The 72,089-nt window shown below is 33.0% G+C and overlaps 5 protein-coding genes across 8 annotated transcripts in view; 2 read left to right on the top strand and 3 right to left on the bottom strand.

Annotated features, from left to right (window-relative positions):
• Positions 1–8,343: 8,343 nt before the first annotated feature.
• LOC123708618 (kynurenine 3-monooxygenase) lies at positions 8,344–27,058 on the bottom strand. Its single transcript, XM_045659412.1, has 10 exons — positions 26,963–27,058; positions 25,911–25,980; positions 22,626–22,819; positions 18,368–18,416; positions 17,993–18,080; positions 16,814–16,985; positions 11,628–11,879; positions 9,593–9,823; positions 8,906–9,067; positions 8,344–8,511 (listed from the first exon to the last, which is right to left on the bottom strand). Exons 1-10 carry the CDS (start codon positions 27,026–27,028, stop codon positions 8,443–8,445), a joined length of 1,353 nt encoding a protein of 450 aa, XP_045515368.1. The 5' UTR covers positions 27,029–27,058; the 3' UTR covers positions 8,344–8,442.
• Positions 27,059–40,466: 13,408 nt separating this feature from the next.
• Positions 40,467–57,185, bottom strand: LOC123708442 (transcription initiation factor TFIID subunit 2). The gene is made up of 19 exons (XM_045659152.1): positions 57,010–57,185; positions 56,879–56,933; positions 56,645–56,808; positions 56,352–56,568; positions 55,909–56,141; positions 55,515–55,692; positions 54,717–54,986; positions 54,011–54,151; positions 53,269–53,549; positions 52,276–52,515; positions 51,458–51,707; positions 49,843–50,005; positions 48,797–48,966; positions 47,498–47,711; positions 46,616–46,817; positions 43,556–43,808; positions 42,556–42,699; positions 41,389–41,517; positions 40,467–40,748 (listed from the first exon to the last, which is right to left on the bottom strand). The coding sequence occupies exons 1-19, from the start codon at positions 57,078–57,080 to the stop codon at positions 40,536–40,538; spliced, it is 3,588 nt and encodes a 1,195-aa protein (XP_045515108.1). The 5' UTR covers positions 57,081–57,185; the 3' UTR covers positions 40,467–40,535.
• A 322-nt stretch (positions 57,186–57,507) lies between these two features.
• On the top strand, positions 57,508–63,251 carry LOC123708803. Its single transcript, XM_045659698.1, has 7 exons — positions 57,508–57,783; positions 57,988–58,127; positions 58,387–58,549; positions 58,920–59,138; positions 60,120–60,278; positions 61,455–61,589; positions 61,939–63,251. The coding sequence occupies exons 1-7, from the start codon at positions 57,643–57,645 to the stop codon at positions 62,086–62,088; spliced, it is 1,107 nt and encodes a 368-aa protein (XP_045515654.1). The 5' UTR covers positions 57,508–57,642; the 3' UTR covers positions 62,089–63,251.
• Positions 63,252–63,378: 127 nt separating this feature from the next.
• On the bottom strand, positions 63,379–65,243 carry LOC123709017 (probable nuclear transport factor 2). The gene is made up of 4 exons (XM_045660092.1): positions 64,990–65,243; positions 64,695–64,766; positions 64,525–64,623; positions 63,379–63,719 (listed from the first exon to the last, which is right to left on the bottom strand). Exons 1-4 carry the CDS (start codon positions 65,095–65,097, stop codon positions 63,606–63,608), a joined length of 393 nt encoding a protein of 130 aa, XP_045516048.1. The 5' UTR covers positions 65,098–65,243; the 3' UTR covers positions 63,379–63,605.
• Positions 65,244–68,120: 2,877 nt separating this feature from the next.
• Positions 68,121–72,089, top strand: part of LOC123708731 (4-galactosyl-N-acetylglucosaminide 3-alpha-L-fucosyltransferase FUT6-like) — a 22,034-nt gene continuing 18,065 nt past the window's right edge. For 3 of the 4 annotated variants that reach the window (XR_006753646.1, XR_006753647.1, XM_045659585.1), the window contains exons 1-3: positions 68,121–68,571; positions 69,144–69,310; positions 70,120–70,377. Coding sequence is in view for 2 of the 4 variants with exons in the window: in XM_045659585.1 (XP_045515541.1) it covers positions 68,398–68,571; positions 69,144–69,310; positions 70,120–70,377 (599 nt within the window). In the remaining 2 variants the exon portion in view is untranslated. The remainder of the gene's footprint in view (positions 68,572–69,143; positions 69,311–70,119; positions 70,378–72,089) is intronic. The other variant, XM_045659584.1, reaches the window with a different exon arrangement.

Raw genomic sequence — 72,089 nt, 5'->3', positions numbered from 1 at the left:
AAAAGCACGCGCTAGTCTACTCGCAGATACAAATAATTATCGAGAAATGACATCTGATATTTTCTATTACAAAAAAACAATTAGCTATTTGCATAGAACATAAAGAATGATATATCGTAACGTTTTTTTATTAAATATATAATACCAAAATAATAACAAAAATATATTACATAATACCTTTGTTTATATAAAGTTTTATGTATACATGTCTTGCATTGTCAGCATTAAGAGGTAATGCTTACCCATAACTGTCTAGTGACCCGAGTTGTTATAAAAGCAAGCCAATACGTTTTAAAATGCAAATCTACATAAATGGCGTGTCACAGAGACGTGTCTTGCTTGCATAATAACATTTCTTTATTCATGAAATCTCCGTTCTGTTCGATTTAAATGTTCAATTTACATAACTTTGTTATGTCTCCTAGACTTCCATTTGTCATAATTTAGATAAATATATTTTAAGTGTTTTAATTTTAGTATCAATTTTACTTAGAATATATTATTTAGTCTTTAATTCCGGTAGGTCTTAAGATGTATTTAATCTTTGAATCTTTTAGTGGACGCCTTCTGTCAGAAGTTCGTTTTGAAGCAACTGTGGTCTGCAAGTATCTCGCTAAATACTCGAAATTTAAGTCTCGTTTATATCAGTTAAAGAATTCTTTGAATGTTTGCTAAGTACGTAAACTAAATTAACGCAACGTCAACCCTAAAATGTGACAGCACAGTCATTGAATCGTTGAATTAGGAACAAAAGATGGCCAGAATTGAGACCGGCCTGAGCTGTAATGATAGCACGTCTGCTCGTATCCAGAGATTGCAGTAAGCCTCAGGCTACTAGCTGAAGGGACTCATTGGAGTAACTATAGAACGTTAGAATTTAATATGAAACTTTGAAGCTGCAATTTACCAAGCTTATCACGGTGCAGGCATAGATTGAAGATTATTAAACGACTTTTAGTTCTTAAACATACGCAATATAAAGTTAAAAGTGTAATTTGCATTGAATATTGTTTAAGCTACAATTATTCCACACTATGTTGTTTTAAAAGCAACAACAACTCATACTGGATGACTGTATCCAAACCCATTCCAGTTGCATAATCTTTATTAGGCAGCGTTTCCCCTTCTTAGTAGAAAAAGTATTGTTTAACAGCTGACTACGATGATATGAGTCCGACTCAGAAAGACGGAGAGTGATAAAAATTTCGTGTCAGCAAGATACAATATGAAATTTAAATAAAATAATAGTCCATTAACCCCTAAAACTCTTTAACGTTTTCGCCTTAGATTGCTGCATCTGTATAAAATATAACTGTACATTCAAGACATTTCTAAAGGTAAATACCAATAAATTCCTGCTAGTAAATACGGTCAAGTTGGTAACCTAACGGGGAATATGTAGGAAAGCTAAAATATCTCGTATTGGTAACATTTTATCAGATTAAAGAATTTAATATCTAAGCTAATCTCTCATACTTGTGAGTGTACATATCGTGTGCATGTTAATATTAATTGTCCTTAATATGTCGGCGAAAGAATAACGGGGCTAAGGAATTCCAAAGGGAATATTATGCATCGCCTTTATAATGGAACTATACGATGAAAAAATAATGATTTAATAAGAACGTATTTCATGAGATTAGTGTCAACAAAAGACAGATCACGTACATACGAGACATAAAATCAATATTTTTTACCTATGGCACTTTTGAACGTGAAATAAAATATAAAGATGATTCTAGTTGCCCCTTCCAAAATGTAGTTTCGTGTGAATGGGAAAGAAACTCCACATATACTCTTTGAAAATAGGCTTTACAATATTTTGTATACATTAGTAAAATATAATTGTATGTGAATACAATGTACTCATAGAATAAGACTACTACACTAAAATATGCACATAGTATAAGTTACAATTAAGCAATGCAGTTTCTTAAAAGACATGTTTTGTTTTTGATTTTTACATAATAAGTATGTAATCAATAATAGTAATTTTATTGTTAAAGTTAACAGTCAACTGTTTTGAAGCTTTCTTATGGGAACTATACTTAGCCACGTGCCACGTAGTTTTGCTATTTGTTACTCTATAGTAGGGGCCATAACAATACGAAATTGTCATAATTGTTTGTCGAGTGGTGTTGCTATTTTATTAATATTTTTTGTTGGTAAGTGTTATGTATTATTTTAAAGGTTTTAAATTAGTGTTCTAATTTTACAAATTATTGGGGTTTTTATTACTTAACGTAAAGTAGGAAATTAGAAGCTATAACAATACGTCATCGCTTTTGTAATAAAGCTAAAGCAAAAGCAACATTTAAATTAATTCTGTATGGACAAAATAGACAGCGCCAACTCATTTATTTTGTAATATATTCATGTAATCAACATAATTATTAACGTAATTTTCAAAATTAAAATAGCACCCGCAACAAAAATGAAATTTCCAATAACTCGTCCTCATTCCACACTTCCGGCATCTCTATAATCAGATTCCAGTTTAATTAAATCCCAGTTTACTAACGAATAGTTCGCGGATATGAAGTAGCAATGCGAACAGTCGGGTAGCCATTGTTTCCGGTCTTTTAATATTCGAATTTCAAACTATAATTAAAGCTATAACTAACGCCAGGCTCCATTTACCGGCAGAAATGTAATAAACTTTTAAAAATGGAACGTCGCTTCTTCGAATTTCAAAAAAGATAACCTTTCATATCGTTAGAATGACGCCATTTTCTTTGTCTCTGTATATACTCGTTGCTTTACAGTTCACGCAATAATATTGACCAATATCGGCCTAGTGAGTAGAGCCTGTGGTATTTTTTTTTTGAAAACATGGGGCTAACGGGTAGGCGGCTCACATGATGTTACGTGATATCGCTGCCCATGGACACTCTCTATGCAATAGGGCTCGCGAGTGCGTTGCCGGCCTTAAATGTTCGCTAAATTAACCTCCAAAAAGCTTGGTGTGCTCAGTAAAACAAGACGGTTCTTCACTCCAGGCCACTGCTTGCAACTGTATAAAGCGCAAATTCGGCCCAATATGGAGTAGGTATTCATCTCACCTCTGGGTGATGGCTCCCCAGTACCAGCTCCATTTAGTGCATAGAGAATGAGCATGAGCGGCGGTAACACTTAACATCAGACTCGGCTTCTGCCTCTTTGTCTCCTGTTACATAAAAATAAACTTTAATTGTTATTTTTTTTGGATTGCCTTCACGGTGTTGGCTTCAGCCGTATCGTCCCAATTGTAATTATTAAAAAAATTAAGACTCTTGGGTTAAGTGTCCTTAAGCTACTTGGCTGTCCATTCATAAAGCATTCGGGAACACTATTGGAACATACGTGGAACACTTACAACGAACCAATAGCCCATCTCTTTTATCTATTCTATAGAATATTTTCATACATCGTCAAAAAGAAACAAGTCATGATAACTATACATAAATTACTAGCTTACAGCTCAATAGGTTTAAGCCCATTTGCGCGTGCCAAGTATCTTAGAGCGTGCTTTGCGCGATCTCATTTCGTGCGGCGACGCGCACGCGACTGCTTTAATGTTATGTCTAGAACACACTGCCCTCTGGCTGCCTAACGGTACTTAGAACCTAAATATCCTAGGTATATACTAGAAAATAAAGTTAGAATAAATACTATGTGGTCTTAATAATAATAATTTATTACCACAAACTGATTACATGTAAAACGTGTGTCCCAGGCTCCCGTACGTATTTCAAGATACTTCACAGTTACATTTACTGTGAAGCAATATAAACATTTTATTACAATTTAAATATGAATTATGATAATGAAACAATTTTAATTTATTTATGATAAAGTGAATGAGTATAACTGTCTGGTAAGGCCTATTTCTACTAGTGATCCCTTTTTACTTAATCGATTCGATAAATAGTACCCTGCTACAATAATGTCTTCTTTTAATTAATTTGAATAATTACGTGTAACGATTCTCAGCTAAACCATAATTAATTCCGTATTCAAGTCTCGTCACTTGGTATCTATCTAGGATCTAGCAGTTTTTTTTAACTGAATCAATGTGACAAATATCTGCCCCACATAGAGAGTTTCGGTATTCCAAACACAACTACACAAAAACAAGTAACTTAAGCAATAAAACATGTTAATTATATTATATCTATACCTATAGGTATATTTTATTAAATAAATATAAAATAATATTCAATGTGAACAAGGCTTATACTGGGTTAGTACACTTTCTAGAGATTTACAGCCTAGCTTTACCAGTAAGTATATCGATAAGCTATCGCCTCAAAGGTATAGCAAAGTTTTATAACTCCTATATTTACAACGGCCTAGGTTGAGGTGAAATAAGCAAGAAATTTACTGGAAATATAAGAATTAAATACGTAAATTTTGTATCTGTAGACATTGGCAAGTTGTGGTATTTATATGGAACGAATACATTTTTCTTTGTTGAAAAGGTGTCATTAAAATACAGTACTAGTACAGCAGAATTCAACAACAAATCATGTAAATGCAATAAACTACGAAGTACTTTGAATATTACAAAAATAGTAAGCTAAATAACAACATACTAAAATACTATAAAATACTCGAACAAAACGGAAATACATATTCAAATCCACTTTTTAGTAATAAAATATAAACGGCACTCGTGGAAACATTTGGAAATAAACGGAAACACGAAATTCCATCGTTTGAATAGAATAGTTTCATAAAATGTTAGCAAAGTCTATACGACAAAAGTGATATTTTATTATTAAAAAAAAATTCTATTACTAGTAATTTGTAAAACACATGGTTTTACGAATTATAATAATTTAATGGTTTATTCGTTTATTTAAAAATAATTGACGTTTGTTTCCATGTCAGTCCAGTCATGATTCGTCGTAGGAACTGGTACGACGCCAAGCGTTTTGGCGGGTTCTTGTAATTATGACTGTTTTATTTAATTATTATCAAAGAAACTTAACATTATTCAAAATAATAATTTGCATAGCTTCTATAGAGTGACTAATAAAAACATCAAAAATGCTTTAAGATCTTTCAAGTAGCTTAGAAGATTCGTCTACCACAGAGCTCAAAACTCGATAGTAACTTGTTTTTACCTTAGGTACACCTAGAGCCTATCTATTAGCACTTATAAATTCCCACTCCCACGCTATTTCACTGTTCGGTAGCGTTATCTGATTCATTATGAAGTTGGTAAAAACTCGTCAATTTTCACAACACTATGAATGTATTAACATGCGAAACGCTCATAACACTACTAATAAATCATGAGAAATTTAGTAAGGCAGAAGTTGCCTTTATGTTTTCTAAGAAGTTACACTTAGCTTAATGATATCTAATAATATCCGATTTATCACATATTGTATAATAAAGCGTTTGACAATAAGATGTAGATGTGTTCGTATAACACTGGGTATGCGTAAGGTTTCGTATAATATTTGCGAATATATATTACACTGAAGTCACACCAAATGCTGCTCAGGGACAAACAGAGTAACCTTTATCGGCCGACCGCGCATTCTAGCGAAGACCACAACGGTTTTATGTTCTGATTACGTCTATGAGTAGTCTTGGCAGACAGCGTTTCTCTAGATTAAAATCGAACTACGTTTCTAAAAGGCCGGCAACATGACCGCGAATCTTCGTAAAGAGTGTCCATGGGCAGCGGTGTACGTAGTAAATAATTAAAAAAAGCTAGATATGTGTCATTTAAGTTAACATATTATAATATGTTTTAAGTACCACTAGCCTCTAATCGAACATAAAACGAAAGAAAGGAAAATATTTATTTTGCAGTATAATTAAGTTGTGCCAGTTGTGCGTGGATCTGCAATTATGGCCTTGATATGAACATCCCAGGCATGACACACATTTTATACGTTATTATTATATTATTCATTATACTTATTCTTTTATAGGGGTAACGCAAACTTCGTTGGTGTAAAATGTCTTGGCGTCATCAATTGTATAGATTAGTAATGAAACGATTTCGGAGAATGACTCTTTAGTAATTAGAAGACACGAGAGAAAAAAAGTTGGTCCGTGGACTGTTGTGCTTTCATTCCAATTGACTCTATCTTAACTAACCTTAATAACTTTAACAGGCACATTCTTCTTATTTAGGGTTACAGATTATGAAATGTTTCAACACTACATTGTAGTGCTGTTTTTGTTTTTAACTCTCGCCACATGCTAGGGTGAGTGTGTTTATTTGTATAAGGGGACGGTTTAAACAGATGTGGGTTCGCCCTGGGAAACCGGATTAATCTCTTATTTTTTAAACAATCAGTCAACATCGTCTGTAATGACGCTATTATGAAGCCCTTATTCGTAGTACCTAGCACGTAGGGCATTTAACATTCGCTAGAACGGCGAAGGAAAACATCTTGAAGAAACTGGCTTAATAGAATCAATAAGTTAACGTGTTTCAGGCACAGGAGGCTGATGACCTACTTGCCTCTTAGATAGACAAATGTTGATAAAACAGATAAAAAAACTGAGGCCCAGACCTTAAAAGGTTGTAGCGCCAATAATTTATTATATTTTTAATTTATTCATAGTAAAGTCTTATTAAATAAAGCAGTCATTCGATTCGATCCCATTTGTATTTTCACTATGATTAAAATGACAGGTACTTGTCGGTTCCATCTTTAATCGGTGTTGATTATATAATAGTTTAGATGTTTAATCTACTCCCTGGGAACAATGCAGGATATTTTCTCTCTGTATATGTATTAAGGTTTTTAGGTTAAATTTAGATAGGAATAGTTTGTTAGTAGATACAGTGCAGTAATACGTGTATATATATATATATATATATATATATATATCTATATACTCAAAACTTAGCGATTAAAAAGAGTGGAGGAAAGTTTGTTGCCAGTTCATCTTGCTCGCTCTACGCCCTTGACTTGCGAACTCGTAGTAAATGTAAATATAGAATTAATAAGTATTTTATTAATAATATATGAATAAAGTTATTTTGACTTTCACTCTGACTTCAAGTGCACCATAGAATGAGAAACTACAAAGTCAGAAGTTCAACTATACGTTTCCTTACATGTGTTATTATATATTATAATAGTATTAATCTTTGCTGTTTATACATACCTGTTCATTTATATATATAATATATAACTTTATTAGTTTTACTACAAGCGATTTTAATAGGCTACAAAGAGTAGGGTTCAGTCAAGAACTAGACTTTTTCTTTGTCAAAGCAAATAACATTGTTCAAATATTTAGGAGCTTCTAACGGGCAGATATTTTGTACATGCTTTGATCAAACCGCCAATTAAAATACCTTAAGCTGACCAATCCATGTGAGCATTTGGTAAATATTTTTTTGTATATACTTTAGGTTGGAAGTAAACAAATTGATATACATCATATAAACGTATTTTTTAATATAAGACATCCAGTTTTATCACAAAGTTTTCCGACGTATGAGCGTAAATGTTGACTATAATAATTATCATAGATATCATATATGAGGCCAAGGGTTGTAAAAGTTACTTTTTGAATTTTCTTATTGAAAGTAAAAAAAATAACTGGCAAAGAATGTTTTTATCAGAAATATATGGCAATTAATATAGCGACGAAACGTATTTAGTTTGAAAGCAATAAAGTTTAATTAATATAGTATATTTTTCCTTTTGTCAAATATGTATGTCCAATTAATTTTGTCGGAACACTCGATTCGTCGCTTTTTCCGGAATGTGGCTCGTTTGGAGCTGGGAACGCCTCTCAGTTTGCCATCGAATAGTTTTTTTTGTGTTTTTTATCCCGAATTATTTGCAATTTAAGAGCACTATGTATCTGTGTGGTGCATAAAAGAAAATATTGATACTGGAATGATACGTATTTTAAAATGCAATTAAAATACATATAATGTTTGGTTTTTTTTTAATATTTTGTAATAACTTTTCATTTGAAAATATTGCATGCATTTTTTTACTAAAGTATTCTCTTATATCTTGCCGTTAAATTGTGTTTACGTTAAAACGAAAAGAGACAGATAAATTAATACTTTAGTTGAAACGGTATAATAGATTGTTTTATTTTTTATGAATTTGTAATTACATATACAAAAATAATATATAGTTTGTACTATATTTTTAGTTTTGGTTTGCATTTATTTTTAAAGATGAGAAAATCATTATAGATGCCAGTTTTGTCACGAAATTTGCCTGTAATAAATGTACGACAAACTGTTACTTCAAACGAATTTTATATCTCCTTCTAAAACTAAAGAGCAAAGTTGGCACTACTCTAAAGAGCTAATAATATTTTATAAGGCTATAAATAAAAACAATCGGATATTAACATGTTTATTATACACAATCACAATTAATATAACGTTTACATCTTTAAGTCAAACATACAGTCAGAATATCACAATTAAAAGTTATAAATTAAATTCATTGCCATTTATCGCCGATAAAAACAGAAAAGTATAAAAGTAAGAATTCCGAATAACAGTAGGGATACAGCCAACACCTGAAACAGGAATTTCAGATTATTATCAAAGTTGTTGGGGCCTTAATGCTGGGAATGTTCGATTTCCAATATCAGCAAAAATTATAGATAAACTTCAGTTTTGCTCTAACGTGCCGTGACTCACAGTTAACTGTTGGGTTATAGAGTTATGTCAGTGACATAATGATAGTATATATGAAAGACCAAGTAAGTCGGTAAACTTACTTGGTCTTTCGAAAAGGACAAATAAGTCGGTAAATATCTACCAATTAGCTTCTAATATGTTCATGTTTTCACGACGTACTGGTTTGGAAAAGTACCCCGTATCATGCATTTAAATAAACAATATTCACAAATGATTTGATCGAGCTGTCAAAAAGTGACATTGTATGTGCGCATCTGAGAAAATACATACCTTATTTTGCCATTGGCGATTATTAACGCAATCACTGTAAGGCATGGTGCTGAATGTAACAGAATTGTACAGAGGCACCCATAGATCTGGCAAAAACCAAAATATCATGTCGTCCACTGCTTTGCGGAGTCTATACGATGGTCTTGTTACGAGATCGCGCATCTGAAATGCAATATTAAAATATATTCTTATATTAAAAGCTATAGCATTAAAATGCACCTTCTTTTGTTTTATCGAATAGAGGGGGAAAGGAGTAAGTAACACAACTATCTCTACAGCTGTGATACTTTGTGACATTCAACACTTTTTGTCTTCAGTGGTCACGACCACGCACGCTATAAAGCACGCGAAACGTCGGGAGAAATTTAAAATTATGTATAAATAATTATAAGTTTATAATAATACATCGCTTCAATCCGGTAAAAAGTGTATTCTTTAAATGTGTAAAAGCTATGTTAACAAAAGACAATACTTCTTGCACTTTTCCGTGTGCCTCTATCTAACGTTGCTTGGAACGCTCATAAACGTCAAAGCGGCCCGTTGCACTCTTTAGATATATTTGTGTTTATTATTTTTTTGTGTGCACACATAAATAATAAAAGAGCATATATATATAAAACACATGAACAGCGTACTTTATATTTACGACACCTTATCTACAACACGTTAAAAATCCTCGAAAATTACCTCGATATAATTGTACATAGCTAGATCGCAAACTGCAAATGCATCCTTCCATCTTGTATTAGAAAACTCTGGTAGTATATCAGCGAGGTTGTCGCTGTGTTTTGTAAATAGCTGATCCAATATTGTGCAGTCTTCGAAGCCAGCGTTCATACCCTGGCCATAAAATGGGACTACTGCATGTGATGCGTCACCTATTATAAGGGCCTTATCTGATACGTGGTACGGACGGCACTGAAACATAGAAATTAATTATTTTGTCTTAAGAATTTCTTTTTGCGATAAATTATCATGAAATAGATTTAAATAATATTTTATGGTGAAATTGAAAAATTGTAGATTTAAAATAATATTAAAATATTAGGTCCTTACATATGAAATTGGCGTTTTGTATGGGAAGACCAAAAAGTCGAATATTTTTAAATATAATATATTTAATTAATCAAAGTATGAACCATTGTTTTCTATGCACTTTTTCCATCTCATAGGTAGTTCATAGATCCCTTTACTAAAAAAAAATTACCAGTCGGACGGGAATCAATAAAATCTGTGAAGGCGATTTGGACTGCCCCATCGGAGTTAAATTTTTTCCCTTGAAAGTAGTTGTCCAAATTTCGAAAAAAATGGTAATCTGTTGGAGCAAGGTCCGGGGAGTACGGAGGATGTATTAGACATTCCAATTGAAGCTCTTCTAATTTGGTAGCTGTCTGTTGTGCAGTGTGTGGTCTAGCGTTGTCGTGAAGTAGCAGTGGCGTGGAGCGATTGAACAGCCTAGGTTGTTTAGCCGCTAGCTTTTCCATCATGGTTTGCAATTGCTGACAATAGACATCAGCCGTAATAGTCTGGCCAGATTTGATAAAACTGCAATGAACAATACCGGCACTAGTTCACCAAACGCTTACAAGTAACTTTTTTGGGGTTAATTTTCGCTTGGGGCAGGATTTGGCTGGCTGGCCAGAATCCAACCATTGCGCTGAGCGCTTCCGATTATCGTAAAGAATCCATTTTTCTTCACAGGTAATGATTCGGTTTAAAATATCTTCATTATTGGGCCGGTTAAGTAACGTAACGCAGCAGTCGACGCGCGTTTGCCGGTATGCTTCAGTCAATTCCTGAGGTACCCGCCTTTCAAGCTTTTTATCTTCCCAATTAGCTTCAAGTGAATTAAAACAGTTTTATCACTAACACCGCAGCCTGCAGCTAACTCGGACGTGGTTTGCGATGGATCCGCTTCTACAATAGCCTTCAATACTTCATTATCAACTTGGGTCTCAGGCCGTCTACGGGGCTTATTCTGCAGGTCGAAATTTCCAGAACGAAAACGTTGGAACCAAAAACGAACTGTGTTTTCTTTTGCAACATGACCGCCATACACATCATTCACCCTTCGAGTCGTTTCCGCAGCACTAGTGCCACGGTGGAACTCGTACTCATAAATAATGCAATACTTTAAGTTTTCCATTTTGTAAAATGAGTGACGCAAACAGAAAAAAACAGAAGAAAAAAACAAATGAATGACGGTCATCGAAGTACAGATACGTGAGTAAATAGCTGTACAAATTTGAATTTGAAATTCCTAACCAAAGAGGAGGTATTTGAGGTCAAAGTGGCCAGTACGACAAAACGCCAATTTCATATGCAAGGACCTAATATTTAAGATACTTCGTCTCCAGATTTCAAGGTTGGTGCACTTTTCCTTGAACGTAAAGGGAGGTCCACGACCAGTCTTTCCACTGGTCGCCCTAGTGGCTAGGATCAAGAAGTAGTATATATCCTGAGCGGTCGCAATCGTAGCCATACATGCCGCTACATATCTACCAACGTAAGACTTTTCGAGTATATTTTGACTTAGCACTTTACAATGAAAATTATGAATTCAACAAAACATTCTCCTTATTCAAGTTCGAGTTTAAGAAGTTCATGAAGACCATTTAAACGGCAAGAGAATCAGCTGATGAGCAAAACTAAATACTATTTATTCAGTTAAAGCTAGCTAAATAAATAGGAAATCCACTTTACAACTTAGTAACTAATTTACCTTGACTGTAATAAGCGGCGAGGGAGATCCATTAAAATAATCTTCGATCAATTTCTTTTCACCGATCAAGGGGACGGCGTCGGGGAAGTATTTGTCAAAGAATTCAAGAAGTTTGCTCTCTGAGTCAATGCTTCTGAAGTTCACAAATGGCATGAACAACGTCACCGTCCAGGAACAGTCCTGGTTTGGAAGGGCAATCATCATGAAGTTACCGCGAGGCCAGATGTGAAGATAATTCGGCGGCATCTGAAACTTAAAAGTATCCAAAGTAAGAAAACATATTGAAGATGGAACGAGGAAATTAAATAGAAAAAGAGTGTGCCGAATTTTAAAAGGTCAGTGTTAATTTTGAATCGTAATTAGTTACAGTACAAGTATGGTCGTATTTTTAATCAAAAAGAACAACATTATACCTCTCAAATTAATAAAAAAAATCACATCGAGTTGTAAGTGCTTTCAACATGATTCGGCAAAACCATGTCCTTTTCGCTACTATACCTACGACATATTTTATGTGATTCTGAATTATTATACTAAAATTCTTTATAGTTTCTTTACGAGTCATTTATATCCAAACCTATCGTTATAATAGTCCGTATACAAAAATTATGTATTATTTTACAACTGTATTCGTATTTGATCATTAATTTTCGTCTAATGAACATGCAAGTGACATTTCCAGTAATTGTCACGTCATTATATTACATAACTTTGTATTCAGAATATTTCCAGACTGTCTGTGATATTTTAGGAGGAAGGTTCAAATTTTGAGCATTGCGCTACTTTTTTGTCATGAAGAGTCAGTTTTTCCTAATATATTGTGTAGTGACATGCTATGGAGATTTGGAGCTATTACTTAATGCAAATAATATTTCGAACAAACCAGATGACTGCGTGAATGAGTTAATCAGCAAGCATTGTGGATCGCATGTAAGCATTGTCTTATCACCTAGCAACATAAAATTCATTCCAATTAACAGTAATTGTGTGACATATGTTGTAAGATCTTACGAACACAACGAATGGTTCATAACAACAGATATTTATATTATTTATTTGAAAAGTCTGGACATGTATAATTGGGAGTTAAGATATGATGAAATGTGGAATCCCCGAGCGAAATTCATAATTGTCATATCACATAAAGTCACAAAATTGGATTTAAAAAAAGTCTTCGATAAATTGCTAGAATTCAATTTATTTAACATATTTGTAATACTTAATGAAAATCATACGCAAGTAACATTCACATATTATCCACTAAGAAAGGGGAATTGTGGGAATAAGTTCGATAAAATAGTCAAACTAAAATCTTGCTATGATCTTGTAAACACATTACCAACAAATTTCGAAGACTGTTCAGTAAATGTGTTAATTAAAGAACATAGAAAATCTACAGATGAGTATTTAACATCATTCGATCAATACGTTTTAAACTTAATAGCAAATAAAATTAAAATCAAGTTCAAATACCGTTTTATTAATACACAAATTGGGGGAACGCTTCTTCAGAATTATACAAAGACAGGAACGATGAAATATTTACAGAATAAGGAGGCTGATTTGGTAATTGGCGGATATTTATTAAATGCAAAACGTACCATAATTAGCGATGCTATTTATGCACAAAATTACATTATGGTCAAGTCAGTATTGCCATGTACAAATCAACATTTATGGAAAATCGCATTTACTGCATTTAAATCTGATTCTTGGTTAATTATATTAAATTCGTATATTTTTATAGTTTTAGCCATAAGTTTAATACGTCATATTTTTGGTTTAAAAATTAATCACATTCGATTAGAAGTGTTGGATTATTTTTTTGGGCACGGCGGCAATACTTACTTCAGAATTAAAAGACTAAGAATCATTTTAACAATTTGGATTTGGTACACTGTCTTAATTACAAACTTTTATAGCAGTTCTCTATACAGTTTGCTTACTACTATAACACACCGGCTTAGGGATACCCCAAATGTATCAGCTGTAGCGAATACGGGACTCAAGCCATGTATAACGGATATATTGAGAGACAAATATGTAATTAATTATAATTTGTCATTTCCTGGAGAGTTATCAGATCGCTGCTTTACTATAGAAAATGTTTTTGAAACAATGATGACGCGAGACGACTACTTTACTATAATAACTGAATATGATTATTATTTGTATTTTCAAAACAAATCTAGAGACGGTGATAAAATTTTACATCCTTGGACCTTTTCCCCCTCTTTGGTTTACGTACAATATGCAAGCAAAGGATTTTATCTAAGGGACGTATTTCAAAAAAAAGTGAGCCGCTTTTTTGAGTGTGGCCTGTTACAACATTATTTCTATGTTTATTTTGCTAATATTACAGGAAAACAAATTACAGTTCACCTATCTACAGGCAGAGTTTATACAGTCTTAACATTGGCTGATGTTCGTATAGCTTTATGTGCCCTTATTATGGGCTATATTATATCATTGCTTATATTTGCAATTGAAATTTTTAAATCCAATACAAACAATAGAGATGTGAACTAACTTTAAAATCATAATACAATCGTAAATCTATTGACTATTTCTTTGAAAAACTAATGCTTGTTATGCTAAACAAGATATTGCAATTATTTATATTAATTGTTTTAATTCATTCCATCAACTTATTAACAAATTCAAACGTCATGGTCAGTGGCTTGTTTCACGATCCAAATAAATGACAGTCATACAAGTATTCATGGAAATTTTACTTTGGGCTTTGGTAACATTTGTTTTTTCTATAACTATTAATTATTGCTGTATAATTGCAGCTTGTGTTTACCCAACTTAACTACAGGTGTCTTATTTGTTTATGTATAATTGTTATTTACCTTTCACGATATCTAATACTATAAAACAAAGTATCGTATCTAGATTAACTGATCGTACAAAAATGGCTTCAATGAAAGTGGTGCTGCATCTTTTTTCGATCATACTGGTAAAGTATTGTGTATTATCTTTAGTGAACAACTCAGCTATTCTAAATCAAGTTTATAATAGAGAGGATTATTTGAATTCAGAATGTGTAAAAAAATTAATCACCGACCATCAATGCGGGATTCATATTACTATCGTCGTTCCCGATGCTAATTTCCAAAATTTTATTAATATAAATAGCAGCTGTTACGATTATGTCGTTGTAACATACGAACCTGTCGAATTGCCATTTAATACCAATTTGTATCTTATCTACTATAATGTAAATAAAACTGGATCTTCATTTTGGAAGCTGAGATATTATAAATATTGGAATCCAACAGCGAAATTTTTGTTTGTAACAACATCTGAAGTACAATATCCTGGTTTAAAGGAAATCTTTCGAAAATTATTAAAATATTACATTTTAAATGTTACTGTTTTGACACAAATAAATAAAACACAAGGTTCGTGGACGTTTTATCCTCTTAAAGATGGCAACTGTCTTTCAAATTACGATAAATTAGAATATCTAGGAAGTTGCGTTAATAATGTCATCTTTCCCGTGGCAAAAGACTTAACGAACTGTACCGTTTTAGTAACGGGAAATAAAATTGTGGATAAAAAATCATATATAAATTACATACAATATTTAGAAGAATTTCTCATAAATGTGAGTTCAAAAGCTATTGGTATCAAGTTAAAATATTCTTTTGAAGACTACGATTCTAACGATGGAGAAGTGTTGAATAACTATACATCTGTTGGAATGTTAAATTATCTTCAAAAAAGGAAAGCGGATATTGTTTTTGGAGGATTTTTTCTTACAGAAGGAAGAGCGTCAATTTACGACTTTGTTTCTGGTTACAAATATACAAGTGTAAAGCTGTTGGTACCTAACTCGGGACCAAAACGTTGGAAAATATTTTATAGAACCTTTGGGATGCGAAGTTGGAGTCTTATTGCGTGTGCTTTCATTAGTATCACTGTGATAACAATGGCTATCAGTTACTACTGCTTTCAGATTAAACATATTAGCAGAATTCCTCTTCATTTAATTGATTATTTCTTTGGCCACTCCGATAGGAATTTGTTTAAAGTGAAAAAGCTTAGAATAATTTTGATACCTTGGGTTTTCTTCACTTTTTTTATTGCGAGTTTTTACAATAGTGAAATTGTTTCATTATTAACAAAACCAGGATATGAGCCGCAGTCGTACAGTTTCGTTGAACTTAAACAAAATGGGTACTCGGCTTGCATTTCTGATTCCCTTCGCGCGTACATTGAAATAGTATACAATATAACACAGCCAGATGATCAGGTACCAGAATGTAAAAATACTGAAGATGTATTAAATACAATAACCACGCGTGAAAACTATTACACCGTAGCAGACTACTCCCAGTACCACAGCAACCTTTGTCACTATAATACTCGTTTTGATGAAGAAGATATGTTAAACAATATCATTTATGTTCTTTACACAAACAAAGGTTTTTTATTAAAAGAAATGTTTAAAAGAACGGTTAGTGCTATATTTGAATCTGGTATAATACAAAATAGTCACATATACAGATTCATAAGCAAAGCTTGCGTAAAACACCCTGATCCCTCCGAACAAATATATAAAGTGCTTTCGTTACACGACCTCCAACTAACATTCTATATCCTTTTAACGGGTTATTTAATCTCCTTAGTAGTTTTTCTTATTGAATGTATTTCTAGAAAATACACATCTTAAATATTATGTTGTTTTTAACCGCCTAGACCAGTATTGGTAATATAAATAAATAAATAAAATGTGTGCGTGTACTAGTGTACACACGGAAGACGTGAAACTTCTTTATGACCTTATTTTTCGAAAAATGATCTACTAGATGCAACTTTACAGAAATTGGTTAAATAAACTTAAATAAGATAAAGTTTAGCAAAAGGCTTTTATTTTCATAGGCATAAATACAAATAATACAATTATTTTATTTTACCTTATTACTACTAAGATTATTTCATTAATTTTAAAAGTTTTTAAATCTTGTTATCGTTATTATATATTTTTGAATCTCTTCGAATCAAACGTGGTAGGGACAAGTAAAAGATGACTCGTAACGAGAAAATGTGACGCGTAACCGAAAAATGTGACGGTATTTTTTTTTTCAAACACCATAAAGAAGTTTCACTTCAATAATCTATACTAAACTAATCTATTGTAAAAACTATGCCTCATGTAATGTAAGTAATATACTTACTGTATCGTCTTCACTGGGCGGTATACACAATTCCAAGTAACCGTGTTCTATGTACTGCTGACTGAAGTCAAACAAAGGCTGTTTAAGCATCGCTCGGCGGACAGTAGAGAATGCCCCGTCAGCACCAATTATTAGGTCAGCTTTTACCGAAACCTTCTCCTTTGTATCCGTTCTGAAATTGAATTAATTAATGTTTGTGAAAGAGTCACGAAGATTAATAATTTAATATTAATATTGTATATTAAAAGCTCGCTGTTTTCTCAAATTCACAATTACACTGAATTTTCTCGTATGGTACGAGCAAGTATCATTAGATGAACATTAGTTTATAATTGAATACGACAGATATACTTGTAAGGGCTAGTTGATCTAGTTCCTAGGGTGGGAAATTTAACACCTCAATGATGACTTGATTCACTATAACTCACTCCACTGATTTTACGTGAACTGTATAACTTCAAACTTGTACAAACAAATTGCCCATCCGCATCCGCACTTGTAGCAAGATTCTTAAGAATATGTTTCATAAAAAAATGTTTAGAATTTAATTAAATAAATATTCAAAGCTAACATACTTAATGTAGGTTTTGTTATTATTGCACCATACTTATGACACGATAGTTTTAAACTGCATTCGATTATATGTAAAAACTAAACTCTTAACGATCTCTCGTACTCTTAACTGTACGCTTCCGTCTATTTCTGTCAAATTGTTTTTCGTGTTAGTGACTAGTGTTTAAGTGTATGCAGCTTAATTAAGATAAAATAGAATTTAAACAAAATGCGAAATTGTTAAGAGGCAAATCAGCTTATTATTGTTATTAATAGGTGGGTTATGCCATTTAACAAACTGTGTATCTAGTGTTACGGTTGCACTGACTTCTACATACTCTACATAAGATTAAGGTCCCGTTTTGTAAAACATACCTCAACTAATGATTTGCTGTTGAGTTCATACTTAGAGAAAACTAACAATGATCTTTTTAGAATGTCTTAAGACGTGCTTTAAAATACGGACCTAAGACACTATAGAATCGATAGAGTTAACAGTCACATACGCTATTTGGTAAAAATTTAAACTTACCAAACATCTGAAAAATGTTTTACACTGTACTATTTTATTTAAATAAGTTAAGCTCCATAAACAGTATGACAATATCCCACTGTAATTATACTTACTTGATAAAAGTAAGTTCGCCATTCGGCAAATTTGTTTCAAGAAGTTTGTGATTGAAATTCCTCGTCACGTTTTTATAATTCTCGGATTCTGAAACATTTAGGTGCAATAGCTGTATTAAATGTCTTTACATATTTAAAGATTTTCAAGATTACATACATAACTGGACGTATCCAGTACTTCTCTACAATTACCTAGGGTTTATAAATCATATAAACGCGAATTTATTACACTATTTACACATTACGTTAAGAGTGCGTTAAAGCAGTCATGCTCTATAAGAGAAACGGTGACTTCTATAAATTCGCGATTGTATTCGTTAATCATTTAATTAACATTTTTAAAGCACTGTAGTAGTTAAGTTATAGAATAATTACCTTTAAGGAGAATGCTGTTCAAATAATTTCGTCCTATTGAATAAATGCTCTGAAAAATATGGTTGTATTATTATCACTTTACCAGTTTTTACAGTTTACCAGTACCTAGTGGCTTAAATGTAACTGTAATTCTTCCTTCGTATTAAGACTTTACCAATGAATTTCTCTTTCTATATTGAGGACTGGCATGTGTAAAAACAGAGCCGAACTTGCGTTACCGTTCGGGTCTGTACATCACGCTCAACACGTTTTTTATGTCATCTCAAAAAATATCTCAACTAGAAGAGTTACTTTTTCTGTTATGGGCGGTATTTTGTTGTTTTTAAATTTATATTTTTCTTCATTTTTATATGAGTCGAGCACATTACTCGAGACAACGTGTTTGAGGATTCGCATTTGGAGGTTATATATTAAACATAAACATACATATAATATTTATTAGTAACAAATATTTTTATGGAACATTTTAAGCGTGTAATGTGTGGTTGTATTTCCTGACTCAACATAATGCTGTGGAGCAATCGTGTCCCACAGCACTGTTCATTCTGCTAAGGACCAGAACAGTTTGTTTGCGGCTCAGACGCAAAAAAATAAAAAGAATAATAAATGTTATAATAACAATAGTAAAAATTAACAGTATAAGTATATTTACTTGGATCACTAGTCTTGCAATATTTGTGTGTAAATGTATATATTTTTGGGCAGATTATAAACAAGATTTTGTGCGATTTTTGTTGAGTAAGTAGATATATTTTATAACTGTTTCGAAAATTTGATTAGTTATTATTATTATTAAGTTGAGACACGTTCCCTTCCTTTTTTAAAGACAGGACACTTCCTAGTCGTTTGGATAAAACCCGTATATAATTTGGCTAATTAGATTTTGTATTGCAGGAGAAACTTTGATTTTAATTAACTTTAGATCGGATACTTTTATCAAGTCCCGGTGTTTTTGAGCATTTAGTATGTTGTTCTGTGTAATTCTATTCATTTGTTAATCGGTCCTGTATTGGAACAGTACGCTTGAGTTTATTTGGTTACACATGATGTCTGTGCTTCACAGTCAACGACACTTTTCACAATCCAAGCTTTGGTATTTTTGAGATTTTACAAGTCGTTTTTTTGAAAGCGTTTTCGAAGGACACGCGAATATAAGTATATATTTTTCAGGGGAAATAATTTAATTACTACGGACGTACTAGCAAACAAGTTAGGTAGTTAGTTAGGTAGTACGGACTTAATGAGCGAACGCGGCAGAAGATATTTTTCAATGCAAGATTGAGTAATTTTTTTTTCTGTTCTAATAAAGTCAGTCCATCCATATCTCCAAGTATGTATATTTGTACATGGGATTATTTTTAGGTCAGTTTTAGTATCACCAACTTAAAGTAAATTTGTTACTGAGATGAAATTCGATATGCATTTATCAAGCTCCCTTACAAACATGTTTTGGGTTCTAGGCTTTGGTGGCCTGTAAATAGCACATACGACTATCTATATATATATTAGTTTGACCCAATTTTACATAAATCTATTCAGTTTTCACATGTACACATAATACCACCCACTTTTTTATCGATTCCTAGTTGAGTGTGCTATATAGGAATATCAAATGAAAATTAAATTATGTGAGAAATTTCGTTTTTTATAAGAAAATCTATTAGAGATACTAACATCAAGGATCTATTAAGTTATAAGTCAGGCATTTAAAATTAAGATATTAATATGTTCTTTAACTATGTATTGAAGACATGTGTTTTTTTTCTTATCTGAGGATGTCATCTAGAGATCTAATCAGATGAATTTTACTTTACGTTGAGTAATCTATCTTTCAAACAATGACTTTTCCATCTTTACACCATATAAACTTATATGTCATGCTGACTCTGGATTTAGTGTTGTATAATATAGCTTTAGTGTGTTTGGTTAAGGCTTCCTTCACATTGAACCTATTACTGATGATTGTTAGACACTTAGCTTTAGTGGCAGTGATCCATTGTTGCTGCATAGTTCTGAAGATCAATTTAATTAAAAGAACGCCAGGTCTTTCTTTACGTCCTTTGGACGGTTCCAGTGGAGATGCCACTTCTAATTGTTTGTATTTAAGAGATTGTAGTTTTTGTTTTCTAGTTTTGAAATAGATTATTTTTGGGTCTTTATACACTGTTCCATTGATAGCTGATCCTTTAAGAAGTTAAGAGAAGGCTCGGTGTGAACCATCTCTTCTTTAAAAGTTTTCTTGAGCTCTCTGCTTATGTCTCTGCAACAAGTTGGTTCACTTCCAGGTTGGTTCACTGCCACTTCCGTTATAATTTTCTTGCTCTTATAACATTTTTTAACCACCTATACCATAATAATGTTCTTAATATTGGATACAACTTTTTTTAGTACGAATATTTTGTATTTTTATGTTAATTTGTAGGTGGGTCTGCACTCAAGGCTTGCACGACAAGACAAGTTTAATCGTTAATGTAGAAAATAAACAAAGCGTAGTAGCGCTTTTTAAAGAGCTACGTGCGCCAAACTCCATCCAATTATGTACTCTCCTTCCGAAATTATATTTGCTATTGTAACCGGGCAGTGTAAAAGTACACTTCCTGTTCTGTATTCAATGACTTAACACTAAATAAACTCTGTAGCTCAGTTTACGTTATTCAACAGGGTAGCAATTACATTTGTACTCAGCAGTTGTTTTATTGACTTATGCGTAACTCGGAACAGGAACTGGCCGCCCGCGCGGCAATTGTCATTATAGCTGAAAACAGATTAGGGTAAAAAACCGCCTCCACTGGAGAAGGCGTGGACCTTTCCTGCGTACTTCACTCATTTCAGTGACCTTCCGTCCTGCTCTATTCAGGCAATTGACCACCCCGCGGCCCAAGCCGCCCAAGGCCCGAGTCTCGCAGGAGACGCCCGTGCGCTAGTCGCGGGAAAAACGCCCATTCCGGCCGAGCTTAGCTCTAGGCCCTAAAGGCTAACATCAAGATTCCTTTCAAAAAATATCCATACAGGAACAAGTTGGTGTGGCCCTCAGTTCGATTGAGCTGTCGAACCAAGCAGAAACCTTTAAAAAGTAGACTTTAATGCCTAAATTTAATGGCTGATGCCAAACAAACCAATATCTGACGTCATTATCTTCAACAATTTGCAGGTCCTGTTTTCTTAAAATTCAGGTCGTGCTTTCGAGACATTGTTCAGGTTATTGTTTGTTGCTTTGACAACAATCGATCCCTGTCAATGTCCCTGACTCTGTCTCAATCCTCTCCCCTCTCCGCTCTTCTTCCTGTCGCTAGAAGACAATATTCCTATCGCTCTTTGTCACTATTATCTCCGTAATACTTCATATTTTATCTACAAAATGTGCCTCGCAATTCCAGTTTATGAATTATCTAAACATTTTTGTTATATCTTTACTAGTTTTAGACATTATAATGTTTAAGACGTTGTTTGATTGAACGCGTTAATCTCGGGAACTCTTTGGATTTTAATATTGCTATTGTGATGAATTGCCTATTTGTCAAGGAAGGCGCTGCAGATCATATATAATACAAGTAATATGTAACATTAACATAATATGTTTATGATTGACGTAATGGACTGAATTAATTCATACATTTCACGAGACATTTGACGTAATTTGTCTGTGCGTGGGAAATGCTATTTCAAATTTATGTGCGAACGTTTCATCTAATTTACTTAAATAATAATTTATTTATTTAAAATAAAACATGGGTGCGAGTCTCAACCCTTCAAATATGAATTATTCCTTTATGTGTGAAGTGAAGTGCGTATAACAAAATCAACAAGTAGATGCAGGAATAATTAATATAATCTTAAATAAGTTATACGATTTGATAAATATAAAATAAATAAAAATACGTGTATTCGTTAAATATACACGCAGAGATTCGGGAATTCTTTTAAGTAAAATGTATGGTCTTCCAGGACAAACACATTATAAATTAATCAATCAAAATATTATCTTAATAGACAATGCGAATGGTAGGACATATCTATAATTAAAATCATCTAATTTTTGGTCTTAGGTATGCCTTTATTCTCAATGCTTTTATTAACCGTAATATTACCTAATATTATTTACAAATTAGTATTATATAGGCACACAGAAAGAATATTTTATTAGCACAGCCGTGATTATGAAAACCGTCATAAAGCGAGTCGCAAGCCAATAGGCCAACAATTTACATTTTACATACAAATTTTCGTACTTATAAATTTACAAATTACTTCACAGTACCTGATTTGTACGAGCGTCGTATGGAATTGAATATGTTGAGCCATCCGGTCTATGTATCATTCGAGCACTCATTGGTATACCATGTTCTTTTACCATAATATCTTCAAGGCCGACATCCTTTAACGCTCGGCGTCCGCGCACTGATAGTGCTAAGTTGATGGATCTACCCCTAATTTGTGGGGTTTTTCGTATATCTGAAACCAATAAAACTTAATAAGGTTCTGTATCTTAATGGAGGGTATACTATTTTTACCACGTCCTAAATGAAGGATGTTATTTTGATGCACATAGCTCCCGACAAAATGAGTCAAAATGTTTTTGAATTAGATTTCTTTTCTACGAAAACCGGCGCAATACAAAGGTGCAGCTAACACAAAAATATTTATGGACACCATTGAACTTTTGAACTTTTATACAATACTTATAAATATTGCAATAATATTAAAGATTGCAACCTAAGTATGTCATATATGTACTTTTTACAATTGGTCCTGGCCTTAGACTCTTGTATCTGTTTCGTCATGTTTTTTTCTAATAGCTAGTTGATAATTCTATGCTTGATACGCGACGTCGACTTGAGCTAAGGCTTCCCTGTCCTCACGACATTTGCCTTCACCGTAAGCATGAATGTTAAATTCGCTGATAGAAAGATAACTCCACTAGTGGAAAGCCACGGTTTGAACCTAACACCTCAAGGAAGGTAATCGCACGCTCAACTGTAAGTACTTTGATTATTTGATTAGACCACCCAGAAGCAGTGCGTTGTATTTCCCGATAGATTGACATTGCCCTTGAGTATATTGCAGCAAAATGTGTCCCATTACAATTGGATAACAAGAGAACGGAAATATATAATTATCGGCTGATTGACGTCTTGGCTCAATCGATCAAATAAAAAAAAACAGGTGCCCGAATTATTTTACGATATTTACATACTTTTGGAAATTCAAAGAGTGCCACGCCTTTTGATATAAAACGATTCATCGCTTAAAGTTAGCTAAATATTTTTCCTCACCATCACTCAAGTACCTAGGTAACACTGAAAATGTTTAGAAACTGAAAAACGACTTAATGTAGAATGTTGCCAATACTTTTATTGTTTTTCGAAGTAATCTCCGTTCCTCTCTACACATCGTCGCATTGGATGGAATCACTGAGAAAAGCAGTGGGCCCATTCTGCCTTAGGGGTCTCTTCTATGGCATTTTCGTACGCTTCCACCGCATCTTCAAGGCTCGTAAAGCGAATACCTCGAATTTTATATTTAATTCTTGGGAATAAATGAAAGTCGCAGGGCGCCAGGTCAGGACTTTATGGCGGATGACTCATTATCTCGACACCTGCCATAGTCAAATATTCAGTCCATGCGAAGGTGTTTCTGGTCGTAGGTTAAAGTATGGGGAATCCATCTGTCACAAAGCTACCTGACGCCTAAATGCTCGTGTAATATTCTTTGAACTTCACTCATACCAATGCCTAGGCTTGCCCGTATATGCTGATAGGTCACTCTCTTATCTTCCTCTATCATGCGTCGCACAGCACTGATGTTATCTTCAGTAGTTGCTGTTAAAGGACGTCCCTTACGCGGACATCATCAATGAGATCGCTCGTCAGCGCTAAAACTAAACAAAACGAACGCGAACAAAAATATTTTTGAAGGCAGTTGCTACAACAGGTAATTCCGAACCGAATTGATATGACCCCGCAAGAAAAGAGCTTAACATTCAAATGTCTTACAATGGCTTTGCGATCGGGTTATAATGGATAGAATTCTATTTTCTCAGTGTGGCGACTTGGCAGCCTATAAAAACAAAAGACGATGAGATTCGTACACTAGTAATCCATCTGACAACAGATTCATTTAATTCACAAAGTACTTAATTATATTTTATATATGACATATAATCATATGTATAGTATAGAACAAAGTAGATATGCTGAGTACTTGTGATGGCACCTTTACGTCGATTCTTTATTATTTTATGATTCCCCGAATAAATGTATTTACTTTCAATTGAAAGACTTAGTATAACTTAGTTTTAAGAAGGCCGCTTAGAATTATCATTACTTGAACCTAATGGTAATTTAAAAAAATAACCGCGTTACATATTTGACTATACCAATTAATATTATTTAGGTATAAATATACTACTGGAAAGGTAATATTGGGTACCCGCGGGCATATTCCCAAGTCATCTCGTTTTGAGAAATGTATACAATCATACAAACCTACAGTTAAAAAAATTGCAAGCATACCTAAATATAATCCAATAATATCATACATACAGGTCACTGGTGTGACCAATTTTTTTTAAAGTGAAACAGACAACGGCTTATAATTTTATCAAGTTTTTATCTTACAATAAATGAGCGATGTTGTTATCAATATTAAAACAATGACCATTACACAAATATTCTAAGGGACAATTTCCCATCAGACAAAAACTGTATAAACTATTGGGACTCTATAAACTGTTTACTCCATAGGAGGTTCAGACAAATTACCAACTATAACTCCTATATGTCAATACGTTTGTGTGTGCGTCAATTACGATCTTTTAAAGGCCGGCAACGCACTTGCGAGCCTTCTGGAAATCTGAGTATCCATGGGCGCGGTATCACTTAAAATCAAATGATCCTCCTGCCCGTTTGCCTCCTATTACATTAGACAGATGTAATGGTGTTCATGACGCTTCGCCATCGTTGCTTATTAGAGGTCATCCTGCTGCACTCATTGAGTGAACCTTCTATGGTAGACTTGGCAGAGATGTGGTCAGTCCAACGCGTAGGTGACCTTTCACGTGGTCTGGTGCCTTCCATCGTCCCCTGGACAACAAGGCCTTCTATTTACTGTTCATCACGCCGAGATACGAGTCCGAAGAATGTAAGGATGCGAGATTGTACTGTTGAAAATAGACGCTGCTTAATACCGAGTTCTTGAAGTATGGAGACATTTATACGAAACTCGGTCCACCAAACCCAAAGCATTCTCCTCCAGCACTATATATCCAGGGCGTCGTTCTTTTCCGCCTTTCCACATCTTGTATGCAAGATCCACGTTGTATCCGCGTACAGAAATATTTGGAATAAAAGTATTTTGTTATATTCCTATTTCTCCATAATTTTTACAACATCGCCGTCCTTGTGGTGCCCATACGTCGGTTAACGTTAGGAGTGATCCTTTGAAAGTTGAGAATAAAAAGCTGTATTCTAAAACTAGTGCTAAATAATATATATATTGTGCGTGCGGAATTATATTGTGTAAAATTTCTATTCAAGTTACTCACCTTCGCGATATTCGAAAAGAGTAACATTGTGCCCTCTTCTGGCCAAATATAGAGCTTCTAATGATCCTACCTGGAAGTAAGTATTATTGGTCATAGTCTAAAAATATTAGTCCAGAGATTATAGAAAAATCTTTGGTTGCAGTACAAACTCTTTACTGATAACATCTAAATGTCATTGCACTATTTTAAAAATACTCTTTCTCTCCTCTAATGCCTCTTTTAGTCACTATGTATTAATGCTGCGATGAAAAGAGATAGAGGACTATAAAATCAAAACAGTGGTAGACAGATTATATTATTAGATATTTTTTATATATAAGGCGGTAAGCTCGCTTGTCTTGAATATTGGCAAATATACTAAAAATCACCAGTAAATATGCAGCTATATAAATATGATTTAGGTTAGACTTTATTACGTCCGTATTTTAGAACCTGCAATCCTAGACTTTGACATATTTGACACTTGACATGATGTCACTCGAGATACGAATTGGTTATTTCATAATGTTTCGTGCCAGTGGAATTTTGTTGAAAATGCCATTGATAAATAAACAACCGAAGAAAAATAAAACATATAAGTTGACTTATAGCTCAATAAATCATTTGAATGAAGATTATGAACATTGATAATTTTGAAACCTTGTTCGATCACGCGTAAATTTTTCGCAGTGAATTCAAACTTGTAATAGAAAATCGTCAATGAGCAAAAATTAACAATTATAACATATTTGATTACTAGCCCAAATTAAAAAGGTTTATCAACTTGTTGTCATCTCTAGTACAGAGGAATAATTTGCGAATTTGTTTCTGTAACGAATAAATTTAAAAACTAATGGACGGAATTCAACACTTCTTTCATCATTAGAATGCTACATTATCCTTGAGACAGACAGTCTATATTTGTTTTCAATTTTTTTTAATTATAAAGGTCCAGTGTGAAGCAATGACAGCTCGTTTAAAATAAAGTCAGAAAATCAAAGTTAAAAAAATCGATAACATTGGAACGATCTAAAAAAAATTAAAATATTAAATTTTATAAAAAATAGACATACCAGACCTCCACCGACCACTGCAATATTGAGCGGCTTTTTACCTCCATTTTCTAACAACATTTTCATCGAGAGATGTTTATTGTATCTCGCGCAACGCACTACTGATAAATCAAGCGATCCTCGTGGACATACCAATTTATACATAACATACGCTAAATACGACAAGTTTGAAGCCTTAAAGTATTCATAAGACCCGTTAACCAAAAATTGTACTTGCTTTTTTTGCGTGTTGCTTGAATCATATCGTCTTTTTATAATCTTCATTATTGTTGCAATAATTAATAAATAAAGCATTAAATCGCTAAATTGCTAATATAGGAAAACATTTTTGTATGTTTAGGATAATGTTAAAAGAACTTTATTTATTTCTCATTACATATATATAATTTTTTTACATGATAGGGCAAAAAGTTTTTGTGTTTTGTATTTTACTTTAAACATTAAATTATATGTGGAAAAAACCCCTTTTTTCCAGTATCTAAGTTCCATAAATCCATCTAAAAAGAAGTATAGTAAAGTTTTCTTAGCGCTTGCAAATAAACCAATATAGATTGATAGCATACTTAAAAATACTTAAAAAGATGACTTAGGAATGTTTTCAAACTATTTACGAATTTATTGTTTAGGTATAAAGTAGTTGCTTTTATTGACATAATATTGTGTAATATTTTTTTTATAAAGCCGATTTACTATCGGAAAGTTTTCATCTACAATCAAACAATCCAGGTACTATTTGTAAAATTTAATAACTATGGTGCAATAGTCACGATAGATTTTTGAATGGAAATGTTACGGAGCGCTCGCCGCTCAGTGGGAGTATTTGGATCTATGCGGAAGTTCGTACATCGTTCGAATAAAATACGTGTAGTAAGTATAAGTTATAAGTCGAGCGTTAAAATTAAAATTATTGCATTGACGTATACGGTACTTGATTGGTTATCTAATTGTAACATATTCACTTAGATTCACAGCAAAAAAGACAGCTTTAATAGTTAATATTTAAAACCAAGGACAAACGGGCCGTCTTACCCGATATTGTCAGAAGACTCGTAAGTGTGGTTGGGACATTAATTATGCAGATTTTAAAATAAATAAAACAAAAGCGTAGAACGCTTAGTGGTTATTGGTCTGCAGTATCGAACGGAGAAGGCACTGCGGGGGATCTGAGACATTCCAGTGATTTAGTGTAAAAATCCAGTCCAAAGTTTACGAACGGGACTCCAGACTTCGATCAAGTGTGAAACGTATTGGTTTGTTTGTGTTAGTCCAATCGAATTGTCACCTATATTTATCTGACTCCTTATCATTCCAAGCCTTGTTCGAGTGATATTGTACTGCATATATAATAAAAATTTGTAAGTGGCTTTTAAATGAAAAATGTTTTACTTCGATAGAGGCTTATAAATTGTAGATGTAGACTAATAAATTAAGTTAAATTAATGTGTTAACTACGTTACCCCGTAACGTTGATGATATTTGTACTATGATAACTAACATGGATTTAAAACGTCTCGCAACTTTGTCAAAGCACAAGTGAAAAGTGAAATTTTCAATTTTACAAACACGAAAAAGAATAATATCTGGATAGCAATGCGTCTGTTTTATTAATATTTAGGGCAATCCAGTTCACTCAGGCTAGTCAGGCCCTAAAACATTAGATTTGCCCTAGAGTTCGAATCCAGGACAAGGGTTATATACGCCTTATGCATTAGCCATGGAGCTGGTAGAAATAATAATATGACATATTTCGACCTTCATTTTTAAATGGATCCTAATTAATGCTGTATTTTTGTCAGCATTATCTTTAAATCCATTTTATTGTCTAATTATATTATTAGGTTAGTGACTAACTTTTGGCATCTGATAAAACCTTACTCAATCCAAAAACGTTATTTTGCAAGTCTTAAAGAAAATTATGACTTAAAATTAATAAATGGAATTTTTAAATGCTTTTTTTTAATTTTGTAAATATTCAAAATCACTTTATTCATATAGGTAGGTAAGTAAGTACACTTATGTATGTCGACAGATTTATTTTTTAATTATTTCAAGTTTTAAGTCATACAAATTGTTTTAACTGGAGCAAATCAATCGCAAGGTTTCGGACCATTTAAATAATCGTCAAATTCATAAAATTAATTCATTGATTTACATTTAATGAGAGTTTTGAATTTATTCAGTGATAATTCTCTAAAGTCGCTTGGAAGTTTGTTGTAAAAACGAATAAAATCTCCATATAAGGACTGGTTTATCTGGAGCCTGGTTAGTCGTACGCTTTGATTAGTTCTGTTTCAAGTATTATACTGGTGAAATGTTGTATTGTTTGTGGATTTGTTTTACCGTCGTTTATATTTTTTGTTGTACATACGATAAGGCTTCAAGAATGTATAGTCATAATATTTAACTCCTTTAACTTACCATACCGACTCCCTTGGGGAAACACAACAAATATTCCGAACAGCCCGCTTTTGCAGCACCATACCTATCAGACGTACTCTTTATTTTTTATTAAAAAAAAATATTTAAGTAACATATCTAATAATTATGTTTGTTTAACCAGGTGACATTTCTAATTGCAACGCAATTGTTGATAATTCCATATTTCAGTTAAATGTTAATAAATAATATTTATTTTGTTTTCTATTATAAGGCTTTAGTAAATGTGATTAAAATGCATAAAATAGGACAATGGTAATTCAAACGGTCAGCTATATGATCCGAAGCCGTCGTCTCAGGTTGCGTATAATCGGCTTCGACGGCCGCAGAAGACCTAATTAATATTGCTCGTTAAGAAACCACCAAAGCTTTGTATAAAAAACGACAGTTATAATTATTACGGTAGTAATAAAAAAAGCTGAATAATAAATATTTTTAATGCTAGTAGTAGTAGCACATGACATCCTTTTCTTCAATTATAATTTTATAGATACTTTGGTGGTCAGCTTTCTGTATCTGACACAGAATGGATTTTTAAGACCCTGTACTGTAAAGTTTAATTCTTCCCCCGTGACAATATCACAACGTCTACCACACACCTGTTGATAGCACAAAGCAGTCCCATGTTTCTCTTAAAATAATTATAGGCTACAAAAATTATTGTAATCAGTAGAATGTTATGTTATGTTATCTTCAACGTGTTGGAGTGAAATTTTGAATAAAATGTTAATCGAAAATAAAAGTAACACTTTTATTGGCACTAAAGTACCATTTACTAGTAAATTTTCATCTATCAATGATATACTTACTAACTAATATACTAATATACATTAATGGATACAGTACTAAATACGGTTATACAGTGTGAATGCTGAGGCAAACAAACTCCTTCACACGACAGGAATAGGACGCCTAAAGAGAATTAAACCTTTTGAGTTAATAAATCTGTGTGTGAATCTAAGTGTAAGTGCCGTATCTCGGACACACGAACATTATAGAACACTAAGACTGATAATGAACTTTACCTTAGTTTAAGCTATTCATTAGTATTGTTGAAAATTTGGTCAACATAATATTACTTATTAGACATAATGATTGTATAGGCTAGATTGTAATTCATGTTAAGTCGCACTTGCTTCTGTGAACTTGATTTTAGGAAAAAAACTCAACAATATATTTCATTGTCAAAAGTATTGATAATATCCGTGAATATTCGTGAATTATTTTTACGCGTATTAAAATATAGTACTATCATAACGGTGCAATGTTAATTGAAATAAGGTATATATATGATGTTAAGGTTTAAACTAAGTTTGCGTTTGACATATCTGTCTAATAAACATCTGATATATAAGATATGTATAACTGCTATGGAAATATTTCTGACACGTGTAAATTATCATGTTTACTTACAAAACATTCGCATAGCTCTAAGACCTGTGATAGTTACAAAGTTGTAGGAATTAGATATATTAAAATTTAATTCTATCTAGACGTATATCTTACTTGCCTTTGTCCGGAACAGTCGTAAAACATATAGAATAGATAGAAACAGGAATTTAACTCGACGTTTTAGCAGTACGTGGTCACTAAGCAGTGCGGAGTTAAGATGATAAAAGCGTAAAGCGGTAGGAAGCGATAAAAAGAAATTGTATTTTATATCTATATATATCCCTCAGGGTCGGTAACTCATATTTTTTGTAACATTGCAGTTGAATATCTTAGGTACATTACAATTAAAGAAGACAGCTTGAATTGGACAGCATTTAATATCTCCTGGCAAATAGTACACTTTATAGGGCCCCCACTTCAAATAATCATGTTAGTTTTTTTGTCATAACTTTTTTCATTCACATTCTATAATTATGGCATTGGTATACAAGCAAACAAACGTGTTTGTTTTGAAACAAAATAACATTAAATTACACGGTCTTCTAAAAAAATCACATGCTTCGTTTTACTAAGGAGTTTACACAGTCACATAGACTGTGTAAACTCCTTAGTATTATTCAACATTATTCCTCGGAATGTTATTGTTGAAGGAAAGACTGAAGTTACTTTAACATCATATTGTATTAACTGACTAAGTAATCTTGACGTATATGTTGTCATGTCAGTAAGTATAAATATTAGGATGTCGTAAATAAAACACTAAATTGGTAGCACATTGTTATTTATTTATTATCATCTTTCAAAATTGTTATGAATAGTTTTCATTTATTACTATAATAGACTAAGCAGACCATAGTGTTAACTCTATGTGGATGGGATTTATTATTTTTTGATAAATTACTTACCTTAGACTTGATGAAACAATCATTCTGATATATATCATATGTATATAACTACAAAAGAAACGACATTTTATAAAATGAATAAATAGTTAAAAATCACTAATTCAGAGATCAAAACAATAAACGATACAGCAACTAAAAATATGAAGAAAAAAAACAACCTTTTGCACAATCATTCAGTCAGACTCATTGCCGTCAGTAACATTAAATAAACTTCTGAAAAAGTTATGGTGTTTCGCAAGTATTATTGATGAACTGCGTAGACTAATAAGATCTATCTTTATATTTATCATTACTGATTGGAATTGTTATTTGTACCTTTATAATCTATGTCTAAGGCTGGAGTTTTGTAATTTCTGGTATTTTTTCTAAGGACAAGGGTCATGACGTATTTTGCAGATAAAGCATATTTGTATCAGATTTTATTGCTGTCAGTCCCCCAACATAACATATTTTATGCCTGTCACAAGTAACGTAAAAACGTAATATTTTTAGTGTAGTCGTAAAATAAGTGATTGTAGTATCCAAATATGATTAAAGTCGACTTTGGATATTTTTCAAATCCGACATTGTTCTACGATCATGACGATCTCTTCATTATAAAAGCCTTAATTAAACGCTCATGGGCATCAATCGTTTAAGGGACTTTGGCTGATGTGGAATGATGGTCTCTCGCGTCTCTCTGGGGGCGGACCGGAAAGCTTGTATTTTTGATCGTGTAGTTTGCAACTGTGCTTACGTTTATATTAGTGCTAGTGTTTATTCTTCTATATTTCTCTTCTCTCTTTTTTTCATATTTCAATAGCAAATATTAGGTCTATACGTATGAAATTGGCGTTTTGTATGGGAGGAACAAAAAGTCGAATAGTTTTAAATATAATTAGTGTAAAGACATTGAAAGAGGATACCGAACAAGAGTTTGCAAATACTTGTTCGCCTTAGAGTTGAGCGCACTTGTGCTTGTACAAATATTGTTCAAGGAGACTGCACGATTGAGTGGAGGATGGTGCAGTAGTTCTTTTACAAGGTGCTTTGCGCCAAATGTTTGGAATTTATTTATCCATTGGCCCGTAGCAATGTGTACTATAGATGCAGAAAAGCGGGACAAAAATCTGCAAGATGAGTGGACGCACCACATGTTGTTGTTAAAGCAAGCGAGAATTTTCCAGCGAATTACGCGTTGCGTCCAATAAATTATTATAGTGAATCCCACAGTCTATGCAGAAATGCATATATTGTATATGCATTTCTGTATATGCACTCTTTGGGTATAATGCATAAAATCTATGGTTAAGTGAATACGTTGCATATTAATCCAGTTTTTATTAACGTCGTTGTTAAAGCGGGCGTGAAATTTCCAGCGACTGACTCGTTGCGTCCAAGAAATTATATAGTGTATGTAAAATATAGTGAGTCCCATAGTCTGTGCAGATATGCATATGCATGCATGAAATCTATAGTAATTACCGTTATTAAAACATAAACACTGCTTATTTGTTATAAACTATAAGTTACATATTAATCCATGAAATCCATGAAATGGTTTTATGAAATCCATTGGCACCGCATCTTGCGTATTAGATGTAATTTTTTAAATTCCAGGTAAAATGATAATAAATAATAACACAATTATTATTTTCAGAGCATTTATTCAATAGTACAATATTATTTTAACATCATTCTCCTTAAAGGTAATTAACGTATATTCTAACTACTACAGTGCTTTAAAAATGTTATTTAAGTGATTAACGACTATAATCACGAATTTATAGACGTCACCGTTTCTATTATAGAGCACGACTGCTTTATCGCACCCGAAACGTAAGTTGTTGTGTAAATGGTGAAATAAATAAATTTGTTTTTAAAAACACCAAGTATTTGTAGACTAATACTGGATACGTCCAGTTATGTATGTACTCTTAAAATATTTAAATATGTGAAAGACTTTCCGAATCATAAAAATGGGACAAGGAATTTCATTCAAACACTTCCTGAAAACGAAATCAAAATGGTGAAGTAACTTTTGTCGAGTAAGTATAATAACAGCGGGTTGTTAACTTAGTGTATACGGATCTAGAACTTAGTTTAACTGATTGATTAACTAATTTAAGAAAATATAGGACAGGGTTTTTCTTTGGTATTTTGGTATGTTTAAATCTTTACTAAAAAGCGTAAGTAACTTTTACTCTTAACACCACTCTGAAGTGCCTTAGAACCGTATTTTAATACACAAATCAGACTAAAGTTAGTTTTTCTTAAGACGAAATTGTCTTTAAAACGGGACATAAATCTTACCTATTCTAGGTATTATTTAGAAGCAGTATACTGTAACATTGGACTCGCGATTTGTTAAATTACTTTACCCTATAATATTAATAATAATAAAAGTTTATTAGAATCTTCACAATTTTGCATTTTGTTTCAATTATATTTTATTTTAATCCAGTTGCTTTTATTTAAACACTTAAACTTTACTCATATAACAATGAATTGCGTTACACCTTTTTAACTCTACTTGAGTTAAAAAGCCATCCCATATACCCATCATGTAACAAACTTATTCATAATTTGACAGAAAGAGACAAAATAGTACATTTGTTAAAACAGTTTACATAATCGATTTAATTTTTTTAAAAAATCGGCCTTTAACCATTCATGGTTCTAAGGGACGTTAGTTGTATATTTGTGTTAAAAATGTCGCAATAATAACCAAATCTTTATTAGGTCTTTTTGTCGTATTTAAAATTTGACTAAAAATATGTGTACAAATAATTTTCATATTTTCTTTTGTTACCTTTTCGTTTGTACTTACAAAGTCACGGTTGAGCAGGATAGGATATGATTAAGAAATTTTTAAGCAGAAGAGATTTAAAAGATGTTAGGGATGTAGCCTAATAGTTTGGAGTCGGGCAGCCTTTTCCACAACTTAATGGTTGAGAATCCTAAATGAATTGCCTAAGAAGGATGAGCAGTGAGACGGAATTTCCAATAAGCATCTATTAGAGGAGCGTGACATATATTCTAAGGACCTGAGAATTTGAATTCATTTTTAAGATAAGAGGGACTTTTGGTTTTGAACACAATTTAGTATAGAAGTTTAAGAAGATGAAGCCCACGTCTGAGTCGAATAGGTATCCCTACCTGTGGAATTAGTTATTTTAATATACAACATTTATATTAAATTGTTAATCTTGGTGACTCTTTCACAAACCCACAGTATATACATAATATTTTTACTACCAAAACTGGTGTAGTTGTGGAAAAGGCTGCCCGACTCCAAACTATTAGGCTACATCCCTAACATCTTTTAAATCTCTTCTGCTTAAAAATTTCTTAATCATATCCTATCCTGCTCAACCGTGACTTTGTAAGTACAAACGAAAAGGTAACAAAAGAAAATATGAAAATTATTTGTACACATATTTTTAGTCAAATTTTAAATACGACAAAAAGACCTAATAAAGATTTGGTTATTATTGCGACATTTTTAACACAAATATACAACTAACGTCCCTTAGAACCATGAATGGTTAAAGGCCGATTTTTTAAAAAAATTAAATCGATTATGTAAACTGTTTTAACAAATGTACTATTTTGTCTCTTTCTGTCAAATTATGAATAAGTTTGTTACATGATGGGTATATGGGATGGCTTTTTAACTCAAGTAGAGTTAAAAAGGTGTAACGCAATTCATTGTTATATGAGTAAAGTTTAAGTGTTTAAATAAAAGCAACTGGATTAAAATAAAATATAATTGAAACAAAATGCAAAATTGTGAAGATTCTAATAAACTTTTATTATTATTAATATTATAGGGTAAAGTAATTTAACAAATCGCGAGTCCAATGTTACAGTATACTGCTTCTAAATAATACCTAGAATAGGTAAGATTTATGTCCCGTTTTAAAGACAATTTCGTCTTAAGAAAAACTAACTTTAGTCTGATTTGTGTATTAAAATACGGTTCTAAGGCACTTCAGAGTGGTGTTAAGAGTAAAAGTTACTTACGCTTTTTAGTAAAGATTTAAACATACCAAAATACCAAAGAAAAACCCTGTCCTATATTTTCTTAAATTAGTTAATCAATCAGTTAAACTAAGTTCTAGATCCGTATACACTAAGTTAACAACCCGCTGTTATTATACTTACTCGACAAAAGTTACTTCACCATTTTGATTTCGTTTTCAGGAAGTGTTTGAATGAAATTCCTTGTCCCATTTTTATGATTCGGAAAGTCTTTCACATATTTAAATATTTTAAGAGTACATACATAACTGGACGTATCCAGTATTAGTCTACAAATACTTGGTGTTTTTAAAAACAAATTTATTTATTTCACCATTTACACAACAACTTACGTTTCGGGTGCGATAAAGCAGTCGTGCTCTATAATAGAAACGGTGACGTCTATAAATTCGTGATTATAGTCGTTAATCACTTAAATAACATTTTTAAAGCACTGTAGTAGTTAGAATATACGTTAATTACCTTTAAGGAGAATGATGTTAAAATAATATTGTACTATTGAATAAATGCTCTGAAAATAATAATTGTGTTATTATTTATTATCATTTTACCTGGAATTTAAAAAATTACATCTAATACGCAAGATGCGGTGCCAATGGATTTCATAAAACCATTTCATGGATTTCATGGATTAATATGTAACTTATAGTTTATAACAAATAAGCAGTGTTTATGTTTTAATAACGGTAATTACTATAGATTTCATGCATGCATATGCATATCTGCACAGACTATGGGACTCACTATATTTTACATACACTATATAATTTCTTGGACGCAACGAGTCAGTCGCTGGAAATTTCACGCCCGCTTTAACAACGACGTTAATAAAAACTGGATTAATATGCAACGTATTCACTTAACCATAGATTTTATGCATTATACCCAAAGAGTGCATATACAGAAATGCATATACAATATATGCATTTCTGCATAGACTGTGGGATTCACTATAATAATTTATTGGACGCAACGCGTAATTCGCTGGAAAATTCTCGCTTGCTTTAACAACAACATGTGGTGCGTCCACTCATCTTGCAGATTTTTGTCCCGCTTTTCTGCATCTATAGTACACATTGCTACGGGCCAATGGATAAATAAATTCCAAACATTTGGCGCAAAGCACCTTGTAAAAGAACTACTGCACCATCCTCCACTCAATCGTGCAGTCTCCTTGAACAATATTTGTACAAGCACAAGTGCGCTCAACTCTAAGGCGAACAAGTATTTGCAAACTCTTGTTCGGTATCCTCTTTCAATGTCTTTACACTAATCTTCACACATATACTTTGCTGTTGTGTTTTGAAATTTTAGAGCAACTACGCCAATCCTCTCCGCTAATTGACAAGCCCAATCCTTAATTGCCTCCACACATTATTCTTCCTCCACCTCTTATTCGGGCATAAAGAATGAAGACAAGACTTCTTCCAGGATCCATCATACATTTAAAAGAAAGAAAACAACAATATTTTTCAAAATAATTCGCTTTCATTACAAATGACGGTGGCTAATTTATTATTACCATAAATTTATACGCACACACAACTCGATATTGCATCATGCTTACTCGCACGCGTCACTCAACCGGCAAAACGTTTAATTACAAACCCCTCCTGCTTTCCTTATGGAACATACACTGACGTATGACTGCCCATGCCATTGAAGGATTTCTGCTTAAAATTATTATTATCGGTCGTGTGAGACCTCTACGGAGATTTCTATTTTCCTGACTTCCGTCCGCAGCTTCACCCGCGGTTTCGCTTTCGATTTGCGACCTCTTCAACAATAATAGTTAATTGTTCAGTAAATTTGCCTTCTTTTGGGATAATTTTTTCATGTCAAAAAAAGGTAAAGGTGGAAGACCTTTACCTTTCTTTGTCTTTTCTAAGTTTCAAAGTTTTTCTTACAAAATTTTGCAATAATTTATCATATATATGACGACTGACTGCTGAATTTATACATACTTTGTATGAATTCTGTTAGTTTTAATAACAATAACGTCAATAAAATAAAATTAAATATAATATAATAAAAACATGTTGTCCTTGCCTGTTAAGGAGTATACAATCAGATTCATTTGTTACTTTCGTGTGTTCCTAAGTTTAAGTTTTTATTCCCATTGGAAAACTTATTTTAGGGTTTACACTTCCTATTATGTAAAACCTTACAAGACGAACGACACCGACGGGCTTCACCTTATCTTATATAAGAAACTAAGTATTCAAGATCGTTCATAGCCAAATTTCAAAACAAAGTGTAAGCAAATTGTATTCATGAATCCGTGAGATTAGCTTTAAGTTTATTTTATTATTATTTTAGATTAAGCTTGGTAATTCTAAATGTATCAGTGTACTTGTAATTTTCTTTTTTTTTGATTTGGTGATGCACTTTTTGCACTTTACCCTTAATATTTATATCTTTATTCTTACTAATTAATACTTATTTACTTATTTTTTCTTCATTTTTTCTTAATAGGGTTGCCTAGATGAGATCGCCGGTTGCATTACTTACAATTTATGTTACTGGTTTGACTTGTATAGTAACGAATTTATATAAATTATTAAAAAAAAATATAAGAACATTGCAGTTTGCAATTACAAATATGACACTATTTGTATTTGATAACACTACAACTACAAATCTAGTAGTAGGTATACTACTAGTAGTAGGTATAAATCTAGTAGTAGGTATACTACTAGATATGCTCTGCAATGTTGCAGTTTCTAATGGAACTGCGGAGTTCGAACTGTTTCGTGTGTATAACACGTTAAAATTACATTTTTACGAATATTATAAAGTTTTAAAGCGCTTGTTTGATTGAACGCGTTCATTTCGGGAACTCTTTGGATTGAAATATTCATATTGTGATGGATAGTCAAGGAATGCACTGCAGATCATATATAATTATATGTAATATTAACATATATATATGATTAACGTAATAGACTGGATTAATTTATACATTAATGATTTTCACGAGACGTTTGACGCAAGTATAGCGTCCGTGGGAATTACTTACTTAATTTAAATCAAATTTATGTGCCAACATTTAATCTAATAAGTAGGTATTCCAAACAACTATGTAACTTATATTAAACTTTAACTACATATAATATGAAATTAAGAAATATATACAAAAGTAAGTGGTTAAGCGTGCGAGTCTTAAATATGAATATCCCTTAAATATAAACTATCCTTTTATGTATGGCATGAACCTGCTTATAACCATATTAAAAAGTAGGTAAGTTTCTTCTAATTCCGTCTACTTATCTATAAATAAAATCATATAATTTTGGATGTTACGCATATTTCATTTAAAATCTAAACATAATACTCAATTATACAGTTATGTTATGTTATATTATTACTCAATTATACAGTTATGTTATGTTATGTTATATCATGTCTGGATAACTTTTGAATTTTCATACAATAATTACAAATATTGCAATAATATCAAAAGTTGCAACCTAAGTATGTCATACATCCTGTACTCTTTAAAATTGGTACCGACCTTAGACTTTTGTGTCTGTTCCGTCATATTTTTTCTAATAGCTAGTTTATCAACCTTTTATGCCTGACACGACGTAGACTTGAGTCTAAGGCTTGCCGGTTTCCTCACAATGTTTTCTTTCACCAAATGGGCGAATGTTAAATTGGCAAATAGAAAACAAACTCTATTGGACAGTCATGGTACGAACATACGATTAGATGAAACTTTGTTTACACATTACCCTTGAATATACTGCAGCAAAGTTGCTCCCATTAAAATTGAAACGGCAGGAAATACATTATCGACTGATTGACGTCATAGTTTAATCGATTATATCAAAAAAAACAGATGAATGAATTATTTTAATTATACCATATTAACATTTACATACTTTTGGCAGTTAGGTTTAAATGAGCCATTTGATTATATGGATTCATCGCTTACACTAAGCTATATATTTTTTTCTATCATTAAATATGATTAAAATATACAACACATTTTACAGAACTATTTTTAAATATTGCCGCGAACAATTCTTTTTTGGAAGCAGCTCTCCACTAGGCAGATAATTCAAAATTGACCATAAAGAATCAAACGTATGGCAAAAGCCACGTTATCGGGTTACCATACATAATAGATAAATTACTTTATATTATGATATCAGTATGACGGCTTCGCAGATTATAGGAACAAAAGACAAATATATAACGTGATTCGTTTGTAATTTTTTTTTGTATTAGATTCGTACACTAGTAATCAGTAGATTCACAGGGTACTTAATTATATACTATACATGTCGTATAATACAGTCAAAATCTGTTATAACGACGTCGAAGAAACTACTCATATTTAGTCGTAACAGTCGATGAAAATGTTATAAAGTACCTATTACTAACTATGTTTCCTGTATGTCAAAAGGTTTGTGTGTCATTCTCGACACACTCTCAAACCTATTTTGTATCTGTAAGGCATAAGCGTTATTCTCAAGGTTATCCTCAATAAGTTCGAATTCAGCAATTATTTCACCATTAGAATACTATACTGTACGTTAAGAAAATTGTAAATACTGTACATCAAAATCCTTGACACAGTCTTTATTTATTTAGGGGCTCTAAACAAAGAAAACTTTAGAGTTATTTTTAAAATATTTAAATATATATTTAGAAATAAAAAAAATATTATTTTCTAAAAGATTATAGATAAATATGTAAATGTTATATATATTTTTGTTAATTTTATAATTAAAGAAAACAACTTTAATTAAACGCCATTTAATATATCGTCATTATAAAACTCTTTATTATCCTTACACATAATTAAAAACTTAGATTGCCCATGACATAGATATATCCTCCGAGGGACTTTGGCTTGAACTGAATGAGCTGAGGGTCTCTCGCGTCTCTTCTTTGATTTTGAGAACATCTGTGGAGGGCGGCCGGGACAGTTTGTCTTTGTGCTCCTTTAATTTGTCTTTGCTACTATGCTTGTGTTTATGTTTATGTTTATGTTTCTTCTTCTCTTTCTTTTTCTTCTTAGCCTGAAAAGGATTTTATATAATAAAAAAATAACTTCGTAGATCCCTCATAGCCCCAAACTCTCGTTCGTAGAGCAATGAGATATACTTAATAGAAAAGTTTGGTCTCTATGATGCAAGTGCTATTAAGAATGTGTGATTCGTTGACTTTTTAATTCATTACACAAATGTAAATGCATACATCGGCTTATTGTGGCCTGGATAGTGCAAATGGTCAACCGACGACGGAAATATCTTGGTCGTTAGTAAAGTCATTGTTAAATTTTGCTGCTCTTGAGTTTATTTATTACTATTCTCTGCAGTTGAGCCCCCCAGAATAGACAGCCTGAGTGAGCACACTTAGTGAGGGATTCTCCAGCACCAGAAGTGCAAGTATACATTTTCTATTTAATAACTCCAAGTTTGTTTTCAGTGGGAACGTAATATTTCTAAAATTGTATCGGTTTATACGACTGCTAATGCAGCTTGACACTACCAGTAATTATACTGACGGCGTTAAAGAAACAGATGCTATCTATTATCCCGCCAGAGGGGCCGTTCAAGTGTTACGTAAGCAGATTTACTGTAATTTATGCGAGTCGCACGTGCTGGCCACAAGGCCAACACTGTTCTAAAATAACTAATATTTAATATGGAAATATACCTTAGGTACTCCAGGATCCTCTTTATCGTGTCTAAACATGCCCGGTTCGAATCCGATCGGACCGGATGACCCGGGTATACCCGGAAGTGGGGCTGCGTTATCTGATAACATGTCACGCTTGCTTTCTTCCTGAAATCAAATACTTTTATTTCATACAAACAAATATTGACAAGTAAAAAACACAAAAATATTCGTTATAATTTATTACTTTATCATGAATAAAAACCTTATTATTAAAAAATTTAACTGCAGTGCATTTCATTCATTACGACCTTGTACCGAGCATTTAGCTATAAAGTCAATGTCAATGTCAAAATCATTCATTCATATAGGTAACACAATGTAAACTTATGAACGTCAAAAAGGAAATATATATGAAATGCTTCTAATTTTACATTTACTGCCAGTTCTCAAAACAAGGGCGTAAAAACGGAAGAGAAGAACTGGCAATAAACTCTCCGCCACTCTTTTTAATCGCCAAGTTTTAACGGCGTTAAAACTAAGTCCCTTGAATTAAAAGCATACTTTCATGTGGCTATAGTGACTTTGTATATAACGATGAGTTCGAGTATAGCGGCTGTTTTTAATGAATCATTTGTAACAAATCCCGTGCAGATATTGCGACCAGAGTTAGCCGCCAAACACACCAAGATTTATTTCTTTCAAATGTCATCGTTTGCGTTACATTCACACAGATGGTAAGCGCTATGTAGCGCGTGGATACCTTTTCCTTTTTATAGATATCAGCCAAGGGAGCGTTTAAGTATTGTGTAACAATTTTTTTTCCCCTTTTGTAACGTAAAGATGCGGGGCGTATTGAATTACGCGTTATTGTTAATATTATTGTAGGCTTTCCAGTACTTTACACTATATAAAGGTATAAAAAGTCAATGGGTGGTCACGAAACGTTTTACTATTGTGTGTGTGTGAAGAATCTCCAAAAAATTACGTAACACTTGAACGCTCCCTAAATAGGTAGATAACCTTTTGGAGTGAAATTTATGGGTTCAAAGTGATATTCTGAGTCATTTTTTATTTAACGACGAAATTAGAGTGGTACCTTCAGCGCCGTTATATGCGAAATCCACTGAATTTGGAAAAACAAATTAATTTTGACATATATATTTTAATAAGTATAAATTTAGTATTATTATCTAGATCTGTAACCTTATATCCCATTGCATCATCATTGATACTCATTATATCGACTTTATCGTCCTCCTCTTTAATGCTTGACACCGGTATTGGGAGATCTCTTGCCGGCTCCAGCGGCAATGGATCCATTATTTCCGGTTCACGTTTTATTATTGTCTGGAAAATATTAAAACAAATATTTAGAAATTCCAGAACAGTGACGTAAACGTTCTCAATCTCAAACCAGTTGCACGTTCGTTACAAAATTAAATCTTGAATTGTTCGAAATATTTTATAAATTTCGGATAACATCGTGAGGAATGTCTTACGACCTTAACTCGGGCACAGAAGGCCGACCTACCTGCCTATTAAGAAAAAAAGTTACGAAACAGATACAGTCCAACGATCTATAATTGGTACACTTCAATATAACGGGCTTATGAATAATTAAAGACATATAAATATATGAAGGTTATATTCTAATTCGTATCTCAGTCCTGAGCGTTGTCAGATACGTTTGACAGCTCTTGAAACTAGATTTAAGTTTGATTGACATTCTAGAATACGGGCCTAAGAGAATATATAAGATATATAGAATTCTAAAGTTTGTGAAATTCTTATGTTCTGCCTTTTTTCACATAAGAATCCATAAGAGATGGATTTTATTTGCAATTAATAACTGTATAAAATTAAAAAAATAATTTACGTCATCTACACTACTAAGCTACGAAATAATTGGACAGGAGACTGTTACAACATCTACTATCTACGTCTACAAACACAGCGATGACGTCATACGCTAAAACGCGCTATCAAAATAATTCCGACCGAGAATATGATACATATTGCTAACTTGTCGGCCTTGTCCACAGTGACCTGCCCTCCAGGCTATTGACAACCAAGCAGAGATCTAAGTCTCGCAGGAGGCGCCCTAGCGCTCAAGAAGACAATGTGATCTTGAGTCAGTGGTTAGACTGGTGACGGTAGAGCATCCTTCCTCCAAAAGACCATCAATGACATTACAAAAACTTACATCATCAATTTCCTGCTTGATAACGGCCTTAAGTTCCAATTCTCTCTGTTTCTCTTTCTCTCTTTCAATTCTTTCTTTTTCTCTCTCGACTCTCTCTCTCTCCTTGCTATGCATGTGTTTCATCATTGCCTGTATCTCTGGTAGGGGGACACATAGGGGTCTCTTCAATCCGTATAGAGTGTAATAGAGGTCTACTAAGTCACATCTTAACCTGGCATCATTTGAGAGATGGCTGTTCATATTGTTCCATAATCTGTAAAAAAAAATTAAATTACATGTCACTTTAATTTGCGAAGTTATTTCTTTTATAAGTCGGCCTAAGGGGCTTACGGGATAACGACAAAGGGCTGTCTTTCGGACACCAATAGCCCACAAGTTTAAGCAAATGAAGTCCCTTTTTAGGAGAGGGTAGATCTGGCACTCCCCTACTGCCTAGCTCCTCGACCACAGATCTGCCTCATAGATTACTATATAAGGGCCTATGTAAAAAATTCCATGAACGCCCATTGTAATCCAGAATACGTTGCCTGCTTTTGATGGAAGAGTACGCTCTTATCTACATTGAAAGGTTTTTTTTTCAGTATGGACATAAACTTAAAATAATTTTAATTATCAATCCAACTATAGGCAGCGGCACGTAAGTCTATCGCTGGCCGATACGTGGAGGGGAATGCTGCGCATGTGTACTGTGGCGCACGCAATGATTACCTGAATAACGATATTAAGCTGAACGAAATGTGAAAGATAGCTGCTGCGCATGATTACAGTCGCGCATGTAAGTAATATCACCTATCTATAAGATATAATAAGACAGTAAAAAAGTGTCTGTACATAGAACGTATTTCCAAAAAAGACCTAAGATATTTTAACAAGTTTATGGGATGTAGAAAAATAAAAACATTATCTTTTAATTTGTAATCTTTTATTAATCTGAATCAGAGAACGGTAGTGAGCGTGAGCCTTCAATGGTCTCGCGACAAGGCCTTTTGCTTACTGAGGGCCCGGGCTCAGGACTGCTTCGTTCGTCGGCACTAGAGTCATCTTCATTGCTATCCTCGGAACTAACTCCATCGACATGAATAATGAATTGTTCTGTTACCAAATCCACGACATGATCATTATTTGCATATTGCTCTTCTATATCCTTCACCTTTTTACACAACTTTTGCCGATCTCATGTACCCATTAGTAAAACCTTTTCTTGTATTAGGTCTATACATTTACTGACACTCCATTTTATACTTTTGCTGCCTACATATTGTTTAATAAACGATATGGAACGATAACGAAATGGCATGGCATTTCAATCGGATTTAGGTCGGGGTGGTATGGTGGTAGTCTCAGTACCAGATGACCTCGTTCAGCTAGGATTCGATCAATCGAAAATGTTTTAAATTTATCTTTGTTGATCTTTATTAAATTGTATAACTAAGGTTTCAAATGTGTTTCCTCGTACTGTATACCTTTTTCAGTGAGCCAGGTCTGCATGTCAGCTTTTTTAGAATATGAGGTTGGTGCGCGATCCCACTGCTTATTATGATAGGACGCGTTGTCGACTACCAGGACGGAATTGGGTTGTAGGTTGGGCATTAATTGAGTTCGGAGCCATTTTTCGTAGTTTTCAAAATCATATTGTCGTGGTAGTCGCCTGATTTGGTACCAGCTTTAAAAGTCAGCAACGCATTAGGTATAAACCCAGTATCAGACCCTGCGTGGACAAGGACAACCATCGGTCCAGGCTTTTGAAGAAGAGTGCGATGAATCTTCGTAAGATTCGTCTGTATAAACAATAGGCTTTCCCTCTTGGCAATATTGCTTTATTTTCCTTAAATATTCGGTAAGTTGCAAACGTATATTAGAAGTCTCAATCGGCACTTTCCGGTTGTTTTCGGTGTTTTTCCACCGAAACCCTAAACTCTTAACTATTCGCCGAAGACTTTGTTCTGAACCTTTGAAATTTTTGTCATCTTCTAGCTGGTTTTTAAGCTTCTCCGATGGTAGGAAGTTCATTATTTGTCTTGTGAAAGTTATGAATGGTTCTCTTTAATACTCCTTGGTCGAAGTTATCGATATTTGTGACTGGTCTTGTTCTGGAACGTTTTTTGCCAGGTGTTCTGAATACTGTGATCAAATCAGAACTTTTGGCTTGATTGGAGATGTTTCTTACCGTTGCGTTGCGTTTGCGTTGCTTACGTTTTTGTTGACTCTGCTGTCCTTTTTTGGATTTTACCTAATTCGCTGATTATACTTTTAAATTTTATGTTTCCTGCCTTAATGATTTCGGCAGTTTGTTTTCTCTGGCTCAAATTTACAATGTTGCTGTCCGAATGACTGAACAAAGTATTTCTAGCTTCGTCAATCTCACTTCAATCAATTAATTCGTTAGATTCCCTTTTTAAAAAACAATTCACGTCATAAACCATTTTCCTGGCTTGTCTTTTCAAACCAGTATTTGTTCTAGGCATATTCACTTTAAAGTCACAAACAAACTTAAAAACAAATAACAAACAACAAAACACTAACAAATTCAAACGTAACAAAAAACAACAAAACGTAACAACAGTAACAATAATATTAATGACGCGACTGTACACGGGTTGTGCGCGGGGCGTCGTATCGGTGCGGGGGACGGAATGCGACTGGAGAGCCAATCGACGCTACGCGCGCCCGCTCTTCATTCCGCTAGCCCCCCTCAGGTACCTTATTTTTTACTTCTGCGCAATAACGGTCAGCGCTAGAGTTTCGTGCCGCTACTTGTACGCGCCACTACCTCCACTGTGCGGAACACTACCACTATGTGGTAAACTTAGGGTCCATAGTATTGTCTTTTATAATATGTTAACTGCTATGCTTTTACACGTTAAAGAAAACACTTTTTAACCGGATTGAAGCTATGTATTATTATAAACTTATAATTATTTTACATAATTTTAAATTTCTCCCGACGTTTCGCGTGCTTTACAGCAGTAAGTTTGTACTATTAACTTACAGATTACTTCTCTTATCTTTACGCCCACACCCCAGCGAGTGTTTATTCAATATAAGTTCCATGGACCATACCTGTGTACCACAGCTTCTGTATCAAGGCGATGTCTTTGCGCACGTTCAAAGGGCGGCATCGAAACCAGCAACCTTGCTAAGCCATGCCTAACCCCTGGATCGGGGTCACTTTCAACGGCCGTCAGTAAATTCGACAGATCCTCCGGCTTTCCATCCACACGCACGAAATCCACGAGACATTCAAAGGCTGCTAACCTCACGTCTAATAAAAAAGTCTTAATTGTTTATATAAATTTCGTTTAAGATAAATTCAGTTAATAATGAATGATGTTTATGGTAATCTCGTAGTTTGGTTCAGCGCGCTATCTCACGACGATTTTTAGGAACCCTAACTAAAATTTAGAGCAGTGTTGGCCTAGTCAACGTGCGACTCTCATCCCTGAGGTCGTAGGTTCGATCCCCGGCTGTGCACTAATGGATTTTCTTTCTATGTGGGCATTTAACATTCGCTCGAATGGTGAAGGAAAACATCGTGAGGAAATCTTAGACCAAAAAGTCGACGTGCGTCAGGCGTAGAAAGCTGACCTACTTGGCCATTAGTTTAACAAATGATCACGAAACAGATACAGATATCTGAGGTCCAGACCTAAAAAGGTTGTAGAGCCATTAATTTATTTTTTAACTAATGTATATATATATATATATATATATATATATATATATATATTACTGTTGTCGACCGAAAACTTAAGTAATCAAAACTGCACTGATAAACAATACGAGTATATTTAATTAAAATATCTAAATTGAGAGATTACTCTGAGGTTTATTTTAAACCGGAATTAAAAAAAAAACTATTACAATACTACAATCTATTTAATTTTTAGTAGATTAAATATTATAACTACTAATAAAGGCTAAAAAAGTAATAAACAACCATACCAATATACTGTCCATACTGAGCATACGCGCGAAAAACAGTGGGAATGCTCGGCAAATGGCCACACTGCTGCAAACGACGTATCGCACGCAAACAACTCACTGACACCGTATTTTTGTAGCATGGCAACACTTTCTCCAAGTTAAGTACTCGAGTTACTTCTTCTAAAACTAATTTTGTGTCCGCTGATAAGGAGTCGGCAGTTATTGGAGCACCCTGTAAACACAATCAAAAATGTTAAAAAATCAGTCGTTAATGAACTATTTTAACAATCTTTTGTATCGTTGAAGCTGTCATAGACGTGTATAATTTTTATTATAAAAGTTATAACGTTACAACCGTTTAGGTTCTGAGCCTCAGATTTCTGTATCTGTTTCATGGTCGCACGTCGACTTTTTGGGTCTAAGGCCTAAGCCGATTTCCTCACGATGTTTTCCTTCACCGTTCGAGCGAATGTTAAATGCGCGCAAAAAAGAAAATCCATTAGTGCACAGCCGGGGATCGAACCTACGACCTAAGGGATGAGAGTCGTATGCTGAAGCCACTAGGCCAACACTGCTAATTTTTATTATTCAGCGTTTATTCTGTTTTCCGTATTAGCTAGTTACGTATAACAAAACCCATTATATGTACACACTAAAAGCTAGCCAAGTGTTTAAGCGTCAATACTAAAATAGATCGAGTTAACTGTCAGGCGTGCGACAATTATTGAACGCTATTGAAGGAAGACCGGATTCCATATTGGATTCGAAATTGCTAGTAAGACTGTTTATCTGTGAATACCATTTTTTTTCTACTATAGATAGTGCAATCCACGAAGACGCGTCCCACTATTAACCGTCTAAAGTATATGTGTGCAAGCTTCCGTCAATGTGTTATCGGTACACACGCACACTATGAACCACTGACGGTTCGCAAATGACGCTCGAAGTAAACCCCCCGCACCCCGCGAACCCCTCACCAAAAGATTGGTAGGGCGCGTCTTCGTTAATTGCACTATCAATACTGCAGTAACTAAATTGTAGCATGAGCATGCTCGGTTGTGGGACATTTCATACCCATTCCTTTAATTACAATTCCATTCATAATAAAAAAAATCTATCACAGCCAGCAAAATTTTGTTTTTACTAATAATTAAATAGCAGCGCTATCAATACGGTAAATTGTGTTACCTATATGAATAAATAATAGATGTTATTGGAGATTCTATAACCAGCATTTACATTATCTATGGCAATGAATTGTAAATTCAAATAAATTTTATTCGAAATCATAGACTAATTATTAAAGAAAATAATTACCGGTTGAAGAACTGATATGACTGGAGTGATAGTAGCAGCCAACGCGTCAACCAAAGCTGCGCGATAGTAGTTATCGGAAAAGTGGTTCTTCGAATTGTCGTTATATTTGAACAGATCCAGAAGGAACCGAACCACCTCCGGGGGACATATGCCGTGTATATTTCTTAGACCTGGAAATAGTTTCAAATCGTGATATAATAATCTATATGAATATTATAAAGTCTGTGAGCAATCTGTACGGACTATATATTACTCAGAAAAATATAAAGACTTTTTTCGAGGTACTCGTATTTGCAGTCGAAAAAAGTAAAAACGTTTCTTACGAACGCTGTCTTAACGAGACATATCTGATTGAGTACTAGATAAAAGCAGCTACAGCATAAATCTCTTTTATATATTTTATGTTTGACTGTTCGCGTTGAACTCAAAAATTACTACACGGAATGTATATTTCACCAATATGAAGATGATTATAAGGATAGTGTTAGATATATAATGTTTCAAGGTTCACGGTTAATAAATAGTTCAAAGTACATTAAAATAATAAAATGTAAAATGAAAGAATGCATGAAGATGTTTTAAAAATTAAAATGCGTTCCAATGCGTTATTTTTAAAATAGAATAAACAGCCTGTTATAACATTGGCAGCAATTACGTTTGGGACCGTTTAAGTAATACGTAAGCACTATAGGGGGTTGGGGTAACTTTTATACACAAATTACCCACACATTGTCTATGCTTGCTTTAAATGCATTTTCGAGGAACATACAAAAAATAAATACGTTTATATACTATTATTTTTGAGAGCTTTGCTTACTTTTGCTGACAAGAGGGGGGGGGGGGGGGGAATAAATTGCAGTAAATCTGCTTACGTTATACTTGGACGGCCCCTTTCGAGAGAATTCATAGTCTGTGGATCTTAAAATGTCACTAACTTAATGTTTTCCCGACATTTGATACTCAAATAATTTAAATAAATTATAATTTATTTAGTCCACAAATTAATTTTTATTCTATTTTATTTATCAATAAAATACTGTACTAACCTGCCATAGCAACTGGAATGGTTTTTTGCAAGTAATAATGTTGTAAATTGTCAAAATTGTTCTGCTTTATGATGTGAGGTGCGGAGAAGGAACCAAACATTTTACGAAATATTGTCAACATCGCGGGTGGACCGGCCCATGTGCTTATCATTGCATTTGCCACCTAAATAGAAAGGTTTTTTTAATCCTAAACAAAAATCATTTTTGTGACGACGACCCTAAGTCGAATTGGTTCGGAAATACTTCAGTGGGCAGCTGGTTCCACATAATGGTGGTGCGCGGCAAAAACTGCCTTAGAAAACGCTCAGTTGTGGAACGACGGACGTCGAGGTGGTACGGATGGTATTTTGTATTTTGCCTTGACGTCCGATAATGAAACTCAGCTGCGGGTATTAGACCGAACAACTCTTCTGAACATAAGGTGGTAAGTAAATGCCGTAGAAGATGCAGAGAGACCCAAGGTAGTATTTATTTTTAATTTAGCCTTCCGTAGGTCAAATTCAATACGTTTTCGCCAAAGGCTTTTAGAGATTAGCTTAGTTAAGACTAAAATTAAGACTTATACCTATAATATATAACTGAAAAAAATATTTTCCAAGTAGGTTTGAATTTTAGTTTATTTTAGAGTTATGAGTTAAAATTTACATAAGTATTTCGCAAATATTAAACCTACTTAGAAAACCTGTCAACAATAATACGTATATAATACAGAAATAGGAACGGATAAACCGAATTTACTAAAACTTGGAATATCCGAGATATTTGTGGACTAACATACATACATACGAAATTTAGCTCACCAATGTTAAAACCTAAATATTTGATGATTATTTAGGTGGATCCAATTCCAACAATATCAAAACTCTTCTCCTCCCCCTTTTTTTAAATCGGTTTGGTAGAAGCAAAAATATCCTATTCATTTTTTTAGTGTTAGTAAAACAAGTCCGTGCGTACAAAGTGCACATGTCAGAAGTGATACTTCTCTGTAAATTAATTATTACCAAGGTAGAAGCCCCAATAGATGATCATGTACCAATATATGATCACTCCATGTATTTGTATATCTATATTCACACTGTTTAGGGAGCGTTCAAGTATTACGTAACAAATTTGGGGGGGGTCCACTTGTAAAACGTTACGATGCGGGGCGGGGATTGAATTACGCGTTAGTGTTAATACTATTTTTCACTTACCAGTACTTTACATCACATAATGGTAAGTTTTAGGTATAAAGAGTCACTGGGAGAGGTCACGAAACGTTTTACTATTGGATACAGAAAACGTGAAGAATCTACAAAAATTGCGTGACGTAATACTGGAACGCTCCCTTACACAGTGTATATGTGCTAATGATAATATAAATAAATAAAAATCTGCGGTTACTGCACAGGAGGTTATGCGATAGAATTGCCATCTAAAGTTCTAATATGTAACTACTAAACGAATACATCAACCAATAGCGTGTATTCTCGATCGCCCTTTCTCACTCTCGCTCAATCGGTCTCAATCGCTCTCTCCCTTTTCTTCGTCAAAAACGCTGCATATCTTCGTGACGTTTCATCCGTAAAAAAATAACCCTCATGCGCCCAAAGAGGTTTCACTTCAAAAATCATACCTTCGTCAAACAATGGGCGGCCCTACACCTAATCTTATAGAAAGTCTGTTCATTTTCTATAGCATCCGTTAGGGCCATCCTCGTAGCTGGCTCTGGGTAATTATGGAGGGCGTCGATCGCCTCACTCTGCGCCGTGACGTCACGCTCGTGACGTAACTGGTACTGCCATTGGTAGTCCGGCTGCGATATGACAGTGCTACGTAGAAGTGACATCTCGGGGTCTAAGCGGATCCATAGTACTGGGGAATCGCTGAAAAAGTGATTTAGTCATACAGTAGAACCTCTTTAAGTCAAAAATCTCCAACATTCGCTGAATCAAAAATGTTATATTTGTTTACTGTTGAAATTACGCCCAATTTAGTTTATACTGTTTTAATTTTGAAGTTATACTTCTCTTGGCGCGTTAGGGAACAATGATAAGAGTAAATTTTCACAAAAAACCGACACTGAAGTATGATCAACATTTTAAAATATTTTTTTTCGTTTCTTTAATTATGTAGAAATAATGTTTTTGTGATATTTATAGTGCGTTATAATAAAACTTTCAATGTATCTAAACACCTTTTTTTCTATTTATAGTGTAGTTTTTTTATAAACGTAGCATAAGGCGAAAGATTAAAAAAATATCTTGTTACGCCAAAGAAGTATAATTTCTAACGCGTGTACATAAGTACACACACATGTTTTTAAAAGGGTTTGCTTTGCGTTATTAATTATTTTACACAGACAAGATCGTGAAAAAGAGAGCCATTTACATCGCCTATCTGTAGATAATTAAAGAATTTAAAGTTTTTTTGCCATAATTTACTAATACTTACTCCATTGCTGACAAATCCATGTCCACTTCCTCCCCGGTACAAAGAGGAATCTTCTTCTTCTTATTTCTTCTACTCTTACTGTGACACGTTATATCGGATTTTACAACTGTATTCTCAATTTGCAATGTGTGCTTGAATGTACCGTCTAGTTCTTGTAGCTGCACGAGCAACGGACCGACATACTTACGTATACCGCGCTCGTGCACGGAGTCTTGGCGTATTTCTAGTTCCACCGTATTTCTGAAAAGTTTTTTTTTATTTATTTTTATTAATTGTTTGCTTGTATTACAAATAATGACTCGGTTGTAATTGGCTGTGTTAGATATTTAATCAATTACACAAATACCACGATGTAAAACGATGTCTTATGAGCTGTTTTTTAAACGTGTGGTTAAAATATTAGTTATATAAATTTATTTTTAATACGGAGATATAATTTGTATTTTTAACAAATAAACACAAAATCTACTGGACCGGTTTTACAAATTCTTTCAACATTACTATGCTTAATCCGTGAGAGAATCCTAATTATTTTACATAATTACAAAAATAATCCGACGTTTTGCGTGCTTTACAGCGTGCGTGGTCACGGTGACCGTGTATAATTATAAGTTTATAATAACACATAACTTAAATCCGTTGAAAAAGTGTTTTCTTTAAAACAAGTATCCATCAGTGCCGGGGCGGAGTGCTAAAATATATATATTCATATAGAAACGATTATTGTAAAGAGAAATTGTCGTTCAATTACTTAGACCCTACAATTAATTCGGACAGGTCAAGGCTGAGCACGAACGACTCCATTGTTCAATGAGAGTATCAGTTTTTTTTATTTTCTTTTTCTACGGATTTTATAATTCAACATATCGTAAAACCTCGTCTGTTGGTGGTCAAATATCTATTTAAATATATAAATACATTTTTTAAAGAATTCTCGTTATTTACATTTTTAGATTTTCCCTAGAACATAACTTAAATTTGAGCAATAAATACCTTTTCCTATTAAAAACAGAGGTCAACTGAAACTTGGCATGCCCTCCCGTCCTCACCCATTGGTCCACAAACACGGCCATATCTTTACCGGTTACCGTAAAAATTGCTTTCACGAACAAATTAGTTGATAGCAATAAATGACCCCAGAGGCCACTGCCTATTTTAGTATTGGCTGCATTTGTCGCCAATGACAATTGTTTATTGAATACCTGCAGTAATAACTCTTGGCCTATCCTTTGTTCTAACATACGGAGAACCAAATGGGACTTTTTACGCATTACCTGAAAGTTCCAACATCAAACTTAATATGCAAACTATACAGTATACAGAGTATAAATGATCATTTATTAGCGTTAAAAAGTTCACGTTATATGGAGAGAAAAGTTTTTGGGAATTTGTTACACTGTATATACAATTCTAAAACCAAACTTATTTTTTTATACAAAACATTTATTGTTCTAAATAATCTAATTCTCATAATAATCTGGTTTCTATTTATACAAAATGGTCGCAAATATTTACCCTATGGAATAAAATATATACCATGCGGATTGTTTAGACGTAAAAATTCGTGTAATTTTCTTAAAATAAATTAGTTTAGAACATTCGTTTTTTTAAACCTTCGGGTGTGGTCATCGTAATTTATATATATTTTATTTATAAATTTATTAACATGTAAATATTTAAATGTGAGACATAAAAGCTCTATTTATTTATTATATATATTGAAGTATTGAAGTACCTCTGTATAATGCGGTGACATCGTATTGACATTCCTGACGGGAAAGAAGAAGACGTCTTTGGATTCGACTCGTGCGCCACTCGCTGCTGGCTGCCAGGGATCCAGCACAATACCACCATATTGCTCTTCGTATTGCACGACCTGAAAATATAACCCATTTAAAAGTGATTAATGCTTTATAATAATTATTATTATTTTGATAATTATTATAAAATTAAATCATTCAAAATCATGAAACTGGCTTTTTGCTGACACTTTTTCTGTCTGGAAGAGAGCTTAAAAGAAATAAGCTTAGTATCATTTTATTTTTGTCTTCATTGTACCGGTTTTTAAAAGCAATTAAGTATTAATTAAATATATTTTTTTAATCATGCTAATAGACCTTATAAAGAAATATATACTAAATGAAGCTATATATGTAAAATTATAATTGTATTACTAACCTCATCAACAACATATAAATTGAATTATTAAATGAAATCATACTTAAACTTTCTAAACACATCCTTTCTTATATATTTCTAATGAGAACTAGAAAATAGGCATACACTTTTTTACAACTAAACAAAATAAAGAAAAATTTAAATAACGCCATTGATTTACTGAATTGATATTTACTTAAGCCAGCACTGGATTTTGATCATGAATACACGTGTACACACATTAAAATTTATAATAGAGAATTCAGTTAATTATAGAACATTACCTCTTGGAGTTCTTGATGAATACGATATCTATATTCGTTATTTCCAAAACACTTCTTCGAGTACAATCCGCATAGGTAATCCGGAATACCTTTTGCAAGCCACAAATCTGACCAATTCTGCATAGTTATGAAACAGCCGAAGAACTGTTCGGCTACAGCTTGAGCCATAGCTTTTCGGCTTATGTATGTCTGGTCAATAATTGCAATTGAATGAAGTAAGTGAGTACTCAGTATTGACATTGTGGTGTAGGCAGTTGCTTCATGTTCAGTCTGAAAGATAAATACAGATTATGTTAAACTACAGAATAAAAACTACTAAAAATAATAATAACTAACAAGAATTAACTTCAATCCCACACATAGCCAGCTTAATACTACACAAACCTCTAACTAAAATCAGAATGAAATAGTCCCACAAATACAAATTATGTCGGATTGAGTCTACAACAGTTGGTGTGGATGCATGTGGTAAATAGTAGCAGTGGACTTATTCCGAATACCTCTGTGAAGGTTGGAAGATGGGCTTTGATGCAGTAATAGAATACTATGGCGGTGTTTTATTTATATTACATTTCTCATGTAATATAAAAAATTATCTATGTTTTATTGAGAATAAACTTCTTTAAACCATAATTCATAATTTACCATATTTTATTTATTCTTATACTGGTTGCCTGGAAGACATAGCTTGAAAACTATAAGGCCAAACTTTGCCATCCTAATAATTTACTTGTTGGCTTGTACTGGTTTTTAATGCAATTAAGTATTACATCAAAAATAAATGATTTTAGTACTAACCTCATCCACAAAAACTTGTTTGTAGCAAGGATATGGATATCTTGTAGACAATGTCTCCTCATAAAATCCAAACGCCTCATGCAGGTATCTCACTGTGTTCTTCAATATTTGAAGCAAATTTGGTAAGCAGTAGTGTGTTACCTCATTCATGTGTGGGTCCACATATACCTCAAATGGCCTGTAAAAGTTAAAATGTGTAGTACTCACATACTTGATCACATAATGCCTTTGGTACCAAAAAATGGTAAATTGTGTTGTTGATTTAGCTTTGTAAATATCTCAAAAGTTGAATCCTACATTATTTTAACATATAGGAGTGACCCTACATGTCAATTCCGTACCTGAGGGTCAGTTTGCCACTATATTATTTTCAAGCAAATATTTCAAGACTCACCCAATAGCCAATGCAATATTTGGAGCACAAGCAGGTGTATTAACTACATAATGGAATGTTTTACGTCTATGATCCGGTGTATAGACCACATCAAGTAACTCCCCACAGGAAACAGCAGTTAAACACTCATCTACTGTAAATTCTAATTTCCAAGTACATGGCTCAGCAAAGCTGTCAACACATGGAAACCAAAGCCTTGCAGAGTGGCCATATGTAAACATGTGAGCAGATTTCTGAAAACCAATTCACAGAACTCACTTTATCAAAAGCTGCATTAACCAATTTACATACACAATGACAAAACAACATTATTGAAAAAAATTAATGTTGCATATCTTGTTAAACACATTATTTAGAAATATGTTTGCCAAGATTCTTATATAAAATTATGATAAAAAGAGTTATCAGATAAAGATATAATAGAAAGCTCTATGGTAACATACCTCAACCAATGAACCCTCTCCTTCAGGAACAACAAAGTGCATTCCCCCTTGAGGAGACTCTAAAGAAAACTCAATACCAATTCTGAGTCCTCTCCCCTCACCAACCAAATGAGCAGCTTCATCTGGTACTTGGATATGAAGCTCACCAGAATTGTGATCAGGGTCTATTTTCTGAGCTGCTGATAGATGAAACTGGGAGAAAACTTCCAAAGATCTCCTGAAATTATCCAAACACATGTAAGAATTTAATTGAGTTTTTATCTAATGTATAGTAAACACTTTTAAGCACTTACGTATTGGGATCATTTTGACATATATCCAAGAAGGGATCAAAATACTGGAAGTTTGCTTCATATTGATCATTTAGACACACTCTGTATATGCGACACTGTTTAGCGTTTAAACGAATATACCTTAAATTATCCTTTAACGGCACTATGGTGAGTTCAACAAAACCCTGAAATTTTGAACATATTTTTAAGAACATTAACGGTTGTTTATATTTTATAAGGAGTAGAATTACATACAATGACACTTCTTCTCTCGAAACTTATTCCTGTTAAACTTAATATCTGATGAGCTGTAATAGTACAAACGTTTTATTAAAATTATGTAGGGCAATTAAATTAGATATTTCTCTGTTAATCGGGATACTTATAATTTGAATGGGCGGCAATTATCACCAGTTCGCTCTTTTTTCACAGTATTTCCACTGACTTTTTTGTTCATCTTGCTAGGTCATTTCGAAACGAGTTTGTAGACCAAGTCGAGTTTACTTTTATAAAATTTATTTTTCAAAATAAAAATGCTAAACAAATACGCTATCAAATGACTTTAAGCAAGTCGAATGACAATTGACGTTATTAACCGGAGTGGTAAACAGCAGTATAACAATGTAGAATGTGACCTTCTACTATAATTTAAGATTATTTTATGTTAAAATTTAGATTATTTATAAAGATGGTGTGAACCACATTATACAAATAAATACGAGTTCACACGTTAAGAACGTATTGGTCTGCGCTAATTCTCCACTTTGAATCTGAGGAGTGGTCACAGGCCTACAAAATTGTATTGGGAAAATATGGCAATACTAAATTTTAGCCTTCATGGATTATTGTGATTTTATTTCATCTGTCAAAATAAAGACAGAAGATCTAGAGGACATTACGATTATTATTTATTGCTTTTTCATCTTACTGTGTCCTAAAAAGATTTGTGTGTGAAAGTTATTGCAAATTATTATATAACAAATTATCTTTCATGTTTGCTTTTAACAAAACAAGTCAAAATGGGAGACTCGCCGTATTTGACCTGTTTGGTTTTGTACATATTTTCGTTTCAAATTATTGCCACTAACTCCCGTACCTCTAATATTTGGAAATTAGATGCTGAACAAGGTCAAATTATTGACGGAACTTCAGTATCGCAGGTTTGTCATGTTTAATTTCATGTGCTTTATATAATCAATATTCAAGGCACTTACGGCTGCAAATAAAAGGCTTGCAGTTTCAGTTTAACAAACTTTCAATTTTCTGTGTGTAATGAGGTAACTTTATTGTCAAACTCAATTTATTATTTTTTCAAAAATATTACATTATATGAGTTATAATGAAATTGTTTTATTTGCACACAGGATGACTCTGAAAAAGCTAAAATGACTGAAGAAGATGTTGTTTTCAATATAATAACATCAACTGTATATTATGGCAATACTTGGACAAAGCACAGCTTTGATATGTTCTGCACTGACTGCCAGATGTATGAGCAACAGAGGTACGCTAATATGTAGCACACCTTATACTAACAATAGTATAGGTTTGTTTTGGGGCTATTTACACATGATTTATTGTTAATGGTATTTGTTCTTACTGACTTGCATGGATTGTGGCCTATATTAAATTATGCAATCAAACATGCAATTTAAAAAAAGGTCATGATTTAAAAAATATTTTTAAGAAATTAAAACTTTGCTTTTTATGATTTATTTTAATGAACTGGACTAAACAAATCCTTAGATTATTCTTTTTTACAGAAGTGCCTCTGATAATAATGAAGAGATTAATCAACCAGACACCAATACTGGTGAACTTGAAGATGAATACTTAGATTGCGGAAAAGCAGTTAATTTTACATATTATGATAACTTAGTTGGTGTGGCTAGACGCCATAGACATCCAAATGTACCTGAACCTCAAGTAAGTAAATAAGTATTTGAATAAATAAAACTGACCTATAGCTAACAGACTATGTAGCTATGTGGTGTCTTTAGGAACTCCAGAATTTCTTTCCCAAATTTTTGAAAGAGATAGACAGTACTAAAATTCTTTGTGTATTCTGTTTTCACATGAATTAATTTACTTTGGGAACTGCAGCTGATTAATATTATTTAATCATCTCATTTGTGATTAAATTCTTTTTTAAAAGACACCTTTGCTATTAGTACACAATTCACTAACTAGGTAACATAAGATAAAATCTATTTCTGTTGGATGGGATCTAGGTGAACCATATATGCTACCAAATCTTAATACTATGTAACTTTAAATTGGACTGTGATAATTACAGATTGCCCTTATATTTACAAGGAAAAAAACATACAAAAACGGTATAACCGAGTTAGATATTAATACACTTGAGAAGCGTCTTAAAAAAGCAAAAAGAGAAAAACCTAAATCAGTACAATTGTATAATCAGATTGGTAATTTCTGGAGAATCAAAGGTGATACAAGACTGTCAATTGAATGTTTTAGACGTGCATTGGCAGTTTCTCCTTATAATGCAGAGGTATGTTATTTGTGCCATGACATTTATGTATAAAATAACTCTTGATTTTATACTTGAGAAATATCATTCATATCAATATCAAGCACATAAATAATTTAAACATTAAAGTAGTTTTAAAAGTAAAACTACATAGGTACTTAACTAGCAGGTGTACACTGCGCCTACAAAATCTGAGACTAGAACCTATAAATAAAATTTATACCACTGGATTTTCATTATCATTTCTTTTTCGTAAAAAGTTGTGTTAAGTTACTGCGTAATTTACGTAATTATAGTTATCGACGTAGAGAACATTTCAGGATATATACACATAATATATGTCTTTTCTAAAGTAAAGTAAGTAGCCCATTACAAACATTCCGTTAAAAAACCGTGTACCGCAGCGACTACTGCGTTAATATCTTCATATTAATGGCTTCTGAGATGTTCCTTTGACCGCGGCAATAGGTAGAATTCCCTAGAAGTTAGGTTGAGTGAATATGGAAGATGTTCTTCGTTGTTAATGGAAGTTCTTCCTCATTTTAACTCAGCTCTAACGCGTAACTATAGAATATGGAGTCGCATGATCTCCTAATGTGGCTCTCATGTCTTGAACGTGTTCAGTACCAAAAATTTTCAAGCAAACATTTAGTTCCCGCGCGAACTTCAATTTTATAAATTTTTAAGAACACGTTCCTAACACATACGTATTATATTCCGATTAGATATGAGTAAAACGTCTCTCACAAATTAAGTCTAGAACCACTTTTTGTCTTTCTCTCTTTTTAAACAACTGAACCGTGTAGGTCTCAAGTTATCTAAATATTTTATTGACTAAGCTTTTTAGTGGATCACAATTTGCAAAAAATCGACGTGCTTTACAGTATTAATGGGCTGCAAGAGACTGACAGCCAGCCTACTGGTATTATATATAACCAAGGACAATAATACTACATAATTTCATTATTCATATTTTTTTTAAATAATTGTGTATGATTTAAGGTACTGCTGAACCTAGGACGCGTTCTGTTCACCCTTCAGTACTTAGACGACGCGATCTATTTGACGCGGCGGTCGCTCGAAGTACAACCTCCAGATCGCAGTGCCTGGCAACAGTACTTCACTCTTGGAGAGATATTCAAGGCATATGGACATTATCAGGTATTAAGCGACAAAACTTTGTTTCTGTTTAGTTTTCTGCTCTGTTCCATTTTATCTTCTAGAGTCAGGAAATTATATACTCTACTATAATTTATTGGTCAGTGAAAAATCATCGTAAAATAATCTGATATAAGAGGACTATTCGCTTGATAGCCCATAGCCGAATGTAACAATAATATCCGCTCCGTCCGGGTAACGAACCCAATACATCAGGCATCACGGTTTAGCCACAAGTTAATTTGCTATTAGACGCTTTATCTCTTAAGCTGAAATATGGGTTAAAAGTTTTTTGTCTTAAGAATGTTAAAGATAAACATATTCATATGGGGTAATGTATTTATTATTAGAGTAACCGTGCCTCCATTGATAAACAAGCCATATTTCCAAGGAATAATTTATATGTTTAAATTGTGGTGTAATTGTATGAATTAAGCTTTAATAGAAATATTTGTTGTTGGCTTAACTATGTTGGTTGGTGATGACTTTTCTGTATGCAATTAACACTCGCTCGTTCGGTGAAGGAAAACATCGTTAGCAATGTCATGCCTAAGATAAAAATCACACAGAAGACTCACTTGTCTAATAAGAAATATACGAGACAGATTTAGAAATGTGAGGTTTTTTGAAGTGAAACCTCTTTAGGCGCATGAAATATATATATATATATATAGGGTAATTTTTTTACGGATGAAACGCAATAATAATTATAAAGTCACGAAGATATGCAGCGTTTTTGTCAAAGAAAAAAGGAGAGAACGATTGAGAGACTGAGAAAGGGCGAACATAGCATCAAGCAAATAGCCATAGAGCAAGAGTATAACGACAATAGATGCTACTTTTACAAGATATTAAGATAATGTTGAAACACGAACTTACAATGCAATAATGCTTTAGTCAAAACAATACCAATAGAAATCGATTAGCGTCGAATAATATAAATATCGAAGAAATAAATTTATAATTTGTATTAATTTTCTTTATTAGATTTTATAGACTTTATTTTAGAATTTTCTTTAGAGAGTCCCGGAAGTCTAAAGCTTTAGATTTGTATTAATATGAACAAGACTTAAAAAATTGTTTGCCATAGAAGTTCACTTCTGACATGCGTACTTTGTACGCACGCACTTTTTTTAATATTCGCGAATCATTGAAATAAAAGCCATATTCATGTTTCAGGAAGCTGCTGTTCACTTAAGGCATGCTCTGGATCTCAGGCCAGACTTTGAGCCAGCACTGACTGCGCTTAAGGATATTGAGAATATACCTGAAGCCACAGTACATGTGTACACCTTACTTATTATTGTTTGTTTGGTATGTTTTTAATAATTTTTTATATTATATACATATATGGTTCGGAAATAGTAGAGTTCCTCTGAATATAATTTAATTATATATAAAGTGAGTTATAGACTATTTTTTGAAACATATCTCCGGAAATAATGAATTTATATGATTTTGAAAATTATTTCACCTGTCGCAAACTATATTAATCCAGACGGAATAGTAATTCAATGTGATTTAGGTTTCAATATACTAGGGCGTGGAGCGGCCATTTATATAGCGGCCAGTAACGATCAGAGCGCACTGTATTTAATATAATATATATTAAGTTATGGTCGTGGCACATCATTGCACTATACATATTTAATTAACTGTTTAGGTGATGGGAGTACTACTTGTAATCCTGTCATCAGTGGATAGCGGAGGCGAGGCGGACGATCACAAAACGCGTCACTTCAACCGCGCCATGGCCATGCGATCTTTACGAGGCGTGGTCGGATCACGCGGACGTAAAAAGGGCGGGGCTTAAACCCTACCCCGCCTTCTTACGATCTTGGCAAGTTGCTCAAAATATTAACCAAAAATTACTTTAAAATATGTACTTATTGTAGAATTAATGTTTCCTTTTGTTGAAAAAATTGAAATCCAATAAGTTGCTGTTAACTTAATTATTATCATCTAAAATAACTGTTTTTATAATTGTATTTAATTTCGATTGGAATCTCGAAGAACGCTTTGGTTACGATGTCATTTACGGCCGTTAATATCAAAGTGATGTACGGAGATGTTTTAAATCTTTTAAAATGGAATGGTAACGAATGAGGTTTTTATAGTTGTAATAAGCATGTCGTATCAACTTGCTGAAGATCGTAAACCAAAATCCTTGAAAATTAAGATTCGCTTGCTAAATAAAAAATCGCAGGCTAAAAATATGTATTGAACGCCTAACGTTTGGGTGGGGAATGTAAATTGTGGTACTGTTCTATTGTTATTAAACTTGTTATTTTGTTAGTTATCTGTTGATATTTTACTATGTATGAGTGCAGCTTGGAACATTGTCAATTGTCAAAACTATATAAAAACTAATTTATTTCCGCCCTTCATACATAGTATTAAGTTAGTAGGATCCCAAAGTTGTTTTCGTGTTGTGAAAGAGGCTACGCTGACTGGTTGTGTTATATGTAGTAATGGAACAGTACTGTCAATAGAGGCTATAATGGCTATGTACAAATATTACATATAAATTGACCGTTTGGTCTTGCCATGTTTAATTTGATCTCTGCTACGTAGTCTTAGAAGATCAAATAGTTTTTAATATTTGATATTATTAAAACATCTGACAATTGCTTTAATATACATTTGTTAGACGATTACGTCGTCGAATGTTAAGTATTCCGAAGCGGTATTTATTGTGAGTGCCCTTCTGAAAGAAAAAATAGTATTGGATTTGTAAAGCCAGAGACCCTTGGCCCGCGATGGAGCGTTTCACTGCAACCTAGTCATACACTTAGGCGAGTTTGGCTGAACGCGGCTCGGTGTAATTTGTAGTAGTGCAAGTAACTTGTTAAGCGTTCGTAGCGTCTAAGGATTTTAAGAGCAAGTCTTGAATTCTGAGATTGGTAAAATGTACCTGTTTTCAGTGGTTCGTTTGTTATTTTTGACTATTTATTAATACATGATTGTCTTAGCGTCTACATATGTTTTATTTTCCTAAATAAGACCTTACTCATGTTACATCAAAATTCGCTATCACCATCACACAAATGAAAATTAAATTCAATTGAAATTGAAAAATGAATTATAAATTAAAACTACTACAAAAAAATTAATTGTTTATTATTACAAAATGTATACATTTAACTGAAAAAGTTCGCCATTCATTTACTACATTATCTTTAAGGTTATCTAAGCCAATATCACACCAAATTCTGAGGAAATATACAATTTTTTGAATTTCATAGGCGATGATTGCAGAAATAAATCTTATATACCTTTATAATTAACAAGATACAGCATGGGTTTGTTCGCGTTGATTTAATAAAGTTATTAAGCAATGTCATGGATACCGAGACGGAATAAATCATGCTGAACAAAGAATGAGTCTCCAAGTGGCTTTAAGACAAATGTTTGCACATATGGGTGGGGTGGGTCATCATCACACTGAAATGAAAAATTACTTGATTATTTTAAGGAATCATATTGTAAGGGATAAGGAAATTGAGAGAAGCTTTTCTAAAAGCTATGAAAGCAATAATGCTATATGGATTACAATCTAGCTCATAAAATAATTACGCCTAAAATAATATTATTTAATTTAACTTATTATTATTTTTCTCTACAATACTAGTTATTAAGAAGTGGAAATGGATAATTTTAGGCGTAGATTGGAGCTTGTTAAAGTATATTTCACAAATGTACATTCTAAGTTTTGCCATACACAAATGGAACAAGGCTTAGGCGTATTTGGTCTTGGGATGATAAGTACAAGACTGCATGTACTATGTACAATGTAGTTAGGTTAAATAGTACAAATTATTATTGTTTTACTATATAACATGCATGTCTACCATACACTTACATAATATCGAATTAAAAGAAACCATAACAAAGAAAAACACATTCAAGTCAATAATGTTTGGATTGTATTATGAACTGAATTATGAACACTCGAGTCAGGAATAAGGTAAGAACACAATTGGTGAAAACATGTAGTGTGCATTTAAAAAGGTAACCATTTTGCTTACTAGTTGAAATTATTAAACATTGTGAAGAGCCAGTCTGAACATATCATGTTCAACATAAAAAGAATTTCCGATTGGCCTCAATACAAATGTTTGGAAATATCCATGAGGAAGATCGTCATCTGTCTATGTAAAATATACTAATAATATTATGTTTCATGTTTCTTATTACAATTTAAACTGTTTCTAACAATTATGAAAATAATTAATAATCCACTACTAACCTGCAATCTGCCGAGCACATTAATTAAAACACCACCATCAAACATTGGTTGTGAATCTACAGATGTTATTATTCTACCAATTTTTTGAAAAGTTAAAGCCTGAAATAAACATTATTTGTTAACCTTAGCAGTATATCTTAGACATGATAAATAAAATTAATTCCACTCACATTCAACTTTTCCATTATTTTAACAGCACCTTGAAGTTGGACACCTTCAAAAGTCATAAATGATGATTCAACCTAAAATAAATAAGGCGATCATCAGATAGGAATTTTCTAGAAGTGGAAAACGCAAAACCATAATTTACTCTAGGCAATTTTTCGGCGGGAGCTTAGTGTAGGTAGGGAAATATTAACCTTAAAATTACTGAAATATTTTATGAAATAACCCTACAAGGCTTTCCTATTAAATATTATTTTATTGCAACAGGTTAAGCGTTTATAAAAAAATCTAAATACTCACATTGTACATATTAGCCAGGTTTGCTCGTTGTGCCGGATCGTCAAACAAAGTGTAATATTGTTGTACAAAACCTTTTCCTATAGCATCGTATTGCGGATTGAGTGCCATTTAGAAGTATTTTATAATGAGAATGCGGATAAAAGTATGAAATTCAATGCAATTGTAATGTATATTTCTGGCCTTTGATGGGCCCCAGTTTTCACTTTCATGAAGCAAACCTCGATGTTGCCACCATTAATGGCACAATTAGCAATCTTTACGACTGTCTAACGGATTTTCGACCGTCTAAGCGGTCATATTTCGTTACAGACGAAATAATATTTTTTAGAAAACCCCCTCTTGTATTTCAATAAAAACCTAAATTGAACAAAATTGATCTTTTTCAGCCAAAAACACGCTGTCATGTCTATCTACTGTACATTTAAAAATATACTACTTTAATTTCACCAGATTTACGTACTTCATAACTTTTCTTGTACAGCAATAAGATTTTTTTATTTTTAAAGAAAACACTTTTTTAACCGATTGAAGCTATGTATTATTATAACTATATTCTGCGGCGCGGATGAGTACGATGCGTCTAAGACGAGGCCACCATGAATCACTGTACAAGAATGATTCCTGTAGATGGCCCTTAACTAGGTTGATCGTATTCGGTGGGACACCAATATTTGATAGTTGCCGCCATATGCTGCTCCATCTCACCGTATTATGGTACCAGCACGAGAGTGCCACGAAGAATGTTAAAGACCACTTGTTCTACGCGAAAGATAAGAAAAAAGAAGAAAACCGTCGAACCTCGACGGTGCCAGACTGGTTTTCAAGCAAATAATAATTTTACAAAAACCTTGCATGGTGAGAGCCAACCTCTCCAATTGCTGCATTGGCTTAGCTCACCTTTCTCGGGCACCTTTAAGAAGCCTACTGTTTCAATCCTCCAGAAGCTGCTCGATGGTCCAGATTTTGTCGATTAGAGGTGTTAGCGTATCGACGGTCATAGTCATGTCCACTTGCAACATTTCTAGAGTTATAAGGTCTAAACCTGGCGGTGTGCCGGTCTTTAGAGCCATGGAGTTAATAGTGAGTCATCAATACTTTTAGTCCACATCAAGTGTCATTTCACGCGCTGAGATAGATGTATTTAAATCTCTAGGGATGGCTAGTGTATAGTTCCAACGTATTTCAGGTCTTCATCCTGATTTTCCTTACTACTAAACAATTTCTGCCAACTTCGCTTAAACCAAGTATTTTCAGATTGAATAATTGCTGCATCTGTCTGTCTTTTTCAGACAAGCAGGAGGTTAACCTCCTGCTTGTCTGAAAGCAGTCCCCTAGTCCGGTAATGGAGCTGACACTTAAAATCTCCCAAACAAGCTCTAGTGAGTGGATTCTGTTTTAAGGCGCAGAATATTCTCCTTTTGCCTTGCATCCTAAGCTGAGCTGAGGTCAGTACGAGTCACCCACACTCTAGTGGGCAAGCGAAGCGTGGCTACAACAGATCCCAGAGTGGATGACTAAAATGTGGGTGACTCGTACTGGCCGAGGTTCTCCTTACATTAGTTAATCTCACCTCACAGTAATAAATAATGTTACTGTAAAATATGCGAATGACTTATATGTAGCAATACTGTACGTTAAAGACAGACTAAAAATCGCTGAATAGGTTATAACTATCTATATGAACAGCTGATAGTATCTTAAACTTATGACACATTACTAAGACATCAACTTCGTCTAAAATTAAAACGTAAAAACAGGATGCCATAGTCATAGACTGACAACTTCAACTGTCAATATAAATTCCCATAGCCTAAGGTGGATTTTATAATCTGTAGACTGTAACGTAACATAATTGATAATGGATTTAGGATTAAGTGACGCGTCCTAATTTATTATATCATTTTAAAATTGGTTATCATGTATATTTAAGGAGAATTTTATGTAAATCTTCCTATATATTTCATTAAGTAATTTGTATTTTTATATATATTTTATGGTTATTATGGGCATATAAGGCAAACTAAAATAAGTATACTATATTTAGTATTAAGTAAATATTAAGTTATTTTTTTATTTTCATACGAGCTCAAATTAACAATATTTTATTTAAATTTACTAGTTACCGACAGATATTCTCGAATCTGTCTAAGAACTATTTATATCTATAACAATGTGGATAAATGTTTATTCTTAATAACACTGATGTTACTTGCTAGCTATGTAAACATTAAGATATTTCCCTTCTGATATGAACTTGGCTGCAATTCTTAGACGCATTTGTGTGCGATAGATAAGTTTGGACTTTCACAAATTGAAAATAGTAAAAATAATAGTATATAATTGACGTATTATAAATGTTTAAAATCACACACAATATCAACACAAATTTTGAATACTTTTGTAATTCAAAATTATAACAAAACTAATTATAATAAAAATAATTAGCTTGTCTTCCATATAATTGTACAGTATACACTCTACATAGCACCCACTCTCAATAACGACAACAATTAAGTAATAAAGTTAAGTTGCTAAAATTTGTAAAAACTGCGCAGTTGTGTACGTTCTTTTGTCGCTTTATTATCCTAGCCCGCAATAAACTTGACTGTCGGCATCATGCAAAGGAAGTTTCTAAGAAATTCGTTCTTTTGTTTACATATTGGGATTGCTTGCACGTGTAGACTGTTGTTGACCATGACTATTAAGTAGGAGTTATGGAGTAGCTATAAGTTTTACTTCTCTACATTTAACGACAGCTCTATAATGCCATAAAATACACAGTCCCTTCAGTGTCGTTATATAGAGTTTACACATTATATAGATTTGAGTCCTTTGATGTAGTAATAATACTTTTTTAGTTACTTTTAATAAAAGTGATTAAAAGTAAGGCTAATTATTAAATGCAATGATAATGAGTCGGAAATATATATAAAGTGTTAGCTGATATCTACTAATTAAAGTTAAGTAATACATATTATATCAATATGTATTACTGAAAGAAAATTTGTTGATAATATCTAATAAGATATCTTATCAGATAATCATGTTATTTTAACGAGTTATTCATCAAATAATAATTAGTCGTTACGTAGAGAAAAGATTGTTTAGATTACAATATAGAAAGATATTACAACTAGAACGCAGATCGTCATGTAAAGTCTGCGTAGTGTCACGCAAAGATGATCAAATTTATAGAATACACATTAAACTTAGTGTTTGTTAAATATTACTAAAATATTAGATAGGCTTTTAAATGTGATTAATAAGAATATAAAGATCAAAATCGTCAAGTTGTGAAGTGACATACAAATGAAAATAATGTTTTACAATGAACCATTATGTATTTAAATGTGATCACTATCAGTTTAGTGTAGTCATTACCGGTAAAACCCGAGTTATTTAAATAAAATGTTATTTAAATTAAAGAAAAGGAGTGTACTGTGTAACATATTAATTGTAACATTATTTAGTATAATTATAGGAGGAGCGTATTTAGGCAAGGTTTATAAATTAGATACAAAATATTATAAGGAATATGATACACACGATGTGGTAGTTAAAGGATTTTTAGAACAGAGACAGGTAAATTCTTTTATAAACACAAATCTAAATATATAAATCTAATTACCTTAAACAGTTGGATTTTGATGAATTTTTGAAGTGAAACTTCTTTATCGGGGTTGGAAAAAAAAATATCGTCACATTTTTCCGTTACGTGCCATCTTTTTCTTCTCCCTACCACGGTTGATTTGAAAGAATTCGAAGCCATTAATAACAAACATATATAATAACGATAACAATGATAACAATAAATCTATTACAATTAATGAAATTCTGTAATAATCTTAGTAGTAATAAAATAAAATGAAAAAAATTGTATTCATGTCTATGATAATAGAAGCCTTTCGTTAAGCCTTATCTTATTTTATTTTATTTAACCAATTTATGTAAAGTTGCATGTAGTAGATCATTTTTTGAAAAATAAGGTCATAAAAAAGTTTCACTTGTACACTAGTACACGCACACATTTTTTTGTGTGTTCATGTAGCTTTCAGAATGGTTTAGATTTATAGGTACTTAGATTTTTGTTCCTCGATGTTTTATACGTTCGTTTTCACTGTTTTAATTTGTTTACTTTGTGACTGGCTTTTTAGAGTTGGAGGACGTCTAATGTGGGGTCTTTGTTATTTAAATTTCAATTTGCAAATGACATAATGCAAAACAATACACTTGGAAGAGAGAACAAAAGGTTTATTGTTTTAATATGGAAATACTGGGACTGGCTAAAGAATCGTCACATTTATAGTTTTGATAACGAACGGTTAGTATTATAGACGACATTGGCAATTATTTGTTGTAATACCAGGTGTTTTTGAAGAAAAAAAGCATCTGTTGCGCCGGGAAATCAGGACTTACCTACTCAATTTTGAGTTTATTCCAAGGAGATCAGTGATAAAGAACTATATTGAAATTTCATACAAAATCGATACCGGCGCAGTTGAGGCGCGTTTGAGTGAAAAAGGGTTCGGGTTTTTATAGTTGGTAAAAATAATTAAGCCAAATCGCGGTAATGACGATAAAAACTTAGCTCAGTCACATATATGACAAGAACGTATTGGATTTTGGAGTCATAGTATTCGCTCGTTGTTGACTCCAAATTTTTCTTAGACTGATTCACTGATGATGAAATATTTTAATTAATCTCTTAATTAAATCACGACAAATATATTTTAAAGTACGTGATAAACGTTTTATCTTTAACTATCTCAAAGCACCGATAAAATTACGCGATAGTTGTGTCCTTCAACCTTTTTACGGTAATAAATATACGCATATGCTCTATAGTCATTGCTCTATTTTGTGTAATTTTTCCTTTAAAGGATTTTCCACAAAGACAATCACGATAAGCAAAAAAAGTGCCTTATAATGTTTCAAGGTCACTACGTTATTGAAGTCTAAAACAATTGTATTATTGAGTAAGTATATGAGCACATCTGTGTTGATAAATCGATAATCGACAAGCTTAAAAGTAAATTAACTATTAACTCATCCTTGACTTGATATATGTAAATGTATGTAATAAATAGTAGCTCAGATTTATCTCTTGTAATTTACTTCTATGTAATTCAGTTTAAGGGAGCCCGTCCCACTAAAGCAGTGCAGCGTGAAAAACTGCTTTTTGACAGGAGATGATAAGTACTTGGAATCAGCTGACGCTGTCGTAGTACACATACAACACGGCGTGTTTCCTAACACTTCGAAAAGAAATAAAAGGCAGCGGTGGATATTTCTCAACGACGAATCTCCCATCAATGCGTTTTCAATGGCGAAAGTTAAACCAAAGCTAGAAGACCTGAAAAATATTTTTAATTGGTCCATGACGTACAGGTATGTGTAATTTATGTTAATTAAACTATTTTTCGTGACCAATTAGTCACTTTTAATTATCTAGAATTACAAATTATTATGTAAATACTACGTATATTAGTTCGAAGTTCTGGTGGACGAAAATACTACGTTTTGTTATGTTCAAAACTACTAAAAACATAAATAAATAATAATATTAATGTACAGAAAAATAGATGCATAAATGTGACAAGGTATGTGTGACGGTCACAAGATTTCCCCTTATAGAGTGACAAGTGGCAGTGAGTAAGAATATTCTTATAACAAAATCATTTCGTAAAATTCTTCCGAAAAGAACGTCCACGTTTCAGCCTTACTTTTTAGGTTATTATGAAAGTTAGGTGTAAATTTGGCACATCCATTAAATCTGATATCGTTTGAAAATTGAGTTGGCAAGTGAACTAGGAGCTGATGCTTTAAGCTTGGATCGACATCTCGGGTCCAAAAGGCCATTAATGGATTTTGTAATAGCAATGCAGTCAGAGCTCATCTTTGTAATAAACACTGCCTTTTTTATACGAAAAATTTAACTGGGAAATATTTTTTGTAACGAAACAATACGAAGTCTGTAATTTACATCAAATTTTTGGAAACCTATTTTTTATATTATTAGTGTTCAGATTTGTGTATCTGTTTCGTGATCATTTGTCTAAGAGGCAAGTAAATGTTCAGCCGTTTGTGCCGTTGATTTTTTGAGATCTTTACGATGTTTTCTTTCACCGTATGAACGAGAAACGCATTCACATAGAAAATTCTCTAGTGCACAGCCGGGGTTTCTAAGAGATGGGCGACAAATGCTACTGGCCTAATACTAAGCCAAGCTAAGGCTATACCTCCCTGTTATGGCTCAGTCAGGAAGTTACATAATAATTGGGATATATATTGTTTAAAGATTTGTATGAGATTTAAAAAAATACGTTTTTTCGTATTTTAGTCGCACTTTACATCCTCGTAAATAAAATAAACCAATCCAATAAGGATTGCTCGTGCGTATTGCGTATCACGTCACATTGATTTACATCTTAAGTGAAAGCCTATATTGGCATATACTGGCTTGCAAGCGAACTATAGTACAATTGTCTGTAATGTTCTGTTTTATTATCGCATTTAAGGGTAAGAGAAATATATTTTGTCAAACAAACGATTCATCCGTCGCCATTACTACAATGGATGCAGGAAAAAACACAGTAGACAATCTTAATCAATTACACGGGAATAAAAATTTAGAAAATTAAACCTGGTAGGTAGAAGTCCTGGTCGCAGACGGGTAGTCTTTGATGAGATTTAGGCACCAAACTACTTTCATCATTCATCCAAACTCAAAGTAATCAAAATACATATATATAAAATACACAAAATAGTAGAAAAAATACATCATAAACCTAACATTTTTTAGCATAGGTTCGCAGTGCGTTGATACAACAACTAACACTTCGTAGCAGGAGACAATATTGTATAGTTATTTATAAACGGAAGACTCTAGGGCTACTCAATTCATTTTAATGTTATATTCATTTTAATAAGAATAAGACAGTTTCATTAATTTAATTATGACGAAAAATTTGCCCATAAAGGTATTCTTAATTAATTATTTTTATGTAAAGGCAGACGTTACAAAAGTATAGTATATAAAGTTGTTATTTTTTTTTAAAATTAATTTATTTTAACGCCCTTTTCCTGAAAGAGTAGGCCAA

The sequence above is a fragment of the Pieris brassicae genome, chromosome 4 (genome assembly GCF_905147105.1).
Source record: "Pieris brassicae chromosome 4, ilPieBrab1.1, whole genome shotgun sequence".
Taxonomy (NCBI): Eukaryota; Metazoa; Arthropoda; class Insecta; order Lepidoptera; family Pieridae; genus Pieris; species Pieris brassicae.
The sequence above is the reverse complement of the archived record's forward strand: the minus strand, read 5'-3'. Positions and strand labels throughout refer to the sequence as shown.

Excerpts from the sequence above, each read along its gene's own strand:
- LOC123709017 (XM_045660092.1), bottom strand. The coding sequence starts at position 65,097 with ATGGCACTCAATCCGCAATACGATGCTATAGGAAAAGGTTTTGTACAA. Across the intron at positions 64,624-64,694 it reads AAATAATGGAAAAGTTGAAT|GCTTTAACTTTTCAAAAAAT; the intron begins GTGAGTGGAATT and ends TGTTTATTTCAG. Across the intron at positions 63,720-64,524 it reads ATGTGCTCGGCAGATTGCAG|TGTGATGATGACCCACCCCA; the intron begins GTTAGTAGTGGA and ends TTTTCATTTCAG.
- LOC123708442 (XM_045659152.1), bottom strand. The coding sequence starts at position 57,080 with ATGAACAAAAAAGTCAGTGGAAATACTGTGAAAAAAGAGCGAACTGGT. Across the intron at positions 56,934-57,009 it reads AATTGCCGCCCATTCAAATT|AGCTCATCAGATATTAAGTT; the intron begins ATAAGTATCCCG and ends TTGTACTATTAC. Across the intron at positions 48,967-49,842 it reads CATTCCAGTTGCTATGGCAG|GTCTAAGAAATATACACGGC; the intron begins GTTAGTACAGTA and ends AACTATTTCCAG.
- LOC123708618 (XM_045659412.1), bottom strand. The coding sequence starts at position 27,028 with ATGAAAATGTTGTTAGAAAATGGAGGTAAAAAGCCGCTCAATATTGCA. Across the intron at positions 9,824-11,627 it reads CGCCGCTTATTACAGTCAAG|TGCCGTCCGTACCACGTATC; the intron begins GTAAATTAGTTA and ends TCTATGTTTCAG. Across the intron at positions 9,068-9,592 it reads CTATGTACAATTATATCGAG|ATGCGCGATCTCGTAACAAG; the intron begins GTAATTTTCGAG and ends ATTGCATTTCAG.
- LOC123708803 (XM_045659698.1), top strand. The coding sequence starts at position 57,643 with ATGGGAGACTCGCCGTATTTGACCTGTTTGGTTTTGTACATATTTTCG. Across the intron at positions 57,784-57,987 it reads ACGGAACTTCAGTATCGCAG|GATGACTCTGAAAAAGCTAA; the intron begins GTTTGTCATGTT and ends ATTTGCACACAG. Across the intron at positions 58,128-58,386 it reads CAGATGTATGAGCAACAGAG|AAGTGCCTCTGATAATAATG; the intron begins GTACGCTAATAT and ends TCTTTTTTACAG.